This window comes from Salvelinus namaycush, chromosome 6 (genome assembly GCF_016432855.1).
Source record: "Salvelinus namaycush isolate Seneca chromosome 6, SaNama_1.0, whole genome shotgun sequence".
In the NCBI taxonomy this organism is placed as follows: domain Eukaryota; kingdom Metazoa; phylum Chordata; class Actinopteri; order Salmoniformes; family Salmonidae; genus Salvelinus; species Salvelinus namaycush.
The window spans coordinates 21,618,774-21,690,862 of NC_052312.1; the positions used below are offsets into that span (position 1 = coordinate 21,618,774).

The window sequence follows — 72,089 nt, forward strand, 5'->3', positions numbered from 1 at the left end:
AAGACATTTGTGGAGTGGTTGAAAAACGAGTTTCAATGACTCCAACCTAACTGTATGTAAACTTCCGACATCAACTGTACTTGGTCAGAGCATGCCATGGTATGGAAGTGGAAGTGGGCATGCGATGTTGTTGGTGTTTGCCTGCATATACACTGAGTGTACAACACATTAGGATCACCTTCTTAATATTGAGTTGCACCCCCTTTTGCCCTCAGACTCTACAAGGTTTTCAAAAGTATTCAACATGTTGACTCCAATGCTGCCCACAGTTGTGTCAAGTTGGCTGGATGTCCTTTAGGTGGCGGACCATTCTTGATACACAAAGGAAACTGTTGAGAGGGAAAAACCCAGCCTTGCGGTTCTTGACACACTCAAACCGGTGTGCCTGGCACCTACTACCATACCCCGCTTAAAGGCACTTAAATCTATAGTCTTGCCCATTCACCCTCTGAATAGCACACTTAAACAATCAATGTCTAAATTGTCTCAAGGCTTAAAAATCCTTCTTTAACCTGTCTCCTCTCCTTCATCTACAATGATTGAAGTGGATTTAACAAGCGACATCAATAAGGAATCATAGCTTTAACCTGGATTGACCTGGTCAGTCTACGTCATGGAAAGAGCAGGTGTTCATAATGTTTTGTCCACTCAGTGTTTGTGCGTGGTCTCTGTGAAGTGTGTGTACACTATGATAATGTGTATGTACGTATCATTGAGTTTGTGCGCCTGTACACATAACACAATTTATGGTGCAACAGCAGATTAAAAGTCCACATTTTTGTGTGCCCATTAGTTTGTTTGTAAGCATGTACGTGCTGTATCACATGTGAGTGTACGCGACTACTGTTCAGTACGTGGATGTCACAATAGCAGATTAAAAGTCACCACAGTACCATATTGCAATGCCAGCTGAAATAGAACTGGAATAGTACAGTATGGGTGTGAAGGATTTCTTAACGCTACTTACAGTGAATTACTACACGTGCTGTGATTGCCTCTGTTGTCTGTAACAGTGTCCTTCCGTTCTTAATAGCGTTGAAATAACTCCACTTTCTTTATATTACAACACTTGCACAACTACTCACTTTCACTCACATCAGATTGTCAAGTGAGTGAATCACCTGTTTATAGGAAATGACAAATGAGAGACACAATGCATATCTTAGGTAGGTAATGTACGCTACTGATGTGACATTCCAGTTCACTTCAGATAAGACGTTGATATGATCTTATGATACGTTTTGGAGAGCGAAGTGATGTTGAGCAATGAGTCATGTTTGATGATGTAATAACATAAGAAACCATATCATTTAAAAACAAAAAAGTTTCATTCAAGTTCTCTAAACTTATAGTATGGCCTCTCTGTCTGTCTGGTCTGTGGAATCTAATGTCTCTGTCTATTGTTAGCAACAAGGACACCTTGAACCACTCAATTTACCATGTCTATTCTTCTACTCTAATGACAGTTAAATACAGTAATTATAGCTTAGTTAGGGGGTTGGGAGGAGGATCTACCAAATAACACAACAGTGAAGTTCAGACAATGCAGCTAGGAGATGGACTGGGCATTTTCCAGTGGATGGACCAGTTAGTGTGTGTGTGTGTGTGTGTGTGTGCGTGTGTCTCACATGACATTTGTCTTGTCAAACACACAAAGTGACGCCAGAATGGTTGGGCAATATGATCCACGGCAGTGTCAACAACTAATACGAAATACAGTGCATTTGGAAAGTATTCAGACCCCTTGACTTTTTCCACATTTTCTTATATTACGGTCTTATTCTGAAATGGGATTAAGATGTTTTTTCCCCCTCATCAATCTACACGTAATACTCCATGATGACAAAGCAAAAACAGGCTTTTAGGCATTTTTGAAAATGTATAAAAAATATCTATAAAAAAATATATCACATTTAAATAAGTATTCAGACCCTTTACTCAGTACTTTTTTGAAGCACGTTTGGCAGCGATTACAGCATCAAGTCTTCTTGGGTATGATGCCACAAGCTTGGCACACATGTATTTGAGGAGTTTCTCCCTTTCTTCTTTGCAGAACCTCTCAAGCTCTGTCAGGTTGAATGGGGAGCGTTGCTGCACAGCTATTTTCATGTTTCACTAGAAATGTTCAATCCGGGCTCTGGCTGGGCCACTCAAGGATATTCATTGGCCCGAAGCCACTCCTGCGTTATCTTGGCTGTTTGCTTCAAATCAAATCAAAGTTTATTTGTCACGTGCGCCGAATACAACAGGTGTAGTAGACCTTACAGTGAAATGCTTACTTACAGATTCTAACCAATAGTGCAAAAAGGTATTTGGTGAACAATAAGTAAGTAAAGGAATAAACAACAGTAAAAAGACAGGCTATATACAGTAGCGAGGCTATAAAAGTAGCGAGGCTACATACAGACACCGGTTAGTCAGGCTGATTGAGGTAGATATGGTTAAAGTGACTATGCGTATATGATGAACAGAGAGTAGCAGTAGCGTAAAAGAGGGGTTGGCGGGTGGTGGGTGGCGGGTGGCGGGACACAATGCAGATATCCCGGTTAGCCAATGTGCGGGAGCACTGGTTGGTTGGCCCAATTGAGGTAGTATGTACATCAATGTATGACTATGCATATACAGTGGGGCAAAAAAGTATTTAGTCAGCCACCAATTGTGCAAGTTCTCCCACTTAAAAAGATGAGAGAGGCCTGTAATTGCATCCAAAGAACACCATACCTACTGTGAAGCATGGGGGTGGAAACATCATGCTTTGGGGCTGTTTTTCTGCAAAGGGACCAGGACGACTGATCCGTGTAAAGGAAAGAATGAATGGGGCCATGTATCGTGAGATTTTGAGTGAAAACCTCCTTCCATCAGCAAGGGCATTGAAGATGAAACGTGGCTGGGTCTTTCAGCATGACAATGATCCCAAACACACCACCCGGGCAACAAAGGAGTGGCTTCGTAAGAAGCATTTCAAGGTCCTGGAGTGGCCTAGCCAGTCTCCAGATCTCATCCCCATAGAAAATCTTTGGAGGGAGTTGAAAGTCCGTGTTGCCCAGCAACAGCCCCAAAACATCACTGCTCTAGAGGAGATCTGCATGGAGGAATGGGCCAAAATACCAGCAACAGTGTGTGAAAATCTTGTGAAGACTTACAGAAAACGTTTGACCTCTGTCATTGCCAACAAAGGGTATATAACAAAGTATTGAGATAAACTTTTGTTATTGACCAAATACTTATTTTCCACCATAATTTGCAAATAAATTCATTAAAAATCCTACAATGTGATTTTCTGGAATTTTTTTTCTCATTTTGTCTGTCATAGTTGAAGTGTACCTATGATGAAAATTACAGGCCTCTCTCATCTTTTTAAGTGGGAGAACTTGCACAATTGGTGGCTGACTAAATACTTTTTTGCCCCACTGTATGATAAACAGAGAGTAGCAGCAGCGTAAAAAGAGGGGTTGGGGGGGGGGCACACAATGCAAATAATCTGGGTAACCCTTTGATTACCTGTTCAGGAGTCTTATGGCTTGGGGGTAAAACTGTTGAGAAGCCTTTTTGTCCTTGACTTGGCACTCCGGTACCGCTTGCCATAAGGTAGTAGAGAGAACAGTCTATGACTGGGGTGGCTGGGGTCTTTGACAATTTTTAGGGCCTTCCTCTGACACCGCCTGGTATAGAGGTGCTGGATGGCAGGCAGCTTAGCCCCAGTGATGTACTGGGCCATACGCACTACCCTCTGTAGTGCCTTGCGGTCAGAGACCGAGCAATTGCCGTACCAGGCAGTGATGCAACCAGTCAGGATGCTCTCGATGTTGCAGATTCCTGGGGATGGTAGGGTACTATCGTACGTTCTGTAAGAAATTTTCAGTGGTAGTAGCTCCCCTTACATCTCTACTTAGTCCTAAAGTACCATTTAAGTGGTACCAGGACTGTACCTATGCTTTTGAGTCCGCCAAAGCGCTACTTTGTAGTGCCCCAGTGCTTGCCGCCCCCAACTTTGACAAACGTTTTAAGTTGGAGGTAGACGCTAGTATAGTGGGGGTGGGTGCGGTTCTCTTGCAGGAAGATGAAGAGGGAGTGGATCGGCCCGTCCGTTTCTTCTCCTGTAAGTTCAACTCATGTCAGTCAAGTTACTCCACCATTGAACAAGAGACGCTGGCTTTATTGCTAGCCTTACAGTTTTTTGAGGTATATGTGGGCTCCAGTGCCTTGCGTCTCTTGTTCGGGGTTCAGCAAATGTGGTTCGGCAAATGTGGTTACCGACGCTCTATCACGGGTTTATTAACTGGGGATGAGTGTTGGTTTTTATTGTTGCAAACTGGGAGTTTGCAGGTTTTGGGGTGGGTGTGTTACGTTCCCGAGTTTCTGTGTTTTGGGTTTGTTTGTGTATATGTATGTGTGTATTTCAGGAAATGGCTTCCTGGATTCGAAGCAGCTGATTGGTCGGCTCCATCGACGATTGGAGGTCTGATCCCGCCCTCTCCTAAGGGGATAGAGCTTTCGTCAATTACAAACTCCTTCTGCAGCTGGATCAAAGCCAGTGTTCCTTTGTTAGGAGAGAGAGCTTCTTGGATGTTCTGTGTTGGTTGTTGCGCAGAGACAGAGTTGTTGAAAGTATATTGTAGCTGCTACTTCTGAGGTATGTGTGTGCCAATAGGACTCAGGTTTTTTGATTATTGAAATTGTTCACTTTAAGTTTGTATTATTCTGTTTCATTTGTTCCCAGGGGGGAAGGGGAAGGCACCTTGGGAGTGTTTAGGCAAGAGGCCTGTGGCCATACATATACCCGTAGTATGTACTCTGTTTATGCACACTAGGTAAGACCTGGGTGAACCACACCCTGTATTTTGGTTAGTGCGCCAGGTGGCGTTAAGAAAAAGTAAGTAGTGGGTAGGTAGGTAAGGGGCTCTTTAACTTTAACTTTCTTTGCTTTTGTTCCGTCCAGCCCCTTTTCCCCACATTTACCGTGTTAAGGAAATAAATTCCCTGTAAACGGTAATATTCTCTGCCTCTGTCATCCTTACCCGCACCTACAATCACATACCTCTTTCACTCCACGGGGAGTTGAGTGTAGCAGGGTGTTGCGTACCCTCCTTCAAGAGGCGTACGTAACACAGGGCACAAGGTGAGACCCAGATGCAGACACAGAAGGCAGATGGTTGGAGTCTTGATTATTATGTCAATGTTTATTGATCCAAAAAGGGGTAGGCAAGAGAATGGCCGTGGACAGGCAAAAGGTCAAAACCAGTTCAGAGTCCAGGAGGTACAGAGTGGCAGGCAGGCTCGAGGTCAAGGCAGGCAGAATGGTCAGGCAGGCGGGTACAGAGTCCAGAAACAGACAATGGTCAAAACCGGGTGGACTAGCAAAAAGAGATTATTGAAGGCAGGAGCACGGGAAAAACATACAAGACGAACTTGGACATACAAGACGAACTGATACAGAGTGACAGGAAACACAGGGATAAATACACTGGGTAACACAAGATGGACAGCAGTGGAACTAAGGACTCTAGAGATGGGAAAAGGACCAATGAAACTGGGGATCAGTTTGCGGGACTCCACCCGAAGGGGCAGGTCCCGAGTGGAAAGCCATGCCCAATGCGGTAGCGGGGAGCTGGGGTCCGACGACGTTCAACTTGTCGACGATACCTGGAGTTGGTCTTGAGAATTGCACCCCGAGCTCTTCTCCTGGTACATCGACAGTCGGTGGACAAACATCTGAGCCGAGGGTACGCAGACCTCCTGCTCTTGTTCCGGGAAGAGTGGAGGTTGATATCCCAAAGAGCACTTAAAAAGGAGAGAGTCCCGTGGCCGAACAGGGAAGGGTGTTCCGGGCATACGCCACCCAGACCAGTTGTCGGATCCAGGTAGTGGGGTTAGTTGAGATCAGGCATCTCAGGGTGGTTTCTAGGTCCTGGTTGGCTCGCTCCGACTGGCCGTTGGATTGGAGATGAAATCCTGGGGACAGGCTGGTCGACGACCCAATAAGGGTGCAGAACAACTTCCAGAACTGTGACGAGAACAGAGGACACCGGTCGGGGACCATGTCCACCGGGAGTCCATGGATCCGGAAGACGTGCTGCAACATAAGCTGGGCCGTCTCCTTGGCAGAGGGTAGTTTGGGGAGAGGGATGAAATGGGCGGCCTTGGAGAATCGATCCACTACCGTCAGAATGACAGTGTTGCCATCAGACGGAGGGAGCCCAGTGACAAAGTCCAGAGAGATATGGGACCAGGGACGATGAGAGACAGGTAGTGGCTGAAGGAGGCCAGAAGGAGCTTGCCGTGGAGTCTTGTTCTGAGCACAAGCTGTGCACTCGGTGGCGAAGGCAGAGACGTCAGGAACCATTGTGGGCCACCAGAAACGTTGTCGGATGAAGGCTAGGGTACGATGGGAACCTGGATGACAGGTCAGCCTTGAGGAATGAGCCCATTCCAGGACCCGGGATCGGACTGAGTTAGAAACAAATAATCGGTTAGCCTTGCGACCCAAGGTTTCAATACCCCAATCCACTGAAGCAGCAAGGCATGAGGTAGGGAGAATGGTTTCGGAGACCGAGGGTGTGGTAGAGGAACTGTATATGCGGAAGAGGGCGTCCGGCTTCACATTTTTTAACCCTGTGCGGTAGTAAATGGTGAAGTTGAATCTGGTGAACAATAAAGCCCACCGGGCCTGCCTGGAGTTAAGGCGCTTGGCTGTACGGTGATATTCCAAATTTGTAAGGTCGGTCCAGACCACAAAGGGCTGTTCTGCTCCTTCCAGCCAATTCATCCACTCCTCCAGCATCAACTTGACAGCCAGGAGTTCTCTGTTGCCAACATCATAGTTACTCTCTGCCGGACTGAGACGATGAGACAGGAAGGCACAAAGATGGAGCTTCTGGTCCTGTGCAGATCGCTGGGACAGGATGGCCCCCACTCCAACATCAGAAGCATCAACCTCTACCACAAATTGACGGGATGGATCCGGATGGACGAGGATGGGTGCTGTGGTGAACCAATGTTTCAGGTCCACGAAGGCTTTGTCAACCGCTGGAGACCATGTGAACAGTACTTTGGGAGAGGTGAGTGCCGAGTGGGGGGCCGCCAGAGTGCTGTAGCCCCGAATGAAACGTTGGTAGAAATTAGCGACCCCCAGGAAACGTTGCAACTGCACCCTGGACGTGGGGTGAGGCCACTCCACCACTGCTTTAAATTTTTCCTGATCCATTTGGACATTTCCATCAGCGATGACATATCCCAGAAAGGAGGTTGTTGAGCGGTGAAACTCACATTTCTCGGCCTTCACAAACAATTGGTTCTCCAGGAGACGCTGGAGGACTTGTCTGACATGAAGAACGTGTTCTTGGGCAGACTGGGATAAAAACAGGATGTCGTCCAGGTAAACGAACACAAAACGGTTTAGCATGTCCCGAAGCACATCGTTTACCAGAGCTTGAAAAATAGCCGGGGCGTTGGTGAGTCCAAACGGCATGACCTGGTACTCATAATGTCCACTGGCTGTATTAAAGGCTGTCTTCCACTCATCTCCGAACCAGGTGGTAGGCATTCCGAAGTTCCAGTTTGGAAAAAATGGTGGCTCCCTGGAGAGGTTCGAAGGCCGAGGAGAGGCATGGTAGGGGATAACGATTCTTGATTGTTATATCATTAAGACCCCGGTAGTCAATGCACGGACTCAGGGTCTTGTCCTTCTTCTCCACAAAGAAAAACCTGCGCCGGCAGGAGATGCAGATGGACGGATGCCTCCAGTAGCCAGAGATTCCTCAATATACTCTTCCATCGCCTTGGTCTCCGGGCCAGATAGAGAATATAGATGACCACGAGGTGGTGTGGTGCCTGGGAAGAGACCAATGGCACAATCATAAGGACGGTGCAGGGGAAGAGAAGTAGCCTGTGCCTTACTGAAAACCTCCAGGAGGTCATGGTACTCAGTGGGGACGGCAGAGACACCCATGGCTTTGCTCACGCCCTGAGGGGAACGTCTCAAGGACGGCTGTGCCGTTTAAGGCAATGAGAATGACAAAACGGACTCCAACCCTGGATGGAGCCCGTGGTCCAGTCAATAACCGTATTGTGTTTCTGGAGCCAAGATAACCACAGGAACATGGGGTGAATCGATGAGGAGGAGCTGTATAGTCTCAGTATGGTTTCCTGATAACCGTATATGAATGGGCACAGTGCTATTGGTGATTCTTCCAATAGAACGGCCATCCAGTGCCCTTGCATCCATAGGGACAGAGAGAGGTTGAGTGGGAATACCCAATTCAGAAACCATGGTAGCATCCATAAAACTTTCATCAGCCCCAGAGTCAATGAGCACTCGGAGAGACTTAGATTGGTCTCCCCACAGCAAAAGCACAAACAAAGGTGTGCGGGTGATGGGAATTAAGGAATTCCCAGTCTGGCTAACCAGAGTACTTGTACCGACCAGAGACAGGGGTTTCCTAATAGGACAGTTAGCTATATAATGTCCTGCCTAAACATAGTACAGACAACAGTTAGAACTCAACCTTCGTGAGCGTTCCCTAACCGATAACCGAGCTCTTCCCAGTTGCATTGGCTCAGGAGTATCCAACTCACCCGTCGTAGATGATTCACGGGGGGCTCGGGTGGCTTCGGATCCTCTCTGAAAAACTGCCTTTGGAAACTTCCGGATTCCTTCGAAGGTGAGCAAGCCCTAGCGAATGAACGATTGTGCCCGAGGCCAGACCTTTTCTCACTCCAGCGTTCCCTTAGACATCCATCAACTCTAATGGTGAGAGCGATGAGGGAGTCGAGGTCCACCGGTAATTCCCGAGCAGCTAGCTCATCTTTAACCACCTCAGATAGTCCGTGAAGAAAGGTATCGAAAAGAGACTCTGGGTTCCAGGCACTCTCGGCGGCCAACGTACAAAAATCAACCACGTAGTCTGCCACACTACGGAAGTTTTGACATAATTCAAGAAGCTTACTGGCCGCCTCTCTTCCGGATACCGGAGAATCGAATACCTTCCTCACCTCTGCCATGAATTCCTCCAGATGACAACAAAGGGTGGATTGTTGCTCCCAAACAACCGTGGCCCAGGAGAGCGCCCTTCCTGACATTAGCATAATAATATACACTATCTTCGATCGGTCCGAAGGGAATGAAGATGGCTGTAGCTCAAAAATGAGAGAGCACTGAGAAAGAAAACCCCAAAAGATACCAGGATTCCCAGAATATCTCTCCGGAGGAGGTAAGCGGGGTTCTCGGGGAACCGGGGTAGGCTGTACCAACTCACCACTAAAAGGAAAAAATGTACCGGGAGATTAGGGTTTCTCAGGGATGGCAGACAGCCTATGAGTTAACTCCTTAATTAGCTCCATGGTAGCCTTAAACCCTTGGTCGTGGCGTTCCGTCAGGGAACAAAGCCCTTCCAACAGGTCCTGTAGTAGCTCCTCATGCCTCCCAATAGTGGCTCCCTGCAGGGAGACAGCGTGGCGGAGCTAATCAAGTCTGCTGGGTCTGTCATGGCCAGTTCGTTCTATCAGGGCACAAGGCGAGACCCAGATGCAGACACAGGAGGCAGATGGTTGGAGTCTTAGATGTTTATTGATCCAAAAATGGGTAGGCAAGAGAATGGCCGTGGACAGGCAAAAGGTCAAAACCAGTTCAGAGTCCAGGAGGTACAGAGTGGCAGGCAGGCTCGAGGTCAAGGCAGGCAGAATGGTCAGAGTCCAGAAACAGGCAAGGGTCAAAACCGGGAGGACTAGCAAAAAGAGAATAGAGAATGCAGGAGCACGGGAAAAACACGCTGGTTGACTTGGACATACAAGATGAACTGTCACAGAGAGACAGGAAACTCAGGCATAAATGATCTGGGGAAAACAAGCAACACCTGGAGGGGGTGGAGACAATCACAAGGACAGGGGAAACAGATCAGGGTGTGACAGGGTTCTTGGTCACCTCCCTGACCAAGGCCCTTCTCCCCCGATTGCTCAGTTTGGCTTGGCGGCCAGCTCTAGGAAGAGTCTTTGGGGTTCTAAACTTCTTCCATTTAAGAATGATTGAGGCCACTGTGTTTTTGGGGACCTTCAATGCTGCAGAAATGTTTTGGTATCCTTCCCCAGATCTAGTTTTAATACATTTGCAAAAATTCAAAAATTCTGTTTCCGCTTTGCCATTATGGGGTATTGTGTGTAGATTGCTTAGAAAAAACATCTTATTTAATCAATTTTAGATTAAGACTGTAACGTAACAAAATGTGGAAAAAGTCAAGGGGTCTGAATACTTTCAGAAGGCACTGTATATTTGAAAAGTAGGATATTTTATAATTCACAATATTGCACTTTATCTGGCTTGTTAATATATGTCATTTAGCAGACACTTTTATCCTAAGCGTGCATACATTTTATGTATGTGTGGTCCCATACATAATCTTGTGTCATCTTCAGACAAATTAAATGAATTAATTTGGGCCATTGAAACTAAGGCCAGCGTATATTTTTTTCCTTCACAAAAACTGGTGTCTAACCCTTTGGCCACTTGACACAATCAAGACTGTACTCAAAAGACTGGCCTCCACTGTGTGAGGATCAACGCTCAATCAAACACAGCCAGATCTGAATGACACAGTTATTTACCTGGAATTAATCATAGAATCAGTAAAAATACAATTTTCAAAAGGCACTCGCACATCTGAGCAATCTCTTTGCAGGTGAATGGCAACAATTGAACAAGATTAAGGAAAAAGGAAACATTTTAATACAATTAAACTGTTATTTGGAGTTAGCAGTGGATTATATTTAGGCCTAGATTGTATCTATTGTATCTAACTTCATGATATTATTATTTTTTATTTTTCTTTGCAATATAGTTCCCAAGCATATTTAATACGCAAGGGGATAGAAGAAATCGGATCCATGAACAGGGTGCAGTGACTCGACACAATCTATTGTCTGAGTATCAGGCGTATGTCCAACAATTGTTTCCACTCCGTACACCCTCCCCGAAAGGCAGCACCTGAGGAGAGAAGCAGGTTTCTCCATCCTTTGTCCCTCCTCCCCTCGCAAATGCTGTTTAAATAGCGGGTGATTGAGAGTATCTTCTTCTCGACCACGCCTCTGTTTTAACAGTATAGCTGGATTTACAGTAGCTGTGTGCTCACAGCTCACAACTTGTTCAAGGTGTGGTGCGACGCTTTTTACCTCCCGGAATCTTGCAAGTCTCAAAATCACAGGTAAAGTTTTCAGCACTTTTATCTAATCATGTGGATGTTTTAAAGCAACAACTCATTCTTTGTTTTAAAATCAAATTCTATTACGTTTCTTGATTTATTTGGAGATGGTTAGTTTTATAAACACTATCAGATTATAATTTATGAACCTTTTCTCCCTGGAATAGCCTACGGACGTTTTTCGTTGTTTTTTTGTCACATTATTTAATTTAATTAGTGGATCTAGGCTACTAATTAATCATGTAAAAACAATAACAGTCTAGTCTTAATTCAACAGGCTTACCCATTCACTATGCAGTGTTTTGTTGTTGTCGAATTCACCACCCATGATATTAACAATTAATTACCATTTACCACAATACTGGCAGGCCTATGTTTATTCACTGGCATTTTCTTCTTTTCTTTTTATTTAACCCTTATTTTAACCGTTAAGTTGACTGAGAACACATTCTCATTTACAGCAACGACCTGGGGTATAGTTACGGGGGGGGGGGGTGAATGAGCCTATTGGAAGCTGGGAATGATTAGGTTGCCATGAATGCAAGATAGGACAATTTGCCACTGGGGTTAACACCCCTACTCTTACGATAAGGGCCATGGGATCTTTATTGACCAATGTATGTTAATGTATTTATTCAAACTGGTATGATCATTTTATGTTTCCATTAATACATCTCAAAGCTTTTGAAATAGGTTTAGTATCATGATCAACATGGTGGTGCAATGCATCTGACTGTTGATGATTACACTTGTAAATGTTTAATTGTAGCTGTCCTTGTTATTCATTATTGTTATTGTTATTATTATTATTACATATCCTAATCGCCTGGATCTCTGTTACTGTATCAGGAATGGACAATAGCAGCAGACTAATGATCGCAGTCATCATGGTAATGGCGTGCATGGCAATGGGAGCCGAGGCACAGAACACCACAATGGCACCCACCTCTACAATGGCACCCACCTCTACAATGGCACCCACCGCTACAATGGAACCCACCGCTACAATGGCACCCACCGCTACAATGGAACCCACCGCTACAATGGCACCCACCGCTACAATGGCACCCAACGCTACAATGGCACCCACCCCTACAATGGCACCCACCGCTACAATGGCACCCACCACTACAATGGCACCCAACGCTACAATGGCACCCACCGCTACAATGGCACCCACCGCTACAATGGAACCCACCGCTACAATGGCACCCACCGCTACAATGGCACCCAACGCTACAATGGCACCCACCCCTACAATGGCACCCACCGCTACAATGGCACCCACCACTACAATGGCACCCAACGCTACAATGGCACCCACCGCTACAATGGCACCCACCGCTACAATGGCACCCAACGCTACAATGGCACCCACCGCTACAATGGCACCCACCGCTACAATGGCACCCAACGCTACAATGGCACCCACCGCTACAATGGCACCCACCGCTACAATGGCACCCACCGCTACAATGGCACCCACCGCTACAATGGCACCCACCGCTACAATGGCACCCACCGCTACAATGGCACCCAACGCCACAATGGCATCCAACGCCACAATGGCACCCAACGCCACAATGGCATCCAACGCCACAATGGCACCCAACGCCACAATGGCACCCAAACCGACAATGACACCCAAACCGACAATGACACCCGTCCCAGCTCTCACGGTGAGTTGCCTAGGCTACATGTCTCACAGTCTCAGACTCCAAAAAAAAAGAAATCTCTCACACGTTCTGTTTTTCCTCTCAACTATCACTATTTCCCTTTCTAATCTTATCTCTTTCTTTCCTCAACAATAAACCTCACAGACTGACATGGAAACAGGAAGTAGATCAAGCAATAGAGTGCCTGTTTGGGAGTTTCAATTACACTATCTCACATAGTATTCATGTAGGGCTTTTTGAAAGCCCAAAAAACACATTTTACAACAATGAGGCAAACAATGGAGTAAAACAAGCTTTATTCTTGATATTCGTCAAGAATCAATATCATTGATTTAAAAGTCCAAAAATGTGTCTACCAATTGCATAAGGACCCTTTAAGCTAAAATGAATGACAAATAAAACAGCAACTAATGAGGGACTCTTCCTACACAGCAAAGCATCTCAAGGACGAATTGTGGAAAGACTCAGTTCTGTGCTGCTGAGCCATCAGACTGTGACCCGGCCATGGCTGGTTCATGTTTCTTCGTCTCCACGCAGCAGTCCTCAGGACAGACCTTCTCCCTCCAGCTACGAGGAGAGTCCAGAGGCTACATCGCTGTAGGCTTTTCCAAAAACACCACACAGGTACGGAAAACTGCCCTGAAATTAGTATACATTGTACAATACCCAGGAAAAGTGCGATGGGATTTGTGATTGAAGGAAAGTAATTTTAACCTCTAAAAGTCTACTAAGCTAACATATGACATTGTTTTAAGATGGTCATACCATGCCTCATTTAGTTATTTCATTTGAAATGTTATGACCCCTGTAGGCAAATTTAAAAAAAGGCAAAACAGTCAAAAAATAAATCATAAGGTTTCTATCTTGGAGATATAAGAAAGCTAATGAAATATTTGTGTTTTTTGGACACGTTTAACCCCTTTTCTTTGTTGGCACAAAACTACTTCCATACTTCCATTCGTTTCTTTTTTACAGGTACCAGTTACCTTCAGATGAGACCCATGACACTTGTAGAGCAAAACGGAGAATACCATTGTGTTTGTGAGAATCTTCCCTTTCCATAGTGGGGTTATATTAGTTTGTAGCCCAAACGGTTTCGGACGCCATAGACATAAAGTGGCACACCAACTTCAGACGAGTCCCGTGGGGGTCGTAGAGCAAAACCGAGAACACCATTGTGTTCGTGAGAGTCTCATCTTTCCATAGAGTGGCCGTGTTAGTCTGCACGCTGCAGATGTTTTCGTGAATTGACCGATTTTTGGGATGTCTCATGGTCTGACAACGTTGTACTGTAGCTCGGCAACCTTCCACCGCAGATGTGGAAGGCCGACATAGGCGGATGTGGAAGGCCGACATAGGCAGATGTGGAAGGCCGACATAGGCGGATGTGGAAGGCCGACATAGGCAGATGTGGAAGGCCGACGTAGGCAGATGTGGAAGGCCGACGTAGGCGGATGTGGAAGGCCGACATAGGCGGATGTGGAAGGCCGACATAGGCGGATGTGGAAGGCCGACATAGGCGGATGTGGAAGGCCGACATTGGCGGATGTGGAAGGCCGACATAGGCGGTTGTGGAAGGCCGACATAGGCGGTTGTGGAAGGCCGACATAGGCGGATGTGGAAGGATGACATAGGCAGATGTGGAAGGCCGACACAGGCGGATGCGTTGGATAGAGAAGAAGCCCATGCAAAAATGGACAGATTTTGATGCAGATTTTTTATTCTGTTACTTAGATTGACACACAGGTCAATAGACTCTTAATTGACTTCAGGAAATTCTGGATTTTGTAAATTTGGGGTGTTGAGATTGATCTTTAATGAATGACTTAAAAAAGATATGATTTATTTCTAGTTATTTGAATTCCTCCTCTCGCTCTCCTCTGTAGGGCGTTAATGACACCACCTACGTGTGTGCCAACAACAACGGCACTATGAAGTTCTTCACCACTCTCCTCCTAAATAAAGTTCTGACTGTCACTGGCACGGTGAGTTGAACCAATCAGAAACAATTGTTTCACTTCTGCCTTCCTGGAACGCCTTTCAGGAGCGAGGTTTGATTTCAGGCAAATTCCAGCAGTTAACTGATATTCACCCAATGAAGTTGTGAGTTGAACAAGATTTAGAGCCAAGAGTAAGAGTAATTCATGAACTTGAATTCAAACATTTTCTGAGTGGTCATTTAAGTTCAATTTGATCCCAATGCTGCATATACACTTGGGTGCCATTTGGGACAAGGCCATGGAGAATAACAATGTACCTGACTAATTCTAGGCCTAATGTCCATTTTGACTAATAACGTTGGGACTCTTGTGTTGTGTAGCTGCCTGTGGACTCTGTGAACGGCTCAGTCAACGGTCAGATCATCCAGTGCACCTTCTCTGCTACTCTCCCCGAAGCTACCAGGAGCACCAGGAGCGCTGACACCAGCTTCGTCCTCTCCATTTCCAACGGGACCGTAATTAACGGTGAGGCACTCATCCAAACACGCTCCAGGGTGAAGCTTCTTCTAGATACAGACGTAGGATCAGCTTCCTCTTCCCCAATCCCAACCTTAACGGTTAGTGGGGGGAAATGGTCAACTGACCCCAGATCAACGTATACGGGAAACTTCACCCTATACCTCCAAACACCCTGTGGACATTGTATCCCCTCTGTCTGGTCCATCTCTAACTCTCTCTGTCGCTCATCTTTTTCTCCTCCCCCAGAAACCCTGGGTACTCCTAAGGTTGTCCTGGTCAGCAATGCAGCCGTGAACCTGGCCAACCCCAACAGTACTGTGATCAACTCTTTGAACGCCATCCCCACTACTGCTACTTCCTCCACTACTGCTACTCCCACCACTACTACTACTTCTAACACTACTGCTACTCCCACCACTACTGCTAATTCCTCCACTACTACTACTTCCAACACTACTGCTAATTCCTCCACTACTACTAATTCCACCATTACTGCTATTTCCATCACCCCCTCCAGCCACGCCTTGGGCCTGCAGCACACCCTGTCTCAAGGTAACAACCCCATTGGAAATAGCTACTGCTAACACTGAATAATAATAACTGATAACATGATTGATTAAATGTTAGTATTTCAATATTTGTAAAAAAAATTCTAACCGTTTCTAAGGATTAAAAGCATACAAGTCATGAGCACTTTTATAATTTAGAAAAAATGTATATAATTTATCATTAAATTATTTATATTAATTGATAAAGCATTTCTAAACATGTATGACCATTTATAACAGTATATTCAATGGAAGTTATTATAAAGTGTTACCATAGTACCTTATCTCATAAAATCCCATATAATCTGGAGTAGACAACCAATCTTCCTCTCTCTCCTTCACAGCTCTGCTGATCCTGCTTGGTGTGCTAGGTATGATGATGCTGTAATGATGATCTGAAGATGACACACCATGAACTCAGAAATCCTGCATCCATACCTTTACTGCCACTGACACTGGCCAGGCTGCACTACTTTCACGAGGTTGGGAATACCATGTGGTGCCTTTTCGGACGCACTGGTACCGGGTTAAAAGACCATGTCAGATCTGAAGTTATATGCTTATAAATGCATGTTCTTCAACATACATAGTGAAACACTTTCTAGTTGGGGGTAGTAAGACAATAGCGTACAGAATGGATCCGGTGATTCAAGGCCCAATGCTAACAGTTTCACAATTTCAACCTCATATTCATCCTCTCCAGCACCACCCCTAACATCAACACCCGTCTTCTTCAATTTTGTTGACCACGAAACGTCGAACCCGCCGCTTTCACATATATTGATGTCTCGGGAGGTTGGTGGCACCTTAATTGGGGAAGACGGGCTCATGGTAACGGCTGGAGCGGCATGTGCGGAATGGTATCAAATACATGGTTTCCAGGTGTTTGATGTTGGTTCGGGTGGTGCTTCAGATGATGAATATCAGGTTGGAATTTCCCTATGTATACCCCCCCCCCCCCCCCCCCCCCCCCATGTCACCCCCTATACATTTAGAATCTTTGTTTTATTTTGTCTTTGCTGATGTAGTTTTATGTTGGTGTGAGTGTGTGTTTAAATATTTGTCTTGAGTGTTGGCACACATTCTCATAGATGACACCACAAATTGGCAGAAATGTGTGTGTGTGTTTGTGTGCGTGCGAGCGAGCTTGTGTGTCTGTCCAATAAGGAAGCCACTGGAAGGTGAACTGTTCTTCCTGATTACCCTTTTAAATGAAACATGTTTTAATGTGCAATTATGGAAATATTTTTTTTAACAATATTTTTTTAAACAACAACGTTTTTAACAATGCATGTTTTACCTTTCATGGGTATATTTGCTTAATCAGTTGACACTCAAACGGACAACTTTTAATGTACTGTACACTCAAAAGCTGACACAGAATCACTCAGGGTTAGTTCGGATTGCATACTGTTGTATGAGTCATGTCTTTTGCAGGGTGTTTCATCAGACAGTTGGTAAAGGTGGCCTTGTTTGGAACCAAAAGCATAACATTTAAAAAGCATAAACGACGAGCTTACAACAAAATATATAAATACACATAGACTGTAGCACTTTCAACACAATATATGAAAAGTACTTTACAAATAATGTTATTATAGTATCATGAATGAATGAATCAATGAAGAGCTGTCTACAGGTAAGTGCCAAAATAAACATAAAGTGTCTTAATAGGTCGTTAGGTCACCACAAGCCAGAACAGCTTCAATTCAACTTTGCATAGACTCTACAAATTTCTGGAGCTCTATTGGAGGGATGCGACACCATTCTTCCATGAGAAATTCCACCAGTTGGTGTTTTGTTGATGTTAGTGGAAATCGTCCCTCCAGATGATCCTATAAGTGTTCAATTGAGTTGAGATCTCGTGACTGAAATGGCCATGGCATATGGTTGACATCGTTTTCATGCTCATCAAACCATTCAGCGACCACTCGTGCCCTGTTGATGGGGCATTGTCACCCCATTGGGGCATAGCCATGTTTGCCAAAATAATGGCCTGCCCAGCGTTTTTATACATGACCCTAAGCATGATGGGACGTTAACTGCTTAATTAACTCAGGAACCACACCTGTGTGGAAGCACCTGCTTTCCATACACTTTGTATTCCTCATTTACTCAAGCATTTCCATTATTTCGGCAGTTAAATATACATCTCTATTCAAGAACAAAATACCCCAAAAGGTCATTTTTACACCTCTTCAATTCATTGGCTCAACATTGGAGGCAACCAAAACCCAACACTGTTTTATGTCAGGTACTTGACTTAACGTATTCCTTTCAGCTCCTAGTAGAGCAAGGGCCTCAAACATGAGATAAAGAGCATGTGTAAAACATCCTTATAAATCATATTTTCAGAACACAAAAACATGTATTACAGTTTTAACATTAGCATTGAGAAGTATACTCTGGTATTGGAATGGTATATTATTGGTATAGTTTATGATGTTTGTTTTGTGTTATATGTGCATTCCAACAAATAAAAGCAATTCTTCAAAAAATACTATTTGACAGGAGAAAAGATACACATACATTTGAATAAACAGCCCAGACTACTGTATAGAAACCCCCCCACTAATTGCTCACTATACAGAGAATATGAAGCTGGTTCAATGTTTACCTTGGCTGTAGAGCGCTCATTTGGTAGCACACCAGGTTTCAGGTTGGTAGAAGAGGTTTGAGCAGATCAACAGTATCAACAGGCCTGGAAAAACTAACACACAAGTTTTAAAAAATCGAGTGATTTTTCAACATGACTGTTCTACACTGCCACCTGCTGGTTGACTCAAGTAATAATCAACGGGCTCAACGGCATTAGAGCAGTGGTTCCCACATTTTTTGTAGTCCAAACATTCAACCTCCAGCTGCGTACCTCCTCTAGCACCAGGGTCAGCGCACTCTCAAATGTTGTTTTTTGCCATCATTGTAAGCCTGCCACATACACACACTATACGATACATTTATTAAACATAAGAATGAGTGTGAGTTTTTGTCACAACCCGGCTCGTGGGAAGTGTTATAATAATCAATAATTTGTCTCTTTATTTAACCATCTTACATATAAAACCTTATTTGTTAATCGAAAATTGTGAATAACTTACCACAGGTTAATGACAAGGGTGTGCTTGAAAGGATGCACATAACTCTGCAATGTTGGGTTGTATTGGAGAGAGTCTCAGTCTTAAATCATTTTCCACACACAGTCTGTGTCTGTATTTAGTTTTCATGCTAGTGAGGGCCGAGAATCCACTCTCAAATAGGTAAGTGGTTGCAAAGGGCATCAGTGTCTTAACAGCACAATTTGACAAGGCCGAATACTCTGAGCGCAGCCCAATCCAGAAATCTGTCAGTGGCTTCTGATTAAACTACATTTTCACAGAACCACTTGTTGCAATTTCGATGAGGCTCTCTTGTTCAGATATTGGTAAGTGGACTGGAGGCAGGGCATGAAAGGGATGATGAATCCAGTTGTTTGTGTCGTCCAGTTCAGGAAAGTACCTGCGTAATTGCGCACCCCAACTCACTCAGGTGCTTCGCTATATCACATTTGACATTGTCCGTAAGCTTGAGTTCATTTGCACACAAAAAAATCATACAATGATGCAAAGACCTGTGTGTTGTCCTTGTCAATGCAGACAGAGAAGAGCTCTAACTTCTTAATCATAGCCTCAATTTTTTCCCGCACATTGAATATAGTTGAGGAGAGTCCCTGTAATCCTAGATTCAGATCATTTAGGCGAGAAAAAACATCACCCAGATAGGCCAGTCGTGTGAGAAACTCGTCATCATGCAAGCGGTCGGAAAGTGAAAATTATGGTCAGTAAAGAAAACTTTAAGCTCGCCTCTCAATTTAAAAAAACATGCCAATACTTTGCCCCTTGATAACCAGCGCACTTCTGTATGTTGTAAAAGCGTTACATGGTCGCTGCCCATATCATTGCATAGTGCAGAAAATACACAAGAGTTCAGGGGCCTTGCTTTAACAAAGTTAACCGTTTTCACTGTAGTGTCCAAAACGTCTTTCAAGCTGTCAGGCATCACCTTGGCAGCAAGAGCCTCTCGGTGGATGCTGCAGTGTACCCAAGTGGCGTCGGGAGCATCTGCTTGCACACGAGTCACCACTCCACTATGTCTCCCTGTCATGGCTTTTGCGCCATCAGCACAGATACCAACATGAGCAGCAGCTACGTTTGGCTACATACGGACTGTTAGTGGAATTCCCGCAAGAGAGTAACGGTTAATTTGATTGGATGTTCATCTTTTGACTAGGTTACCTGTATTTGACATTGTGTTGTTATTTCGCTGAACACTAGATGGTTTAATTGTATTTTTGGCAGCAAAACGAGGCTACTCAGGCGAGAAAAAACCTCACCCCGTTGGAAAATATAAATGGACAGTTTGAAAATGTGAAGAGAAAAAAAACTAAAAAAAAAAAAAAAGTGCATTTATTAAATGTGAATCACATTTTTATTTGGCACACCCCCGACAGCATTGTGTGTGTACCCCAGTTTGGGAATACCTGCTGTAGAGGACCACAGTCAACAATGACCACAGTGCATGATGAATGACAAAATGTTTCCTTTACTCACCGCGAATCAATGGCTTCACAGGGCTTGAGGGAAGTTGAATTGAGAAATCTGTCTAAAGTATGGTGGAGGTAGAGACAAATTCACCAGCAGGAGAAGAATAAGGCAAAATGTTAAAAATAAATTAAAAAACAATCCTTCAAAATACATCCTCGTTCCTGTTTGTATGTTTGTGTGTGTGTATGTGTGTGCTCGTGCATATGTGTGTGTGTGTGTGTGTGTGTGCGCGAGCATGCTAGTATACGTGCAACAATTGGTGTCAGCATAGTCAAAACATTTACATTTCAAATACGGTTTTCTGAAGCTTACCATCATCCTCAACGGACCCCCGGAAATATTTTTTTTTTTAAGGCCAATGTCTCGACCTCAGGGTCAAGTTGTTAAGTAAAAGTAGAGACAAGTGCAATTGGATTATTTTTATATGAGGATCATAGGCAATTTAATTTATCATCACCTCCATCTGAAATAAATAATCAAAGTATTAAATAATGGAAGTTTACACAGGACGGTATACACCTGAGTAGGATGAATCCACTGTACCAATTTTGGTTATACCACTTATGTCACGGCCGTCGTTGAAGGAAATGGACCAAGGTGCAGCGTTGTGTGCATACATATTCCTTTTTATTTGAATGACGCCGACAAAAACAATAAACAATACAAAAACGACCGTGAAGCTTAAGGGCTATAGTGCCACAAACAAAGACAACTACCTACAACGAAAGGAGGGAAAAAGGGCTACCTAAGTATGGTTCCCAATCAGAGACAACGATAGACAGCTGTCCCTGATTGAGAACCATACCCGGCCAAAACATAGAAACACAAAATCATAGAAAACAAAACATAGAATGCCCACCCCAAATCACACCCTGACCAAACCAAATAGAGACATAAAAAGGCTCTCTAAGGTCAGGGCGTGACAACTTACTGGTGTTTTGTTGATCAATTCCATTGTTGTTCCATTGTACAAGGCGACTTTTTAAAAACAATGTCTCATTTTCATACAACACAATCATTGACTCATTGGCAAGAAAAAGGATTAATACAAAGGTGAGATTCATAAGATATTAGGATTGTCTTTTTTTACAATTTTAACATCAGCATGTTAATCTGTTTGTTATGAATTAATTAAGTATGTTTGAATAATTGGTGATGAATTGAGAGGTTCTGGTAATGTCTAAGCATCTGGTTCGTAAAAATGTCCAAGTGGGTTGCCATACACAAGGTCACTGGTTTGAATCCCACCCTAACCTTAACCAATTGGAATTACTTGCCCAAACGTAAACAATATCTAAACTTACTTGCCTAAACTTTACCACTTCATTGCATTAGTTTCTGCCCTCGAGGCAAAGCCGCCCTTAGAACAAGATGAAAGAAAACACAATCTGCTGGATACTTTGCATTACCGTGCTTTGATTCGTTTTGTATTTCCCTGACGATCCCCAGGTATTCCCCAAGTCTCTCTGGGGTTCCATTAATTAATCTCCACTATGTAAGGCGGGCTGGTTGTGACAGAGATGTAAGTGCAGTTCCTGGGGTCGTTCCTATGATTGCAGTCCTCAGGTGCTTTCTTTGTCTCAAACTCTGTGGTTAAAAAAAACAATAACAAAAAAGTCCCTTTTTAACTTTTTTCTTACATACTTTTGGGCCTTGACTCCTAGCTGTGCGGCTTGACCAGGAGCATATCAGAACTCTTATAGGCCAACAGGAATTTTTCCCTGGTCATGGCTAACGATGTGTGCTGAAAGTCGGGAAGCAAGTTCAGGGAGTGAGTGTTTTAATAAATAAACGCAACATAATGCAAAACAAGAAACACAAACACACAGACATGAAACTGAAACAGAAACAATAACGCCTGGGGAAGGAACCAAAGGGAGTGACATATGTAGGGCAGGTAATCAGGGAAGTGGAGTCCAGGTGAGTCTGATGATGCGCAGGTGCGCTTAACGATGGTGACAGGTGTGCGCCATAATGAGCAGCCTGGTGACCTAGAGCCGGAGAGGGAGCACACTTGACAATGTCACATGGTCAGGATGTAATCAGTGCCCTACTTTATGGTCTCACTGTGAAAAGAATATTCAGGGAGTTAATACATCATAGATAAAAATACAGTTATTTTGACATAACATCAATTGAATTAATTCAATGTACAATAACCCAAATAAGTATGTGTGTGTACACACAACTACAAGGGAAATACTAAATGTGGTTTAAGTTACTAAAGTCACTGAAAAGTTGCCATGTGACTTTAGAGGTTTGTGGGTAATTCAAAGTTCTAGATGCAATGTTACCGTATGCAATGTTGTAGAGATGTCTGTAGCAGTGGCGATTTTAGCATGTAAATCTTGGTGGGGCAAAACAAAATGAGGGATGCATGCCAGCAAAGCCACTACACAACACAACACTAAACAATACATGAATTACACTATAACGTTGACAAACGGTGCCCATAAACTGTTAGGGCCTACATAAAGCCAACAGCAGAGTCCCAACACCTTACCACTGCTACCCCTGGCTTTCAGCGGAGCCTTGTCTGGCAGCAAAACAGTTCATTCAGCCTCATTTACTCCCTTTAAAAAAAACATAGCTGATATGGCTGACTTGCTTAAACAAATGTGGTCTCTACTGACAATTGAGATGTACAAACTATGGCATAAAGGGACGACAAGCGGATAAGAGGCAATCCGCAATTTTGATTAAGACATTAATGAGACAGCGATGACGGACGTAGTCAATATAACTATTTGTTCAGCACTTTGAAATGTACAGTGACAGAATTCAGAACATGAGCCGCTATTTTGGATGTCTACTCCCTGTACAAGTCAAAACCGTAGGATAAATAAAGGGGGCATATAAACAGACAATGAAAGCTCTTATAATATTCAATGATGACATTTCTCTAAAACAGGTTATAGGCAACATGTGCACCACCAAGTTAGAACAGTAGGCGAAATTAAGAGGTGAAAATAGACCACATTTTTAGGGTGAGGCACAATGAACGCCGTTTGGGTCTTTGCGTGTCAAAAAAGATACACGTCATATAACACTATTTGACCCGTTAAATAAGCTTTTAATTTGACAGGTCAAATAACACAATTCTATTATAGAATGTTGTGTGTGTTGAATTTGCACGTGCAAGCCAAGCTCCACCACTACTATCAGTAGCACTGTCAAACCTGTACAAAAAAAGTTGGCAAACAAGCACAGACCGGGTCACAAACGATGTGTTTACAATACCGCGTTGGTGAAAATAGACCAAATTGTTAGGGTGAGGCACATGGGCTACTAACAGCTTATTACACAACATACAAGTAGTATTACTTTCTTAGCTACAGTATACATATCTCCCTTGCATATTACATCATTTATGCAGCAGCATACAAGACATATTTGGAAGCAGCAGTCCTTTGTGGGCAAATTTTGTCATCAAAGTCTGGCATTCTCTGGATTTATGGTGGGAATTCAGGGAAAAAAACACACAGCCACTCCATTGAATAGCAGGCTAAAGTTAGTAGTTGCTTTGCAATGCTTGCTGTTAGCCACTGATTCCTTCCAAACGACTCTTTGTTGAATTTGCGATTTCCAACTTGTTGTGTAATCTTTATGTCCAATGGCCGATGGGCACCGATACGTTTTATCTATCATTTTTCTTCATTATTTCTCTTCATATAACAAGGATTAAAAAGGATTTGCCAGTAGATTGTCGACTTGATTCATGATGATGACTGCTAGCGAAGACTTTGAAAGTAAGATGTTGACTGTGTATAATGTGATTTGACGTAATTTTATCTGTAGCCAATGACCTTGAGCCTTCTTGGAAGGGCACTTGTAATATAACTCTATGGCAGGACCCAAAGGACTGAAATTTTGGATGTCTACCCTTACTAAGCACTTAAACTTGGCGATGAGTGACAGAATACTGAGCCAATCACGGCGCAATGCTCATATTTTCTGCTGGCTCACCCCACCACCACAGAAAGCACTGAGCTAGGCTGAAACACCTGCATTTTGGAGCTGCCTTACTCAAGAAAACAAAAAAGAGACCCTGTGTGTATGCAGCTTTATTAAGTGAATGAAATATATATATATTTTTTATATTGTTTGCAAACTGACACGTATTAATGCCAAAATAACATGCAAAACAGGCAAGCCCCACCCATTTAAAAAATATATAATATAATATATGACGGGTCGCCACTGGTCTGTAGAAAGAAAAGTAGGTAACACTTTATTTGAAGGTACAAATATTAGTCACTCATTTGTAGTTTAGAAGTGAGCATAAGTATCTTATAAGGTCTTTATTACGTCTCATTAGCCATATATTAGGCCTTAGTTATAAGTAATGCATTACTGGCCAATCCTTAATAACCCCTTCACCATTTTCATATTTAATAAAGAGCAAGTTACACAAGAAACAAACTCTTAGCAAGCTGTCTCAAGGAGGGGACTAATAAGGGCATAGAACCTCAATATGTGTTTCCTAGGTTACATTTCAGAATAGGGAACACACATTGAGGTACTGTTATTATACAGCTTACTAAGAGTCTGTTTGTTGTGTAACTTGCTCTTTTTTAAAGGTCCAACGCAGCTGTTTTTACCTCAATATCAAATCATTTCTGGGTAACAATGAATTACCTGACTGTGATTGTTTTCAATTAAAATGGTCAAAAATAAACAACAATTGCTTCTTCGCAAAGGGGCAATAGCTCAAGCAAGACATTTGCTAGGACTGTCTGCGAGTGGTCTGAGTGGGAAGGGGATTTTTTTGTTGCTGTTATTGACAGAGAGGTTTCGAACTCTCTTTGTTATTGGTCTATTTTAACAAATGTATCACATGGTGATGTCACCATGGAAGACCTAAACTCCATTCCAGCAAAACAGGCTGACAGAAAAGTAGTTGAGTGTCATCCTCATAGGACCCAAGGTCTGTCTTGAAAAATGTATTTGTTGTCAATGGGTTAATGCATTGCAGTGGCTCCAGTTGCATGTTGCTTCAAGAATAAACTAGTAGTAACTTCTCCAACACACTGCTCTCGGCACTTAACCTGGTTGAATAGAGCTTCAACCAATAAACAACCAATAATGAACCTGAGAGTGTTCGTAGGAGACTGTAGAGTAGACAACAGTACCTCCACATGGCAGTGTAGTGTGTGATACAACTGTGATATGACTTTATGTGCCGCCTTTTACAGACGGTCCTAAGATTGGTGAGAGCTATCATGTTTGTCGTATTTTTAGGACATGGTCATGTGGGGCCAGCCGGACCTAAAAGCGAGATAGGGGAGACTGGAGGTAAGCAGCAGTCCATCTAAGAAACATTATTGGAATATAAATGATCATGTTATTTCAGTTACCAAGGTTGAAGAAACAAATGAGCCTACTGTCATGTTCTTTCACATACAAGCCTCCAGTTTGACCAGCCATTCGCTCTCTTAGAACCATTAGCTCAAAGCTAGGTTGATATTACGTGTGATGCAAATATTGTTATAGTATGTGAAATGTAAACAAGACCATGATATTGTCCCCCACATAATCACTCAGAGGTAGAGTTGGATAGCCTACCTTTGAATTCCTATTAATCTTTAACCAAAGACAATTCCCAAAGCAATACTACTCTACCACACCTGCCAGCTAGTAAGCAGAGCCAAGCAGCTAGCAAACTGTTTTACTGAAAGATTGAAAAAAATAGCAAACTGATGCATGTACTGTATGTTAAACCGTTTTCTCAAATCTGTTTACTTTTTAATATGAATTTGTAAATTATTTTTAGCAGTGTGCCAAAAAGGAAAACAGAATTATTTCACCCTGTTCAACTGATAATACGCATGTTGACGACAGTATACAGCTCGTGTCGACACTTGAACTTGTGAATGCTTTCACTTCAGCCTCAAGGCATTTATGAGTTCTTGTAAATCACATGATCTGAATGCTTTAGTTTAGCCCAAACTTCTCTATAGTCCCTCCCAGCTGACACAATGGTTGATAGTTGATCCAGCATTGCTGAACATGTAATGCGGATATGGGTGTGGGTGGGTTAGTTTGATCATGCCACGGAAGCAGAGGAGCCCTGCATATAAGACTTGAACTCCTGTTCAAATCATAGATTAGGTAAAGCAACAGCACAACCAGCAGACAGACAAGCAAAGGTAAGCCTGTGTAAATAACATATACACCTTACTGGTATGTTTGTATTACCGCAAACGCAAATGTGTTTATACACTGAGTGTACAAAATATTAGGAACAACTGATCTTTCCATGACAGACTGACCAGGTGAATCCAGGTGAAAGCTATGATCCCTTACTGATGTCACTTCTTTAAACCACTTCAGTCAGTGTAGATGAAGGGAAAGAGACAGCTTAAAGAAGGATTTTTAAGCCTTGAGACAATTGAGACATGGATTGTGTATGTGTGCCATTCAGGGGGTGAATGGGAAGACCAAAGATTTACAGTAAGTGCCTTTGAACGGGGTATGGTAGTAGGTGCCAGGTGCATCGGTTTGAGTGTGTCAAGAACTGCAACGCTGCTGGGTTTTTCACACTCAACAGCTTCCCCTGTGTATCAAGAATGGTCCGCCACCCAAAAGACATCCAGTCATCTTGACACAACTGTGGGAAGCATTGGAGGCAACATAGGCCAGCATCCCTGTGAATCACTTTCAACACCTTGTAGAGTCCATGCCCAGACACATTCAGGCTGTTCTGAGGGCAAAAGGGGATGCAACTCAATATTAGGAAGGTGTTCCTAATGTTTTGTACACTTAGTGTAAATTGCAATTTATTTGATTGATTTTCAAATAATATTGCATTGCTAATTGACATGAGTGAAACACAGATTCCAGTGAAATTTAAAGATGGGGAAAACACAGAGTGTCCTTGAGAAGAAAGGATACACTACCCAGAAGGAGGTAGAGAATGGTGTCATCGCTACTGACGAACATGGTGACCAGTTTGTCGTTAAAGAGATCAAATTGAATGGGGTAAGTGAGAACTATTTGTTATTTCTGAATTTATTACATATTTGAGTTTTTTTGGAATGATCACAGAGGGATAGGATACATAATTGGTTTTCAATTATAGGCAACTCTGCAGATGCAACAATAATGATTGATAATGACATGTATTCATAAAGATAAACAAAATAATTAACATGCCTATATCTTTCAATAAGTCACGTATAATTTGTTTTGACAGACAGCTGTCCTGGACTCCAGTGCTGGAGAAATTGTCTCAGAGGTTGAAAGCCTCAGACAGATTAGTCATCCCCACATTGTAAGCTACAAAAACTCATTTCTAGGTAACTACATCATTATCGTTGTCGTTATATTTGTATTTCAATGTATTTCATTTGTTTCAGAGACATTGTATTGGAATTACAAGGTAATACAGTATCAGCAACTTCAACAAGTGAACCGCTACAGTATTAATATGTTTCGCGAGTATTCACACATTCTCAAGTAGTATTCACACAAACCACTAATACATTTTCACAGAGGATAACTGCTACTATATAGTGACAGACCATTGTGCAAAGGGAAATCTCTCTCAGAAGATACAAGAGCAGATGACTAACCCTACAGAAGAGTACTCTGAGAAGGTAACTGAAGTAATGACTAGAAGAATCCACATCACAACTGTTATAATGTTAGACTAAATATACATTACTTTGATACCTTCACAGATTATGGACTGGTTTGTCGAGATCTGCATGGCCCTGAAGCATGTACATGACCAGTGCCTTCTTCACAGAGAACTGAGACCCCAGGTACTGCTAACAGAACATATTGTAAAGACTATTAGTTTGTAGATAGCCTGGAAAAAGTTCTAAATAAAAAGGAGGGTTGATAAAATGTCAGGTTTTATGTAAAGCCTTGTTATTATTATTTTTTTTAAATTAAAATGTAACCTTTATTTAACTAGGCAAGTCAGTTAAGAACAATTTCGTATTTACAGTGACTGCCTACACATGTAAAGCCTTCTTAAACAATCAACTGCACGTTATGATTTGGGTGGGATTGTTGACTTGGAATTCACAGCAATACAAATAGAGATTATTGCAACAACTTATGATATGATTCATGTCAGTGCCTAAATGAAATGATGGAATGTCATAAACTGTTGCTTAACACCTCAACTGGTATTTTCTTATCTATACTAGAACATACTTCTCACAGAATTTGAAACACTTCGTTTGGGAGCGTTTGGAAGTGCCAACGAAAAGTATGTTAGTTTGGTAATTATAAAAGGCTCATGTTGAATTTACACAACATATATTAATAGTTAAATACATTAATAGTTGAGCATTTTTGATGACATAAATGAGTATTTTAGTATTTTTCAGGGCTACCAACGAGGACGGAATGGTGGGTTATTTAGGCCCAGAGATTCTGACTGGTGAAACGTATGACACCAAAAGGTAGAAAATATTTAAGATGTATATTTAAATATATATTTCTGAATTTTTTTTCACGATATTGATTAAATAGTTAGTAATTACCCAAAATGTTGAAGGTATAGTGAGGTGAGAATGAAATCACTGAAGCTAACAAAACATTTGAGGGTGGATAATCAGTCATTTACTGTAACTTGAACCTTCTGTCACAAGGCCTATGATATGGTATCATAAAATGACATAAAATATGTCAAAGTGATATCACAAGCCATACTGTATGTTAGGTAAGCCAAGCCAATTAGAGGACCAAGACAATAATGAAAATGTAAAAATAGTTGACATTCGCATTTGCAGAGATCAGCTGTCATGGCTGTTACCCACACACACACACACACACACACACTATTACCACTGGATATGTTTATGACATATCTATGAAGGCATTATAATGGGATTATAAGTGTTAAAATATAAGTGTGAGGGTTATGCAGTGTAAAATAATGAGAATTACATGATAATTAATGTATTTATTTTCCATTTGCAGTGATATTTGGTCCTTGGGATGTGTGCTGTATGAGTTGTGTATGCTTCAGGGTGCAGTAAGTAATCCTGCATTCAAATGCTCGCTGTTATTTCACATTTTCCAGTTGGTGAAGTTGACTGTAGTCAATTGGTTTTAAAGTAGGAATAATTCATCAACTAATGAGATAATAGCATCTACCCTGCTAGCTTAAGATAGCTAACATTGACAAAGTTAAACTAACTACCTGTATTTTATACAAATGATTAAGATTGTAAGATTGCTCTGTATAATCACTTTTCAGCTGAAAAGTTAAAAGATCATATATCAAAACGTGTAAACTCGGGTTGCAAAATTCTGACTTGAAGGGTCAATCGACATCCAATTATTCCGACACATATTGAATGCATTCTATTTAGCCTGTCCACCACCAAGCTAAAGGATATTGGGTGATCATAGACAGTTCTTTCTTCACAGTTCACTGCAGAGAACACAATCAAGCTCATCCCCCAAATATTGGGAGGTTCTTACCCATCTCTCCCAGAGAGCTTCTCATCTGAGCTCTGCGACCTCCTGTGTGACATCTTCCAACAAGACCCGACCATTAGGCCTTCAGTTGGTGACATCATGGCAAAACCCTTCATTATCAGTTTCATCACAAAAAAGGTTTGCTAGGCAATTGCAATCAATCAATCAATCAATCAATCAATCAATTGTTCAATATGTATGTTTATCCATCCAACCGTCTACATTTCCATTCATTCATTACTCTAAATGTATTCATGCATTTCTATAGAGTGAGAAAACTGTGGCGGAACTCCAGACAACCTTGGACAAGCTGAGAACTCTGGCAGACGGCTTGGAGAGTATGCACAAAGGCACCACCATAGGCAGTCTGACGGGGGGTGTTATTGGGGCAGCTGGAGGAATCACCTCTATAGTGGGGCTCATCCTGGCTCCCTTCACTCTGGGCGCCTCCCTGATCGTCACTGGGGTTGGTATTGGGGTGGCTGTCGCTGGTGGAGCCACAGCAGGAGTATCAAACATCACCAACATGGTCAATCAGTCCACCGACCGCCTAGCCATGAAGAACATCATCAAGGAGTTCCAGGAGAAGATGAACTCTGTGGTGACATCTCTACAAAACATTGCTGAGGGTTTGGAGATACTCATGCAAACTAGCTCTTCTAAGATAGAAAGTGCCGGTTTCAATGTAGAGGCCGCTGTTAGTGCTGGGGTGAGGGCTGGGAAAGGCCTTGCGGGCACAATAGAGCTCTTCAGACTACTCCAGGTGGCCAATATTGGCAAGGTGGCAGCCCAAAGTGCCAGGGCAGTGCGTGTGGCAGAGGTGGCGACAGGAATATTTTCCGCTTTTTTTGTAGCTGTTGATATTTTCTTCATCGCCATGGATGCCAGAGAGATCCACAACATCCGACAGGCAAAGGTGAATGAACAGTCTGGTGATACCAGTAAGTTAGAAGTGATGGACACAGACTCCAGCACTGAGCTGAACCCTGCATGTGAAGAACCAAAGGCTGAGGTCAAGTCAGAGACCATGAAGTTCATCCAGACGATCAGACAGACAGCTGAACAGCTACAGGAGAGCCTGGACGAACTGAGTGACGTCATCTCGTTCATTCCTAAGATAGAGGACTGTTACTTAGACGACTGACCTACTCAGTGATTCTACGAGATGCATAAACAACAGATCCACTCATACTTTAATATTGAACTTCTCTGTAATAGACCGGTATGGGCAGATGTCCTTTTTGATAGCCAGAAACTCACTTTCATCCTTAAGACATGGCTTGTACAACTCAGTTATGATAACTAAGTGGTACAGATCAATATCTATATCACAGACACCTCTACTTCTGAAATGATTAATTTTATATCATAACTGTCGGGATGGATTTGATCTGTATATTATTTTCATGAAACAAATTGTATTAAAATAGTAAGCAACTGCAAAATGATCATTTTCAATCTATTCATACATGAAGGTGCATGGTGATTGTATAGAATTATATTAATAAAACATTGACTGATATGAAACATTATACATCAACGTTTCTTCATGGTAAAATAATAAAGATCAGTTCATTTAAAAAAATAAAAAAAGTGTACAATGCACCAAATCTGTCTTTTGGCCTGATGGTAGCATTTTTCATGCCCAAATACACACTGGTAAACCCTGTTGAAGTACAAACAACAGATATATTTCAAAAACGTTCATATTTAGCAGCCTGTTAGTATCCGGTACTTGTTTGTGTTGCTATTTTGTACTTGTGGTACTTGTTTGTGCTATCTATTTTGGTTAGGTCAGGGTGTGACTAGGGTAGGTACTCTAGTTTGTGTATTTCTATGTTGGCCTGGTATGGTTCCCAATCAGAGGCAGCTGTCTATCGTTGTCTCTGATTGGGGATCATATTTAGGCAGCCTTTTTTCCACCTGTTGTGTGTGGGATCTTGATTTTGTATTGTTGCTTTTTTAGCCCTACAAAGCTGTACGTTTCGTTTGTTACGCTTTCTTGTTTTGTACCGGTTATCATAAATAAAAACATCTTGGTCCTTCCAACATCGATCGTTACATGTGGTCCTGTGTGGCTCAGTCGGTAAGACTTCAGAGTCGTGAGTTCAATTCCCATTGGAGTCACAAATTGTTCTGTAAGACACTGCATAAAAGCATCAAGCTAAATGACAATATCCATGCTGCCTAAGAATACTCTGTTTGAATAGTTCCATTTTATTTTATTTTTTATGGAGTCCTTGAACATGTCTCCTTTTTCCCCTGCGTCCTAACGACACTGTAACAGTGCGTAATGTTTCACATGGGAAGGTATATAAAGGCAAGAGACAGCACAACGAGCTACCCAGGTAGCCGAAAGGATTTGTGTGAATTTTGATACTACTTACGTACAAGTTGTAGAATGAACGACTGACTCAGACCCTGGTGCTGCCGTGTCTGTCTGGGACTCAAACGCTCAGTGAAGATGCTGGAGAAGTCAACCTGAATGACATCACGGTACAGATTCGGCCTGAACAGGCACAGGGCGTAGAGACTGAAGTTCTTCTCAGATCCAAGCACCAGCCCGAGCCAAGACAGTCAGTAGCTGCCAGCCAGACATGTGTAACCTTCTGATGGAACTAAGAGCCATGAAGGCCCGACTGACAGCTACAGAGAACAGTTGGAGGAACTGAAAAAGATGGAGGCTGTTGTTGACTCCTACATGCAAATGAAAGTAATCAAAATCCAATGTTTAAACAAATGAATTTCTATATCATGTTTTCAAGGGTTCAGATTGATAATGTGTTTGTTTTTGAGCCAGATGCCTGTAAGCCGAAGACAAATGTCCATTCCTAACAAGAATGGGCAATAATGTTTTGAACTTAAAGCGGAAGTTCGGCCATTTTTATATGTGGCCTTATTTTCACACATTTTGTGCTTGTAGTTGTTCCCCCAAACTGTTTTTAAAATGATTTGTATATTTTGTTTAGTTACAGAGTCATCACTTGCCATAGACTACAATGAACGACTGACTCCCGGGCAACCTCCCGGGTGGCGCAGTGGTCTAGGGCACTGCATCGCAGTGCTAGCTGCGCCACCAGAGTCTCTGGGTTCGCGCCCAGGCTGGGCTGGGTTCGCGCCCAGGCTCTGTCGCAGCCGGCCGCAACCGGGAGGTCCGTGGGGCGACGCACAATTGGCATAGCGTCGTCCGGGTTAGGGAGGGTTTGGCCGGTAGGGATATCCTTGTCTCAGTATGTAAAAATGTAATATGTAATATGTAAAAATGTAAAATGTAATAAAATGTATGCACTCTACTGTAAGTCGCTCTGGATAAGAGCGTCTGCTAAATGACTAAAATGTAAATGTAACTACAATACATTATTAAAATGTGTCTAAAACATGGTATAAAACACTCCAACCCAACTAATATTACATCAGAATCTCTGTCTGGATAATGTCTCTGCACTCAAATTAAAAAGCAAATGTTCCACTGTCCCATAATACCATATTTGCATAATTTTGTTATAAACAGCATCATTCACTGTGATTTTTTTTTGTGCATAGACATTATCCAGACAGAGATTCTGATGTAATTTCAGTTGGTTTGGAGTGTTTTATAACATGCTTTAGACACATTTTGATAATGCATTGGAGTCAATGGCAAGTGAAGAATCAGCTAAATGTGACAAACAATTTTCTCTGTAACAAAATATGAACAAAAACTTTTAGGGGGATTAACTAGAAGCACAGAAAGAGTGAAAAAAGGCCACATGTAAAAATGGGTGAACTTCCTCTTGAAACTTGGGAACAGCTGCTAACAAAGAAAATGTCACATGATACTGTTGTTTGATCAAGCAGCACAGCTCACAACCATGGAGACCAGACTGTCAGCTGTAGAGAGCCAAGTGGAAAGGCTGAGGAACATGGAGGTGAATGTTGCTCTCCTACACAGAGAGAACAAATGTAATCTAAATATTTTGAACAATCACTTATTTTTGTGAATATATTAAGTTCAGAATGATAATCAACAGCTGCTAACATACAGAATGTCGTATGTATTGTCATAGCTCAAGTAGCACAGCTGACAGCCATGGAGAGCAGACTGAGCACCAGTGAGAGCCGGATGGAGACTGAGCACCAGTGAGAGCCTGATGAGGAGGATGGAGACTGAGCATAAAGGTGAAATGTGCACTGTATTTTCACCTGTCTACATTTTAAAGTGCCATCATCACTGACCAGTAGGCCAACCAATTAAGTGCTTTACTGTAATAGATGTCCATTAAAGTGTGGGAAAAAAATGCTTTTTTTAGTGGTCTGAGTTGGGAGAGGAAAACTGAAAACTAGCTGTTAGTGGTTGATAGGTTTGAAACTGCCTTTGTTATTTTACATTTACATGTTTAGTCATTTAGCATAAACTGTTATCCAGACCGACTTATAGGAGCAATTAGGCTCAGGGATTCGAACCAACAACTTTTTTATTGGTCTATTAACAAATTTACTGTATGGTGATTTCACAATGGAAAACCAAAACTCTTGCCCATGCAATTCTGCTGATTAGAAGGTCCTGTGTAGACAGGAAATTTCAACACTGATCACATTTTTTGTTTCATCAGCTGTTGCGCAATATGAAATATGATCTGCCTAAATAAATGTTATTACATATTTGTTCAAATTCCTTTTTTTACGTTTCAGGAGAGGAAGCTTCAAGATTTGACATTGAGGATCAACACCACAGAGTTCAGAGTGGAACAACAGCAAACCCTGCTGGACGAACTGAGAAGACACATTGAGGGTAACGGACAGGGGATACTGAATAAAAAAAGAGTTCACAGAAATAGCTGTATACAGTACATCTCGGGAGATACTTTATGGAGTAAAATAGTCTGTGCAAAAAATACAGTAAAACTCATTGTAATCTGGCAGTGTGATTTAATTCGTAAGTTTTCTTCAACAATGTAAGGATGTGATTAACAAGAGTTTAGTAAACTGATTTTAATGCAGGTTGTTTAAGCAAAATTTCAAATTGATTCAACTTGCAATATTATATATATAACATACAGATCAAATCATGTTGACAGTAACTACCTAGGAACAAGCTCAGTAGCTTGTCTGTCTGGGATAAACACTTAGGTCTCTACTACCTACTATAGCTGATTTGTGCAAGCATTTGAGAATGTATAAAGGAATTTGCTCATGATTACAATCTGTAGGCCTATCAGGGTGTCAGTCAGACTGCCAATACCTGTGTTTCTGTTCTATTTCTTGTTTCTGCATCTTTTACAATCAATACAGTCTATCACAGTGCCATCCATTTTGTCACCAAAGCCCCATACACTACCCACCACTGCAAGCTGTATGCTCTCGTTGGCTGGCTTCATATTCGTTGCCAAACCCACTGGCTCCAGGTCATCTATAAGTCGTTGCTAGGTAAAGCCCCGCCTTATCTCAGCTCACTGGTCACCATAGCAGCACCCACCCGTAGCCCGCGCTCCAGCAGATATATCTCACTGGTCATGCCCAAAGCCAATTCCTAGTTTGGCCGCCTTCCAGTTTTCTGCTGCCAATGACTAGAACGAACTGCAAAAATAACTGAAGCTGGAGACTCATATCTCCCTCACTAACTTTAAGCACCAGCTGTCAGAGCAGCTCACAGATCACTGCACCTGTACATAGCCCATCTGTAAATAGCCCATCCAACTACCTCATCCCCCATACTGTTATTTATTGTATTTATTTTGCTTCTTTGCACCCAGTATCTCTACTTGCACACTCATCTTCTGCACATCTATCACTCCAGTGTTTAATTGCTATATTGTAATTATTTTGCCACTATGGCCTATTTATTGCCTTACCTCCCTTATCCTACCTCATTTGCACACACTGTATATATACTTTTTCTATTGTATTATTGACTGCATGTTTGTTTATTCCATGTGTAACTCTGTGTTGTTGTTTGTGTCGCACTGCTTTGCTTTATCTTGGCCAGGTCGCAGCTGTAAATGAGAACTTGTTCTCAACTGGCCTACCTGGTTAAATAAAGGTGAAATAAAAAAATAAAATACAACTGAGTAGTCTCAGTTGTCTAAGTAACAATCCTCTATCTTAGGAATGAATGAGATGATGTCACACAGTTCGTCCAGGCACTCATGTAGCTGTTCAGCTGTCTATCTGATCGTCTGGATGAACTTCATGGTCTCTGACTTGACCTCAGCCTTTGGTTCTTCACATGCAGGGTTCAGCTCAGTGGTGAAGTCTGTGTCCATCACTACTAACTTACTGGTATCACCCGGCTGTTCACCTTTGCCTGTCGGATGTTGTGGATCTCTTTGGCGTCCATGGCGATGAAGAAGATATCAACCGCTACAAAAAAAGTGGAAAATATTCCTGTGGCCACCTCTGCCACACGAACTTCCCTGCCAGTTTGGGCAACCACATTGCCAATGGTGGCCACCCGGAGGTATGCACCCCAGACCCCTCCCAAACCTCGCCCCAGCATTTGCGTTGAAATGGTCATTTCCTATGTTAAAAGAGCCACTTGGCCTGTGTCTCCAAACCCTCAATGATGTCTTCTAGAGATGTCACCACAGAGTTCATCTTCTCCTGGAACTCCTTGATGATGTTCTTGATGGCTAGGCGGTCGGTGGACTGATTGACCATGTTGGTGATGTTTGATACTCCACCTGTGGCTCCACCAGCGACAGCCACCCCAACACCAACCCCAGTGACGATCAGGGAGGCGCCCAGAGTGAAGGGAGCCAGGATGAGCCCCACTATAGAGGTGATTCCTCCAGCTGCCCCAATAACACCTCCCGTCAGACTGCCTATGGTGATTCCTTTGTGCATACTCTCCAAGCCGTCTGCCAGAGTTCTCAACTTGTCCAAGGTGATCTGGAGTTCCTCCACAGTTCTCACTGTATAGAACATTTATTTATACAGATAATTTGATTGAATGAATGAACTTATGGATTAATTAATCAATGAACAAACAAATTATATGAATTGATCATATGATCTTGTATAACAAACCTTTTTTGTGAGGAAACTGATAATGAAGGGTTTGCCATGATGTCACCAACTGAAGGCCTAATGGTCGGGTCTTGTTGGAAGATGTCACACAGGATGTCGCGGAGCTCAGATGAGAAGCTCTTTGGTAGAGATGGGTAAGAACCTTCCAATATTTGGGGGATGAGCTTGATTATGCTTGCTGCAGCGAACTGTCAAGAAAGACTGGTTAATATTACACCACATTTTGCATTATCAGGAGGCAAACATGGAGATAGAAGTGTTACTTACTGCACACTGAAGCATGCACAACTCACACAGCACACATCCCAAGGACCAAATATCACTGAAAAGGAAACAAAGTACATTGATAAATCATTATCCATCGTAATTTCACATTGAAGGCAAATGTCTAACACTATTAGAAATTGAGTCTTCGCTTCCGTCAACCATATGATGTCACAGGATTGAAGTTCCCCTTTAATATATTTTTGTTTGTTGTAATTTTGAAATTACCTTTTGGTTTCATAAAGTCCCCCTGTCAGAATCTCTGGGCCTAAATAAGCCACTGCTCCATCCTCTGAAGAACCGGTAGCACTGGCAGGAAAGAAACACATTAGTACACAGTCATCATACAGGATGTAACTCTAAGCATTAAAATACATTTTGACCAGTTTATTAATATCAAAAAAGTACCATGCTTTTCATTGACTCTTCCGAAATGTCCCAAACAAAGTGTCCCAAATTTTGTGAGGAATATATTCAGTGTAGAAAAAATATATATATTTAGTTGAGTGAAAGAAACAAGAAATGAACTATTTATATCACATCAAATAACAGTTAATTGTCCCACCTAAAGGCTATATTCTGTAAAACTTTCATTAAAGGCCCAGTGCAGTCAAAAAATTAATTTCCCCTGTGTTTTCTATATATTTCCACACTATGACATTGGAATAATCCTGTGAAATTCTGAAAATTATGAGAATGCCCTTTTTGTGTAAGAGCTGTTTGAAAAGACTGCCTGAAATTTCAGCCTGTTTTGGTGGGATGGAGTTTTGGCCTGTCTGGTGACATCATAGACCAATAATAAAGAGAGTTCCAAACCTCTCTGCCAATAACAGTTAGTTTTCAGTTTCCCCCTGCTCACTCAGACCACTTCCAGATAGTACTAGCACCATTCTTGCTTGAGAAATAGCTTTTTGCTTAGAAGCAATTTTTGTTTCTTTTTGATCATTTAAATTGAAAACCATCAAAGTAAGGTGCTTAATTGTTATCTAGAAATTATTTGATATTGAGACAAAAATGGCTGCATTGGACCTTTAATTAACACTTATTTTTTCAAGAAGATAATATGTACAACATTTAAATAAATCTGCCAGTTCATTATTATTTTTCAAACCTTTCCTCAGTGATCCCCAGACGTTTCATAATGCAGTTCTGGATTAGATCAAAACGTGGAATGGCTGGGGGTCCCTGAGGAGAGGGTTGAAAACCACTTAGCAGACCAGTGTGTACCTGTGGTCTCAGGTCTCTGTGAAGAAGGCCCTGGTCGTGTACATGCTTCAGGGCCATGCAGATCTCAACAAGCCAGTCCAAGACGTGGGAAGAATTCCAGTGCATAATTTATGTTTAGCCTGAAACAAAATAGTTTTGATGCAGTCATGAATATAAATAGCTTTGTTCCAGGCTGACTACATTGCAGACGCCTGCCAGATCTCACAACGCCTGGATAGGTGAACATATCAGCTAAGATATGATACAGCAATCTGATGCCCAACTGTACAGTCGATGACTTGGCATGCAACCATTGGTTGATTCAATGCAACTTCTGCAATGTAGTCGGGCCTGGAACGCAACCAATAGGTTATTTGTTCAGAAACCTGTTCTTCCAAGAATGGGTTCCCTGTCTCCTTCACATCTTTGATCTTCTGTGCGAGATTTCCCGCCCTCACAATGGTCCATCACTACATAGTAACTTTTATCATCTGTAAAAATGAATAGTTTATGATATTGTGATGTATTATTATAGCAAAATAAATTAAATGTTTTTATGTTTATACTGTGGTAACTTGCAAACATATTGGGATGATGTTCCAGACACATATTAATCCTAGTCCTGGACTAAAAAGCATTCTCAATGGAGTTTAAATCTGTGTCCGGGAAACCACCCCTAACATCTCCTCTCTAAACTGAAAAATAATAAATACAAATATTTCTTCTCAAGGACACTATGTGTTTTCTCCATCTTTGGTTTTCACTATGGTGTCATTGGCAACTCAAATGTCATATATGTATATCTCCAATGTCAAATATTTTAATCTACAGTACTATTGTAATCATAAATAAAGAGTTGATATGTGTCATGTTCAATACCTATTTTGTAATTATAGACATTGTGCCCATTAGAAAATGTATTTTCGGAATGCAGTCTACATACTGTATACGTTATATTGTTCATGAAACGCAGGACTTCTCTTTTTGAATGTGTATAAGCTTAACTTAGCTTGCCTGTCTTCCAGTAAATATGATCTCCACTCGTATGAGCCAGAGTGCCACACACAAGGGCACCTACTTACTTCGTGTTAGATAAACACCCATGTCCATTTCAGCTGAGAGAGTGGCAATAGCGGAGAAAGTTACAGGGCCACGTCAGCTTGAGATAATGTGTCCGGAGCGCTACAGGTATGAAAAAAATTATAACTCCACCGTTGCTCTTATATGGGGGAATCATCAATTAAAAATAACAGTGGGAAATAGTTTGAAGAATCCACGGTCCAGGCACTCGTGGGTTTAAAGTTGAAAATGTTGAAAACAGCTTTATTTACTGGGCTTATAGCATATAAAAAAATGTGGCGTGTTTCAGCATAATAAGGAATGTACTGGTGGGAGGAAAGTGGTGGAAACTCCCTTCAGCCAATCTTGCCCCAATCCAATTATTTTAAATGCACGAGGGAAAGTAAAGCGCACTCTTCTGGAAAAGGGAAGAGAATCAGAAACGCAGCTATCGAAGGTAGACAAACAATTCAATAGCCACCTGTGCTAAGGTGTGGTCACAGAAAGTTTAGGTTATTCCAGGTCACCACTACGGGTAGCTACTGGGTTACAATCACATCAACAATGGAGAAAAACAATCAAAACAATCAAATCTAATTTTATTTGTCACATACACGTGTTTAGCAGATGTTACTGCTGGTGTAGCGAAATGCTTGTGTTTCTAGCTCTAACAGTGCAGTAATGTCTAACAGTAATATCTAACAATTTCACAACAATACACACAGATCTAAAGTAAAGGAATGGAATGAAGAATATATAAATATTTGGGCGAGTAATGTCTGAGCGGCATAGACTAAGATACAGTAGAATAGGATAGAATACAGTATATACATATGAGATGAGTAATGCAAAATATGTCAACATTATTAAAGAGAGCACTGTTCCATTATTAAAGGGCAGCAGCCTCTAATGTGCTAGTGATGGCTATTTAATAGTAATTAACAGTCTGATGGCCTTGAGATAAAAGCTGTTTTTCAGTCTCTCGGTCCCAGCTGTGATGCACTTGTAATGACCTCGCCTTCTGGATGACAGCTGGGTGAAGAGGCAGTGGATCGGGTGGTTGTTGTGCTTGATTGTCTTTTGGCCTTCCTGTGACATCGGGTGCTGAAGGTGTCCTGGAGGGCAGGTAGTTTGCTCCCGGTGATGCGTTGGGCAGATCGTACCACCCTCTGCATTGGTGAGAGATTCCGTACCAGGCGGTGATACAGCCCGAGAGGATGCTCTCAATTGTGCACCTGTAAAAGTTTGTCAGGGTTTAAGGTGCCAAGCCAAATTTCTTCAGCCTCCTGAGGGAATTTTAGAACAACAAAAAGTGATGGCTGTGTTTCGTGAAGGCTTACCCTGGCGTGACGCGTTGATAACCGTGTAAATCTCTCTCTGACAAGGTGACTGTATGCAAATACTAGTTGCAGTATTCAAAACTCCCAACTGCATTGCTGTCTATTAGATACAGTGGAGGCTGCTGAGAGGAGAACGGCTCATAATACTGGCCAGAACGGAGCAAATGGAATGGCATCAAACACCTGGAAATCATGTGTTTGAGGTATTTGATACCATTCCACTATTTCTGCTCCGGTCATTACCATGAGCCTGTTCTCCCCAATTAAGGTACCACCAACCTCTTGTGATTAGATACAGTTAAGATGGGCAGTTTGCTATTTTGCATAAGCAAATTGGGACCAATAGGCAGTTAACACTGAGATATATGTTTAATAAAGAGATCCAGACTATGAATGTAAGTTTTCATACATTTACGTGATATAAAAACAATGTCATTGTATATAAAGCATCATAAAATGTGTGGTTTGCATCACTTAACGCCTGATGTTACATATACACAACGTGAATATTTAATCGCTATACTTAGCCAAAAATGAATGTTTTTCTTAGAAATTTTACTCAGGCATCTCTGGACATCTAATGAGCATTTTGCATGCATTGAATTTCAGAAAAGGAGAACTGCTGTGTTGACAAGCTGCAGAGGCATGCCATTTGGAGTGACAATGTCCAGTTTGGTATTTACAAAGATCCGCCACCAGATGGTGGCAAAAGTGTTTATTAAGATTTAATCTAGAAGAGAGTGATGTTATTTTATGTTTTGATGGTTTACAGACACGTTAGCAGGTGTTTAAAGACACTGTTACGTGTATGTAACATCAGGCGTTAAAAGCATAAGTGCCTCAGTCAAGGGCACATCAACAAGAGCATTCACCTTGTCGGCTTAGGTATTCAAACAAGCGGCTTTTCTGTTCCTGCCCCAATGCTCAAACTGCTAGGGTACCTGCCAGCATATTCACTGTCTTCATCAAATCAAAAAATGCGAAATGCTTGTGCTTCTAGTTCCGACAATGCAGTAATAACCAACGAGTAATCTAACCTAACAATTTCACAATAACTACCGTATACACACAAGTGTAAAGGGATGAAGAATATGTACATAAAGATATATGAATGACTGATGAACGGCATAAGCAAGATGCAGTAGATGGTATCGAGTACAGTATATACATATGAGATGAGTAATGTAGGGTATGTAAACATATAAAGGTGGCATTGTTTAAAGTGGCTAGTGATACATGTATTACATCAAGATGGCAAGATGCAGTAGATGGTATAGAGTACAGTATATACATATGAGATGAGTTGTAACGGTCGTCGTAATCCTCCTCCTCGGACGAGGAGGAGAGGCGAGAAGGATCAGACCAATATGCAGAGTGGTTAGTGTCCATGATTATTTAATGAAAACAGACTGAACACTTAACATACAAAAACAACAAACGTGACAAACCGCAAACAGTCCCGTGTGGTGCTAACACAGACACGCGATACAACCACCCACAAAACACACGTGAAACCCCGGCTGCCTTAGTATGATTCTCAATCAGGGACAAACGATCTACAGCTGCCTCTGATTGAGAATCATACCAGGCCGAACACCAAACCCCAACATAGAAAAACACACATAGACAACCCACCCCAACTCACGCCCTGACCAACTAAATAAATAAAAGAAAAAGGAACAATAGGTCAGGAACGTGACATAACCCCCCCTTAAGGTGCGAACTCCGGGCGCACCAGCATAAAGTCTAGGGGAGGGTCTGGGTGGGCGTCTGTCCATGGTGGCGGCTCTGGCGCTGGTCGTGGTCCCCACCCCACCATAGTCACTACCCGCTTTCGTAGCCTCCTCAAAATGACCACCCTCCAAATTAACCCCACTGGATTAAGGGGCAGCACCGGAATGAGGGGCAGCACCGGAATGAGGGGCAGCACCGGAATGAGGGGCAACACCGGAATGAGGGGCGGATCCTGGCTGGCTGGCGGATCCTGGCTGGCTGGCGGATCCTGGCTGGCTGGCGGATCCTGGCTGGCTGGCGGATCCTGGCTGGCTGGCTCTGGCGGATCCTGGCTGGCTGGCTCTGGCGGATCCTGGCTGGCTGGCTCTGGCAGCTCCTGGCTGGCTGGCTCTGGCAGCTCCTGGCTGGCTGGCTCTGGCAGCTCCTGGCTGGCTGGCTCTGGCAGCTCCTGACTGGCTGGCTCTGGCAGCTCCTGACTGGCTGGCTCTGGCAGCTCCTGGCTGGCTGGCTCTGGCAGCTCCTGGCTGGACGGCTCTGGCTGGTCCTGGCTGGACGGCTCTGGCTGGTCCTGGCTGGACGGCTCTGGCTGGTCCTGGCTGGACGGCTCTGGCTGGTCCTGGCTGGACGGCTCTGGCTGGTCCTGGCTGGACGGCTCTGAAAGCTCAGTACAGACGGACAGCGCTGGGCAGGCAGGCAGCTCAGACAGCGCTGGGCAGACGGGCAGTTCAGGCACCGCTGGGCAGACGGCGGACTCTGGCCGGCTGAGACGCACTGTAGACCTGGTGCGTGGTGTAGGCACTGGCTGCGCTGGAGAGGAGGAAGGCTCTGACCGCGCTGGACAGGTGGGAGTAGCTGGAGAGAGAACCCGGAGAGACAGCCTGGTGCGGGGGGCTGCCACCGGTGGACTGGTACGTGGAGGTGGCACCGGGTATACCGGACCGTGAAGGAGGACACGCGCTCTTGAGCACCGAGCCTGCCCAACCTTACCAGGTTGAATGGTCCCCGTAGCCCTGCCAGTGCGGCGAGGTGGAATAGCCCGCACTGGGCTATGCTGGCGAACCGGGGACACCATTCGTAAGGCTGGTGCCATGTATGCCGGCCCGAGGAGACGCACTGGAGGCCAGATGCGTTGGGCCGGCTTCATGACATCCGGCTCGATGCCCAACCTAGCCCTACCAGTGCGGCGAGGTGGAATAGCCCGCACTGGGCTAAGCAAGCGTACTGGGGACACAGTGCGCTTTACCGCATAACACGGTGTCTGACCAGTACGACGCCCTCTCACTCCACGGTAAGCACGGGGAGTTGGCTCAGGTATCCTACCCGGCTTTGCCACACTCCTCGTGTGCCCCCCCCCAAGAAATTTTTGGGTCTGACTCTCGGGCTCCCAACCGCGTCGCCGCGCTGCCTCCTCATACCAGTGTCTCTCTGCCTTCGCTGCCTCCAGCTCCGCCTTGGGACGGCGATATTCCCCTGGCTGAGCCCAGGGTCCTTTGCCGTCCAGGATCTCCTCCCAAGTCTAGGAGTCCTGGGTTTTTTCCCACTGCTGTCGCCTCCCTTCTCCACTCCGCTTGGTCCTAGATTGGTGGGTGGTTCTGTAACGGTCGTCGTAATCCTCCTCCTCGGACGAGGAGGAGAGGCGAGAAGGATCAGACCAATATGCAGAGTGGTTAGTGTCCATGATTATTTAATGAAAACAGACTGAACACTTAACATACAAAAACAACAAACGTGACAAACCGCAAACAGTCCCGTGTGGTGCTAACACAGACACGCGATACAACCACCCACAAAACACACGTGAAACCCCGGCTGCCTTAGTATGATTCTCAATCAGGGACAAACGATCTACAGCTGCCTCTGATTGAGAATCATACCAGGCCGAACACCAAACCCCAACATAGAAAAACACACATAGACAACCCACCCCAACTCACGCCCTGACCAACTAAATAAATAAAAGAAAAAGGAACAATAGGTCAGGAACGTGACATGAGTAATGTAGGGTATGTAAACATTATATGAAGTGGCATTGTTTAAAGTGGCGCCTTCTTCACCACGCTGTCTGTGTGGGTGGACCAATTCAGTTTGTCCGTGATGTGTACGCCGAGAAACTTAAAACTTACTACCCTCTCCACTACTGTCCCGTCGATGTGGATAGGGGGGTGCTCCCTCTGCTGTTTCCTGAAGTCCACGATCATCTCCTTTGTTTTGTTGACGTTGAGTGTGAGGTTATTTTCCTGACACCACACTCCAAGAGTCCTCACCTCCTCCCTGTAGGCCGTCTCATCGTCATTGGTAATCAAGCCTACCACTCTAGTGTCGTCTGTAAACTTGATGATTGAGTTGGAGGCGTGCATGGCCACGCAGTCGTGGGTGAACAGGGAGTACAGGACAGGGCTCAGAACGCACCCTTGTGGGGCCCCAGTGTTGAGGATCAGCGGGGTGGAGATGTTGTTACCTACCCTCACCACCTGGGGGCGGACCGTCAGGAAGTCCAGTACCCAGTTGCACAGGGCGGGGTCGAGACCCAGGGTCTCGAGCTTGATGACGAGTTTGGAGGGTACTATGGTGTTAAATGCTGAGCTGTAGTCGATGAACTGCATTCTCAGAACCTGTCTTACCCAGAACCTGTCTTTCATCGTTAAGACATTGCTTGTACAACTCAGCTATGATAACTAGGTGGTACAGATCAAAATCTATATTACAGACACCTACTACTCTAGTTCACAGACATCTATGCACACACACACACACACAAACTGTTACAATAGGTTATGTTTATGACATGTATGCATAAAGATAAAATAAATCATTAACATGCCTATATCTTTCAATAAGTCACATAATTTGACTCGTACTCCAGTGCTGGAGATATTGTCTCAGAGGTTGAACCCCTCAGACAGATTAGTCATCCCCACATTGTAAACTACAAAAACTCATTTCTAGGTAACTACATTTTACATTTTACTTCGTCTCTATATGTGTTTTCATTTGTTTCAGACACAGTGTATTGGAATTCAAGTTAATACAATATCAGCAACTTCAACAAATGAACTACTACAGTGTTTATTTGTTTCACAAATAGTATTCTCAAGTAGTATTCACAAACAAAATACTAATACATTTTCACAGAGGATAACTGTTACTGTATAGTGACAGACCATTGTGCGAAGGGAAATCTCTCTCGGAATATACAAGGGCAGAGGACAAAGTCTACAGAAGAGTACTCTGAGAAGTAATACCTAGAAAATGCCACACTACAACTGTTTTAATTTTAGGCAAAGCATACTTTACTTTGATACCTTCACAGATAATGGACTGTTTTGTCTAGATCTGCATGTGTCACTCCTGGCCAGGCTGCCTATCATTACGTGCATCAGGCCTCATTGGACTCACCTGGACTCCTTCACGTTTTGATTGCCTTCGCTATATCTGTCTGTTCCTCTGTTTCATTCCTGTGTCAGCATTAAGGTCATTGTTTTTCCAGGGGGTTTCCAGACGCTTTCCTGTCCTGTTTCATGTCATCTTATGAATTAAATGTTCACTCCCTGTACTTGCTTCTCGTCTCCAAGCGTCTGTCCTTAAAGAATGCTGACACCACAATTTGTGTTACGCGAGGCGTAGCAGGTGAGCCCAAATGCAGTCTCAGGAAACAAGGGTAGGTAACCAATGTATTTATTGAAAAGCGGGAGAGGAGACGGGGTGCAGTCCAGGGAAATCTCGGGCAGATAGTGGGGTATCCGGACTGAAGCTGAGGCTGGGGGCAAGGAGATTAGGAACCGGGTAAGCAGGTCTGGAGCGGAATCCAATGAAACAGTAGAGCGGGGTTCCAGGGAAAGGAAGCAGGACTTAGGAGACAACAGACTGGAGACAGGTACCAGAGTCAGAGCAGACGGGACTGTAGCGGAAGAGAAAAGGCTAGGGAAAACAGGCACAACAGGATAACAAAATGTATGCAGGAACAAACAGCTAGAAATGCAGACTGGCTAAGTAGAGGCTACGATCTGGCAGAGTGGAAATGGCAGGGCTGAGTATTTGTAGGGTTCTTTATTATGGAACAGGTTGCAGCTGGTGGAATCTGCTCTGATTCAAGCACACGTCTCCAATCACACAATCACATACACAGAGAGAGAGAGAGAGAGGGAGAGAGCACTGGGTGAGTGGTGGCAGGTTTAGGGAGGTCCAGGAAGAGAGGTAGAGGGCGTGGCAGGAGCAGATGCAGCAATTTGAAGCATCAGGTAATTTTTGTTTTGTTTTGTTGGTGACATCGGGTCCGGGTGCCGCCGCCGATGGAACCGGGGGTGCCTCAGCTGGCTCTTGGGGCCTCCATGCCTTAACTGGCTCAAGAGGTTTCCTTGCCTCGGTTGGCTAGGCAGGCTCCCACCCCGCGTCACGCCTAAGCCGGCTCGTCAAGCTCCCACGCCTCGTCTGGCTCGTTGGGCTTTCAAGCCTCGGCTGGCTCGTCGGGCTCCCACACCTCAGCCGGTTCGTCGGGCTCCCACCCCACGTCATGCCTCGTCCGGCTCCTACCCCACATCATTCCTCGTCCGGCTTGTCGGGCTCCCACGCCTCGTCACGCCTCGCCCGGCACGTCGGGCTCAGACGCCTCGTCAAGTCTCGGCCGGCTCGTCGGGCTCCCACGCCTCGTCAAGTCTCGGCCGGCTCGTCAGGCTCCCACGTCTCGTCCGGCTCATTGGGCTTTCAAGCCTCGGCTGGCTCGTCGGGCTCCCACGTCATGCCTCGTCCGCCTCCCACCGCACATCATTCCTCGTCCAGCTCCCACGCCTCAGCCGTCTCGTCAGGCACCCACGCCTCGTCATGCCTCGGACGGCTTGTCGGGCTCCCACGCCTCGATACGTCGTGACTAAGAACAGCCCTTAGCTGTGGTATATTCATGCCTTATTGCTTAAGTATAGTAACACTAGGTGTAAAATAGTAAATAATGGCTACTTCTCAGAAAGCATTAAACTGTTAAGAGGAGTAAAACAAGGTTGTCCACTATCGGAATATCTATTTATTATGGCCATCAAAATGTTAGCTATTAAAATTATATCTAACAATAATATCAAGGGCTTAAAATAAAGGTTTCATTGTTTGCTGATGATTCATGTTTTCTTTAAAATACACAATTTGGATCCCTCCACATCATCATAGTGTCACGAATCCCGCCGAGGATGGTGCCTCTTCCTGTTCGGGCGGCGCTCGGCGGTCGTCGTCACCGGCCTACTAGCTGCCATCGATTCTTTTCTTTTTGTTTCTGTTAGTTTGGGCTGATTGGGTGCACCTGTTTTGAGTTTAGTTTGGTGGGTAGGCTATTTAAGGGTAGGTAGCCCGCTGGCTGTTGTGCGGGCTTGTTTTCTGTTATGTTGGTGTTGGATTGTGAAGTGGATTGTGTTATTTTCTCGGAACAGTTTAGTCCGGTGTTTTTGGACTCATCTTTTCATGCGCCCGTGTGTTTTAGGGCATGATCGTTTTCCCTGTGTATTGGAAAATAAATCCACGTTCTTTAAACCTGCTCTCTGCGCTTGACTCCATCCACCCAGTACTCCTAGTAGCTCTGACACATAGATGATCTAGATAATTGTTCTAACCTCTCTGGATTACAACCAAATGATGATAAGTGTACTTAATATTATGTATTGGATCACAAAAAATACAACTTTTACATTACCATGTAGTTTACCAATAAAATGGTCTGACGGTGAAGTGGACATACTCAGTATTCATATCCCAAAAGAAAGAAATGATCTCACTACAATACATTTCAATAGAAAGTTAGCAAAAATAGATAAGATCTTGCTACCATGGAAAGGAATATACCTGTCTATTTGTGGACAAATCACCCTGATTAACTCTTTAGTCATATCCCAGTTTACATATTTAAAAATGTTCAATTTTATTTGGAATGGCAAGCCAGACAGCAAGCCAGACAAAATTAAACGGGCTTATTTATATAATGAATATGAATTCGGAAGGCACAAATTATTAAAATGTTCAAGTATTAGACCTCTCACTAAAGACTTCCGTCATACAAAATGTATACTTAAATCTGAACTGGTTCTCTAGCAGATTAGTATGAATGTCTCACCCCATGTTAAAAAATTGCCCTTTTCCATTTATTCAGATTACAACATCTCACTTTTGGTTATTTGAAAATGAAATATTCTCCAAAATATAATTATTTTTAATACAAGCCATAGAAAGTTGGTTGCAATTTCAGTTAAATCCACCAGAAAAGACAGAACAAATATTACAACAAATACTATGGTTAAACTCAAATATACTAATTGACAAAAAAATACAAATAATAATAAAAGCTATAATCTTTGTAAATAATATCATAAATAGGACTGGTGGAGTTATGTCACACATGCAGCAAACAAAAATATATGGAAATGTCTGCTCTACTCAAAATTACAACCAACTAATTGCAGCAAGTGAAAGAGGGAGAAATTAAGGAATTTGTCTGTCAGCCATGCATTAAAGACCAAAATTGGCTAAAGAAAATTGTGATAAATAAAAAAGTATACAAGTTTCATTTAAGGACCAAAACATTTACAACTGTGGCATATTGATTGCAAAATAGTTGGGAAGAGATTTTTGATGTACCGATTCCATGACACATGGTTTACGAACTGATACACAAAACAACGCTGGATTCAAAACTTAGAGCTTTTCAATTTCAATTATTATTCAAAATTCTTGCAACCAATAGAATGATTTTGCTCAAAGAGACCCGAAACATTAGATCATTTGTTTTGGTACTGTCCATAATATGTAGCTTGTTTTTGGTTGCAGGTTCAGGAATGGCTGAAGAATTGCAACATTTACCTGGAGCAAACTCTGAAAATAGCACCGCTAGGTGATTTAAAAAGTCATAGTCAATCCATCAATAATATAACAATACTCTTAGCAAAAAAAATTGCCTTTCATTTTCAATATGTAGAATCTATGAGAATAGAAAGGTTCAGCACTTTTGTGAAACATCACAGCGCAGTTGGAGAAGATATGGCAAATAGAAATCAAAAACAGGATGGTGTTCAGAGACAGATGCAGACAATTACGCAGACAATTACGTTGATGGAAGACAGAATCTGCCTGCAATATTAAAGGTGATCTACCCATTACCCCCCCAATTTTTTTAATAATAATAAACACACAGGTACAGAGGACAATGAAAGCAGGAAAAAAATGAACAATTTGACAACAGTAAACAGCTCTTGTTTCATCATTTGAACTTTACTTCAGCCTAAAGGCATACAATAGGATTTCCTGTAAATCACATGATCTGAATGCTTTGGTTTAGTCCAAACTTCCCTATAGTCTCTCCCAGCTGACACACCGGTTGATAGTTAATCCATTATTGCTTGACATGTAATGCGGATATGGGTGTGTTTGTTTGATCAAACCACATAAGTAGAAGAGTCCTGCATATAAGACTGGACCTCCTATTCAAATCATAGGTCAAGTAAGACAGCAGCACAACCAGAAGACAGACAATATTCAAATCTTAGGTAAGGTAATCCAGCAGCACAACATTCAGACAGACAAGCAAAGGTAAACCTGTGTTACTAACATATACACCTTACTGGTATGTTGTATTATTGCAAATCAATGTGTTTATACACTGAGTGTACAAAATATTAGGAACACCTGCTCTTTCCATGACATAGACTGACCAGGTAAATCCAGGTGAAAGTTATGATCTCTTGTTAATGTCACATGTTAAATTCACTTCAATTATTGTAGATGAAAGGGAGGAGACAGGTTAAATAAGGACTTTTAAGCCTTGAGACAACTGTGCCATTCTGAGAGTGAATGGTGCATTTGAACGGGGTAGGTGCCAAGAGCACCGGTTTTAGTGTGTCAAGAACTGCAAAACTGCTGGGTTTTTCACGCTCAACAGTATCCCGTGTGTATGAAGAATGGTCCACCACCCAAAGGACATCCAGCCAACTTGACACAACTGTGGGAAGCATTGGCATCAAGATGGACCAGCATCCCTGTGGAACACTTTCGACACCTTGTGGAGTCCGTGCCCCAACAAATTCAGGCTGTTCTGAGGGCAAAAGGGGTGAAACTCAATATTAGGAAGGTGTTCCTAATGTTTTGTGACCTCAGTGTATATTAAAATGTACTTTATTGATTTTTTAAAAAGATGAACATTGCTAATTGACATGAGTGAAACACAGATTCCAGTGAAATTTAAAGATGGGGAAAACACAGAGTGTCCTTGAGAAGAAAGGATACACTACCCAGAAGGAGGTAGAGAATGGTGTCATAGCTACTGACAAACATGGTGACCAGTTCGTCATTAAAAAGATCAAATTGTATGAGGTAAGTGAGAACTATTTGTTATTTCTAAATTGATTACATCTTAGAGTTTTTTGTAATGATCACAGAGGGATAGTATACATAATTGGTTTTCAATTATAGGCAACTCTGCAGATGCAACAATAATGACTGATAATGACAGGTATTCATAAAGATAAACTAAATAATTAACATGCCTATATCTTTCAATAAGTCACGTATAATTTGTTTTGACAGACATCTGTCCTGAACTCAAGTGCTGGAGAAATTGTCTCAGAGGTTGAATGCCTCAGACAGATTATTCACCCCCACATTGTAAGCTACAAAAACTCATTTCTAGGTAACTACATCATTAACTTTGTCGTTATATTTGTCGTTTTATGTATTTCATTTGTTTCAGAGACAATGTATTGGAATTACAAGTTAATACAGTATCAGCTAAATCAACAAATTAACTACTACAGTATTAATATGTTTCACGATTAGTATTCTCAAGTAGTGTTCACACACAAACTACTAATACATTTTCACAGAGGATAACTGCTACTATATAGTGACAGACCATTGTGCAAAGGGAAATCTCTCTCAGAAGATACAAGAGCAGATGACTAACCCTACAGAAGAGTACTCTGAGAAGGTAACTGAAGTAATGACTAGAAGAATCCACATCACAACTGTTTTTATTTTAGACTAAATACTTTGATACCTTCACAGATTATGGACTGGTTTGTCAAGATCGGCATGGCCCTGAAGCATGTACATGACCAGGGCCTTCTTCACAGAGAACTGAGACCCCAGGTACTGCTAATAAAACATCTTGTAAAGGCTATTAGTTTATTGATAGCCTGGAAATAAACTTAAAGAAAAAGGAGGGTTGATAAAATGTAAGGTTTTATGTAAAGCCCTGTTAAATAATCAACTGCATGTTATGATTTGTGGGGGATTGTTGACTTCACAGCGAGACAAATAGAGATTATTACATCAATGTATGTTATGATTCATATCAGTGCCGAAATGAAATAATGGAATGTCATAAACTGTTGCTTAACACCTCAACTGGTATTTTCTTATCTATACTAGAACATACTTCTCACAGAATTTGAAACACTTCGTTTGGGAGCGTTTGGAAGTGCCAACGAAAAGTATGTGGCTCATGTTGAATTTACACAACATATATTAATAGTTACATCAATTAATAGTTTTGTATTTTTGATTACATAACTGAGTATGGGGGGGGGGGAATTCTGTTAATGTGACTTTTTTTATTTATTAGGACTACCAACGAGGATGGAATGATGGGTTATTTAGGCCCAGAGATTCTAACTGGTGGAATCTATGACACCAAAAGGTAGAAAACATTTAAGACGCATATTTAAATATATATTCCTGGAAAAATGTAAGGATATTGAGGTAATAATTTGCAATTTTCCTAATTGTTCAAGGTAACGTGAGATGAGAATGAAATCACAAAAGCTAACAAAACATTTGATGCTAGGTAATCCCTCATTTACTGTAACTTGAACCCTCTGTCACAAGGCCTATGATGTGGCATCATAAAATGACATGATATATGTCACAAGCCATACGTTAGGTAAACCAGGCCAATAAGATGACCTAGACAATAATGAAAATGTGAAGTTGACATTTGCAGAGATCTACTGACATGGCTGTTACACCACACACACACGCACACGCACACACAGTGTTACCATAGGATATGTTTATGAAACATTTATAGAGGATTTATAACAGGTTATAAGTGCAAAAATAAGCATGAGGGTTATGCAGTGTAAAATAATAATAATTACATGAGAATTAACGTATTTATTTTCCATCCTTTGCAGTGATATTTGGTCCTTGGGGTGTGTGCTGTATGAGTTGTGTATGCTTCAGGGTGCAGTAAGTAATCCTGCATTCAAATGCTCGCTGTTATTTCACATTTTCCAGTTGGTGAAGTTGTATACGACGTGAGTGCAGTCAAATAGTTTTAAAGTAGAAATAATTATTCAACCGATGAGATAAGTGTCTACCCAGCTAGCTTAAGATAGCTAACATTGACAAAGTTAAACTAGCTACATGTATCTTATAAAAATGATTAAGATTGTAAGATTGCTCTGTTTTATCAATTTTCAGCTGAAAAGTTAAAAGATCAGACAACAAAAACTTGTAAACTCAGGTTGCAAAATTCTGACTTGAAGGGTCGATCAAAATCCAATATTTCTGACACAAGTTGAACTCGTTCTATTTTGCCTGTCCACCACCTAGATAATGATGGATATCGTGTGATCATAGACAGTTCTTTCTTCTCAGTTCACTGCAGTGAACACAACGGACCTCATTAAAAAAATATTGGGGGGTCCTTACCCATCTCTACCAAAGAGCTTCTCACCGGAGCTCCGCGACCTTCTGTGTGACATCTTCCAACAAGACCCGACCATTAGGCCTTCAGTTGGTGACATCATGGCAAAACCCTTCATTATCAGTTTCCTCACAAAAAAGGTTTGCTATGAAATATCAATCGTTCAATCATTCAATATGTCTGGTAACCATCTACATTTCCATTCATTAATATACATGTATGTATTCATTCATTTCTATAGAGTGAGAAAACTGTGGAGGAACTCCAGACAACCTTGGACAAGCTGAGAACTCTGGCAGACGGCTTGGAGAGTATGCACAAAGGCACCACCATAGGCAGTCTGACGGGAGGTGTTATTGGGGCAGCTGGAGGAATCACCTCTATAGTGGGGCTCATCCTGGCTCCCTTCACTCTGGGCGCCTCCCTGATCGTCACTGGTGTGGGTATTGGGATTGCTGTCGCTGGTGGAGCCACAGCAGGAGTATCCAACATCACCAACATGGTCAATCAGTCCACCGACCGCCTAGCCATGAAGAACATCATCAAGGAGTTCCAGGAGAAGATGAACTCTGTGGTCACATCTCTACAAAACATTGCTGAGGGTTTGGAGATACTCATGCAAAGTAGCTCTTCTAAGATACAAAGTGCCGGTTTCAATGTAGAGGCCGCTGTTAGTGCTGGGTTGAGGTCTGGGAAAGGCCTTGCGGGCACAATAGAGCTCTTCAGAGTACTCCAGGTGGCCAATATTGGCAAGGTGGCAGCCCAAAGTGCCAGGGCAGTGCGTGTGGCAGAGGTGGCGACAGGAATATTTTCCGCTTTTTTTGTAGCTGTTGATATCTTCTTCATCGCTATGGATGCCAGAGAGATCCACAACATCCGACAGGCAAAGGTGAATGAACAGTCTGGTGATACCAGTAAGTTAGAAGTGATGGACACAGACTCCACCACTGAGCTGACCCCTGGATGTGAAGAACCAAAGGCTGAGGTCAAGTCAGAGACCATGAAGTTCATCCAGACGATCAGACAGACAGCTGAACAGCTACAGGAGAGCCTGGACGAACTGAGTGACGTCATCTCGTTCATTCCTAAGATATAGGACTGTTACTTAGACGACTGGCCTACTCAGTGATTGTACGAGATGCATAAACAACAGATCCAATCATACTTTAAAATGCAACTTGTCTGCAAAAGACAGGCATAGGCAGATTGCCTTTTTGATTCCCAGAACCTGACATAAATCCTTAAGACATTGCTTGTACAACTCAGCTACGATAACTAAGTGGTACAGATCAATTACACAGACGCCTCTACTTCTGAAACATTTCATTTTATATCATAACCATGTCATGGAATTATTCTAATCAAAAGGAGAGACTTTAACATTTCTTCAAAACAAGTCAACTTTATTATTTAATTACTGCAGTAATGGAGCTTGTCAACGAGCCCCCCGTAGGTGATTAGTTGAGAGCCCAACCAGCAGGACTAAGCCACAGCATTTTATAGCAAAGTCCATCCTCCTGGATGTTCATGACAAATCACAGATGTATGGAATGGGTCACAAGGTTAGGATTCATTTGAAATATACTAATAATTCACAGCAAACAGTATCTGCTGTAAAGACTGGTCTCATTGTGTAGAAACCAGAGTCTGGCCCCCAACTCCATACTGGAGCCATCTCCCCCGGTACCCCAGTACAGAAACATTAACTCATGCTATGGAATGCGGTCTTGTTAGGCTTATCACCCAAAGACATCGTAAATCTTCTGTCAGTGTTAAATTTCCCAGAGGCCCACGTTCAGTTCACGCAGACACAGTTTTAAGAACCCTCTATTCTGTTGCATAAACAACCCTTTGCTGCAATTACAGTATTATAACATAATCTTGAAATTTTGTCTACCATAACCGTCAGGATGATTTGATCTGTACATCATTTTCTTCAAACAAATTGTATTAAAATAGTAAGCAAGTGCAAAATGATCATTTTCAATCTATTCATACATGAAGGTGCATGGTGATTGTATAGAATTATATTAATAAAACACTGACTGATATGAAACATTATACATTAACGTTTCTTGGTGGTAAAATGATAAAGATCAGTTAATAAAAAATAAAGTATATCATGCACAAAATCTGTCTCTTGGCCTGATGATGGTAGCCTTTTCATGCACAAATACAAACTGGTAAACCCTCTTAAAGTACAAACAACCAATATATTTTCAAAAACGTTAACATTTAGCAGCCTGTTAGTATCCGGTACTTGTTTGTGTTTTACCTGTATCCTGGAAAATGGACCTGTCTGGGAATGGCCATATGTTAACACACAAGGACAGACTTGACCTCAGGTGATGTCACGTTCCTGACCTATTTCTGTTAGTTTGTTATATGTGTTAGTTGGTCAGGACGTGAGGTTGGGTGGGCATTCTATGTTTTCTGTTTCTATGTTGGTTTATGGGTTGCCTGGTATGGCTCTTAATTAGAGGCAGGTGTTTGGCGTTCCTCTAATTAAGAGTCATATTTAGGTAGGTGTTTTCACAGTGTTCGTTGTGGGTGATTGTCTCCTGTGTCAGTGTTTGTCGCACCATACGGGACTGTTCGGTTTGTTTGTTCATCGTCATTTATGTGTAGGCTATTTTCCCTGTTCGTGCGTTCTCGTGTGTTATTTGTAAGTTCGTATTGTTCAGGTCTGTCTACACTCCGTTTGTTATTTTGTAGTTTATTTCAAGTATAGTTCGTGTCATTGTTTCGTCGTGTTTAATAAATATTATGTCTTCACAATCCGCTGCATTTTGGTTCCCTCACTACTCCTCCTTTTCGGTTGAAGAGGAGGAGGACCGCCGTTACAGAACCACCCACCAATCCAGAACCAAGCGGCGCGAAGTCGAGCAGGATTATACACAGGACTACTGGACTTGGGAGGACGAGCTGGATGGTAAAGGTCCTTGGGCTCAACCAGGGGAATATCGCCGCCCCAAAGCTGAGCTCGAGGCAGCGAAAGCAGAGAGGCGGAGATATGAGGAGGCAGCAAGGAAGCAAGGCTGGAGACCGGAAAATCAAGCCCAAAACCGGTGTTATGAGGGGACGAGTCTTGCACGGAAGCCCGTGAGTACCACCCAAAAATTTCTTGGGGGGGGGGCTAAGAGGTAGTGGGCCGAGGGCAGGTAGGAGACCTGCGCCCACTTCCCAGGCTTACCGTGGAGAGCGGGAGTACGGGCAGGCGCCGTGTTACGCAGTAGAGCGCACGGTGTCTCCTGTACGAGTGCATAGCCCAGTGCGGGTTATTCCACCTCCCCGCACTGGTAGGGCTAGATTGGGCATTGAGCCAGGTGTCATGAGGCCGGCTCAACGTGTCTGGTCTCCAGTGCGTCTCCTCGGGCCGGCTTACATGGCACCAGCCTTACGCATGGTGTCCCCGGTTCGCCTACATAGCCCGGTGCGGGTTATTCCACCTCCCCGCACTGGTCGGGCGACGGGGAGCATTCAACCAGGTAAGGTTGGGCAGGCTCGGTGCTCAAGGGAGCCAATACGCCTGCACGGTCCGGTATTTCCGGCACTACCTCCCCGCCCCAGCCCAGTACCACCAGTGCCTACACTACGCACCAGGCTTCCAGTGCGTTTTCAGAGCCCTGTTCCTCCTCCACGCACTCTCCCTATGGTGCGTGTCTCCAGCCTAGTGCATCCAGTTCCGGCACCGCGCACTAAGCCACATGTGCGTCTCCTAAGTCCTGTGCACACTGTTTCTCCCCGCACTCGTCCTGAGGTGCGTGCCCTCAGTCCGGTACCACGCACCAGGAATATAGTGCGCTTCGAGAGGTCAGTGTGTCCTGTCCCTGCTCCCCGCACTAGGCTTGAAGTGCGTGTCCTCAGTCAGGTGCCTCCAGTTCCGGCACCACGCACCAAGCCTACAGTGCGTCCCAGCCGGCCAGAGTCTGCCGTCTGCCCAACGGCGCATGAACTGCCTGTCTGCCATGAGCCTGCAAAGCTGCCCGTCTGCCATGAGCCTACAGAGCCTTCCGCCAGACAGGAGCAGCCAGAGCCTTCCGCCAGACAGGTGCAGTCTGAGCCATCCGTCTCCGCAGCGCCATCTGAGCCATCCGTCTCCCCAGCGCCATCTGAGCCATCCGTCTCCCCAGCGCCGTCTGAGCCATCCGTCTCCCCAGCGCCGTCTGAGCCATCCGTCTCCCCAGCGCCGTCTGAGCCATCCGTCTCCCCAGCGCCGTCTGAGCCATCCGTCTGTCCTGAGCCATTAGAGCCGCCCGTCTGTCCCGAGCCGTCAGAGCCGATAGTCAGTCAGGAGCCGCTAGAGCCAGTCATCAGACAGGATCTGCCAGAGCCGCCAACCAGACAGGATCTGCCAGAGCCGCCAACCAGACAGGATCTGCCAGAGCCGCCAACCAGACAGGATCTGCCAGAGCCGCCAACCAGACAGGATCTGCCAGAGCCGTCAGTGAGCCATGAGCGTCCAGAGCCTTCAGCCAGCCATGAGCGTCCAGAGCCTTCAGCCAGCCATGAGCGTCCAGAGCCTTCAGCCAGCCATGAGCGTCGAGAGCCGTCAGCCAGCCATGAGCGTCGAGAGCCGTCAGCCAGCCATGAGCGTCGAGAGCCGTCAGCCAGCCATGAGCGTCCAGAGCCGTTAGCCAGTCATGAGCTGTCCCTTAGCCCGGAGCGGCTATTTACCCAGAACTGCCCCTCAGTCCAGAGCTGTCTCTCTGTCCGGAGCTGCCTTTCAGTCCGGAGTTGCCCCTCTATCCTGATTTACCTCTCTATCCTAAGCTACCTCTCTATCCTGATCTATCCCTCTGTCTTGAGCTATCCCTCTGTCTTGATCTATCCCTCTGTCCCGGTGCTGCCCCGGTTGTTGATGTTACCAAAAGGATTTTGTGGGGGTAAGATGAGGGTGGACATTCATAGGGGGAGATGGAAGCTGGGATTGACTATGGTGGGGTGGGGACCTCGCCCGGAGCCTGAGCCACCACCGTGGTCAGATGCCCACCCAGACCCTCCCCTAGACTTTGTGCTGGTGCGCCCGGAGTTCGCACCTTATGGGGGGGGTTATGTCACGTTCCTGACCTATTTCTGTTAGTTTGTTATATGTGTTAGTTGGTCAGGACGTGAGGTTGGGTGGGCATTCTATGTTTTCTGTTTCTATGTTGGTTTATGGGTTGCCTGGTATGGCTCTTAATTAGAGGCAGGTGTTTGGCGTTCCTCTAATTAAGAGTCATATTTAGGTAGGTGTTTTCACAGTGTTCGTTGTGGGTGATTGTCTCCTGTGTCAGTGTTTGTCGCACCATACGGGACTGTTCGGTTTGTTTGTTCATCGTCATTTATGTGTAGGCTATTTTCCCTGTTCGTGCGTTCTCGTGTGTTATTTGTAAGTTCGTATTGTTCAGGTCTGTCTACACTCCGTTTGTTATTTTGTAGTTTATTTCAAGTATAGTTCGTGTCATTGTTTCGTCGTGTTTAATAAATATTATGTCTTCACAATCCGCTGCATTTTGGTTCCCTCACTACTCCTCCTTTTCGGTTGAAGAGGAGGAGGACCGCCGTTACAGGTGAACCCAAAGAAACACATTAACCGTGTACACATTCTCCATGGAGTTCTTGGAGTCACAAAATGTCTACACTGTAAGACACCGTATAAAAACATCAAGATAAACTACAATATTTATGTTGCTAAGAATACTCTGTTTGAGTAGTACCCTTTAAATTATTTTTCATGGAGTCCTTGAACATGTACCCTTGTTTCCCTTGAGTCCTAAAGACACGGTAACATTGCGTAATGTTTCACACGTAACGAGGCGTGCACACCATCCACCGCTTCGCGTATATAACTCGCTAATGTTCAGTCTCTGGATATAAAGTAGACGAGTTCAGAGCGAGAATCTCCTTCCAGAGAGACATCTGGGATTGTAACATACTCTGTTTCACGGAAACATGGCTCTCTCGGGATATACTGTCTCTGTCCGTAGAGCCAGCTGGGTTCTCAGTATATCGTGCAGACAGGAATTAAGAACGCTCCGGGAAGAAGAAAGGCGGGGGTGTATGTTTCATGATTATCCATTCATGGTGTGATTGTGATAACATAAAGAAACTCATGTCCTTTTGTTCACACAACCTAGAATACCTCACAATCAAATGCCGACCGTATTACCTCCCAAGAGATTTCTCTTCGATTATAGTCACAGCCGTGTATATTCCACTTCAAGACGATACCACGACAGCCCTCAAAGACCTTCACTGGACTATATACAAACTGGCAACCACATATCATGAGGCTGCATTTATTGTAGCTGGGGATTTTATCAAAGCAAATTTGAGGAAAACGCTACCGAAGTTCTATCAACACATTCACTTTAGTAGTTGCGCTGCTAAAACACTCGACCACTGCTGCTCCAACTTCCGGGACGCCTAGAAATCCCTCCCCTGCACAGTCTTCAGCAAATCTGATCACGACTCCATTTTGCTCCTCCCTTCCTATAGGCAGAAACTCAACCAGGAAGTACCTGTGCTAAGGACTACTCAACGCTGGTCTGACGAATCGGAATCCACACTCCAAGATAGTTTTGATCATGTGAACTGGGATATGTTCCGGGATAGTTTAGTCCCAGGGTCCTTAGCTTATTGCTGAGCTTTGAGAGCACTATGGTGTTGAACGCTGAGCTGTAGTCAATGAATAACATTCTCACATAGGTGTTCCTTTTGTCCAGGTGTGAAAGGGCAGTGTGGAGTGCAATAGAGATTGCATCATCTGTGGAGCTGTTGGTGCGGTATGCTAATTGGAGTGGGTCTAGGATTTCTGGGATAATGGTGTAATGTGAGACATGACCAGCCTTTCGAATCACTTTATGGCTACAGACGTGAGTGCTACGGGTTGGTAGTCATTTAGGCAGGTTACCTTAGTATTCTTGGGCACAGGCTCTATGGTGTTCTGCTAAAAACATGTTGGTATTACAGACTCGGACAGGGAGAGGTTGAAAATGTCAGTGAAGACACTTGCCAGTTGGTCAGCGCATGTTCGTAGTACACGTCCTGGTAATCCGTCTGGCTCTGCGGCCTTGTGAATGTTTACCTGTTTAAAGATCTTAATCACATTGGCTGCGGAGGGCATGATCACACAATCTTCCAGAACATATGGTTCTCTCATGCATGTTTCAGTGTTATTTGCCTCGAAGCGAGCATAGAAGTAATTTATCTCATCTGATATGGTCGTGTCACTGGTCAGCTCTCGGCTGTGCTTCCCTTTGTAGTCTGTAATGGTTTGCAAGCCCTGCCACATCCGACGAGAGTCAGAGCCGTTGTAGTACGATTCGATCTTAGTCCTGCATTGAAGCTTTGACTGTTTGATTGTTTGATGGTTCGTAGCGAGATTTCTTATCAGCTTAGAGTCCCGCTCCTTGAAAGCGGCAGCTCTAGCCTTTAGCTCAGTGCGGATGTTGCCTGTAATCCATGGCTTCTGGCTGGGGTATGTACGTACGGTCACTGTGGGGACGATGTCATCAATGCACTTATTGATGAAGCCAATGATTGATGTGGTGTACTCCTCAATGCCATCTGAGGAACATATTCCAGTCTGTGCTAGCAAAGCAGTCCTATAGCTTAGCATCTGCTTCATCTGACCACTTTTTTTTTATCTAGTCACTGGTGCTTCCTGCTTTAACTTTTACTTGTAAGCAGGAATCAGGAGGATAGAATTATGGTCAGATTTGTCAAATGGAGGGCGAGGGAGAGCTTTGTATGCATCTCTGTATATGGAGTAAAGGTGGTCCAGAGTTGTTTTCCCTCTGGTTGCACATTTATCATTTGATAGAAATTTGGTAAAATGGATTTAAGTTTCACTGCACTAAAGTCCTCATTCACTGTCCCCGCCTTTGGGTGAGCGTTTTCTTGTTTGCTTATGGCGGAATACAGCTCATTCAATGCTGTCTTAGTGCCAGCCTCTGACTGTGGTGGTATGTAAACAGTTACGAAACATACAGATAAAAACTCTCTAGGTAGGTAGTGTTGTCTACATTTTATCATGAGATACTCTACCTCAGGCGAGCAATAGCTCGAGACTTCCTTAGATATCGTGCACCAGCTATTATTTACAAAAATAAAAGCTGGTGCCTCAAAGCGAGCATAGAAGTAGTTTAGCTCGTCTGGTAGGGTCCACCATTGCTCCTGTACCCAAGAAAGCAAAGGTAACTGAACTAAATGACTATCGCCCCGTAGCACTCACTTCTGTCATCATGAAGTGCTTTGGGAGGCTAGTTAATGATCATATCACCTCTACCTTACCTGACACCCTAGACCCAGTTAAATTTGCTTACTGCCCCAATAGATCCACATATGATGCAATCGCCATCGCACTGCCCTATCTCATCTGGAGAAGAGGAATAACTATGTAAAAATGCTGTTCATTGACTATAGCTCAGCATTCAACACCATAGTACCAAGCTCATCATTAAACTTGGGGAAATGGGTCTGAACCCCGACCTGTGCAACTGGGTCCTGGACTTCCTGACTGGCCGACCCCTAGGTGGTGAGGGTAGCAAACAACACCTCCACTTCGCTGATCCTCAACACAGGTGCCCCACAAGGGTGCGTGCTCTTCCCCTCCTGTACTCCCTGATCACCCATGACTGCATGGACACGCACGGCTCCAACTCAATCATCAAGTTTGCAGACGACCCAACAGTAGTAGGCCTGATTACCAACAATGACGAGACAGCCTACAGAGAGGAGGTGGTGCCAGGAAAATAACATCTCACTCAATGTTGACAAAACAAAGGAGCTGATCGTGGACTTCAGGAAACAGCAGAGGGACCACGCCCCTATCCACATCGACGGGACCGCAGTGGAGCAGGTGGAAAGCTTCAAGTTCCTCGGCGTACTCATCACTGACGATCTGAAATGGTCCACCCACACAGACAGTGTGGTGAAGAAGACGCAAAGGCGCAACAGCGCCTCTTCAACCTCAGGAGGCTGAAGAATTTTGGCTTGGCACCGAAAACCCTCACAAACTTTTACAGATGCACAATTGAGATCATCCTGTCGCGCTGTATCACCACCTGGCACGGCAACTGTACCTCCCGCAACCGCAGGGCTCTCCAGAGGGTGGTGCGGTCTACCCAACGCATCAACTGGGGCAAACTACCTGCCCTCCAGGACACCTACAGCACCCGATGTCACAGGAAGGTCAAAAAGATCATCAAGGACAATAACCATCCGAGCCACTGTCTGTTCACCCCGCTATAATCCAGACGGAGAGGCCAGTACATGTGCATCAAAGCTGGGACCGAGAGACTGAAAAACAGCTTCTATCTCAAGGCCATCAGACTGTTAAATAGCCATCACTAGGTGGCTTCCACCTGTTACATAACCCTGCACCTTAAAGGCTGCTGCCCCATAAACATAGATTTGAAATCACTGGCCACTTAAATAATGGAATTTTAGTCACTTTAATCATGTTTACATATTTGTGCTATATTCATCTCATATGTATATACTGTATTCTATTCTACTGTATTTTAGTCTATGCCAGTCAGACATAGCTCATCGTTATATTTATATATTCCCTAATTCCATCCTTTACTTTTAGGTTGCGTGTATTGTGTGTATTGTTGTGAATTGTTAGATATTACTGCACTGTTGGAGATGTTGGAGAAACCTAAGCATTTCGCTACACAACATGTGTATGAGACAAATAACATTTGATTTGATTTGACATGGAAAGGTGTAGAAAGAAAAGAGACAGGACCAGGAGCTACCTAGTTGGTCGTTATGGCCAAACAGTTTTGTGTGAATTTTGACATTACTTACGTACAGTCAGAAGTTTACATACACCTTAGCCAAATACATTTAAACTCAGTTTTCACAATTCCTGACATTTAAACCTTGTAAAAGGTCCCTGTCTTAGGTCAGTTAGGATCCCCACTTTATTTTAAGAATGTGAAATGTTAGAATAATAGTAGAGAGAATTATTTATTTCAGCTTTTATTTATTTCACCACATGCCCAGTGGGTCAGACGTTTACATACACTCAATTAGTATTTGGTAGCATTGCCTTTAAATTATTTAACTTGGGTCAAACGTTTCAGGTAGTAATTTTGGCCCATTCCTCCTGACAGAGCTGGTGTAACTGAGTCAGGTTTGTAGGCCTCCTTGCTCGCACATGCTTTCTCAGTTCTGCCCACACATTTTCGATAGGATTCAGGTCAGGGCTTTGTGATGGCCACTCCAAAACCTTGACGTTGTTGTCCTTAAGCCATTTTGCCACAACTTTGGAAGTATGCTTGGGGTCATTGTCCATTTGGAAGACCAATTTGTGACCAACCTTTGACTTCCTTACTGATGTCTTGAGATGTTGCTTCAATATATCCACATAATATTCCTGCCTCATGATGCCATCTATTTTGTGAAGTGCACCAGTCCCTCCTGCAATGCACAACATGATGCTGCCACCCCCGTGCTTCACGGTTGGGATGGTGTTCTTCAGCTTGCAAGCCTCCTCCTTTTCCCTCCAAACATAGGATGGTCATTATGGCCAAACAGTTCTATTTTTGTTTCATGAGACCAGAGGACATTTCTCCAAAAAGTACGATCTTTGTCCCCATGTGCAGTTGCAAACCGTAGTCTGGCTTTTTAATGGCAGTTTTGGAGCAGTGGCTTCTTCCTTGCTGAGCAGCCTTTCAGGTTATGTCGATATAGGACTCATTTTACTGTGGATATAGATACATTTGTACCTGTTTCCACCAGCATCTTCACAAGGTCCTTTACTGTTGTTCTGGGATTGATTTGCACTTTTCGCACCAAAGTACGTTCATCTCTTGGAGACAGAACGCTTCTCCTTCCTGAGTGGTATGACAGCTGCGTGGTCCCATGGTGTGTATACTTGCGTACTATTGTTTGTACAGATGAACGTGGTACCTTCAGGCATTTGGAAATTGCCCCCAATGATGAACCAGACTTGTGGAGGTCTACAATTGGCTGATTTCTTTTGATTTCCCCAAGATGTCAAGCAAAGAGGCACCGAGCTTGAAGGTAGGCCTTGAAATGTATCCACAGGTACACCTCCAATTGACTCAAATGATGTCAATTAGCCGAGCAGAAGCTTCTAAAGCCATGACATAATTTCCTGGAATCTTCCAAGCTGTTTAAAGGTACAGTCAACTTAGTGTATGTAAACTTCTGAACAACTGGAATTGTGATACAGTGAATTATAAGTGAAATAATCTGTCTGTAAACAATTGTTGGAAAAATGACTTGTGTCATGCACAAAGTAGATGTCCTAACCGACTTGCCAAAACTATAGTTTGTTAACAAGACTTTTGTGGAGTGGTTGAAAAACGAGTTTTAATGACTCCAACCTAAGTGTATGTAAAATTCCGACTTCAACTGTACAAGTTGTAGAATGGGGGACTCAGACCCTGGTGCTGCCATGTCTGTCTGGGACTCAGATTTTCAGTGACGATGTCACGCCCTGATCTCTTTCACCTGTCTTGTGCTTGTCTCCACCCCCCACCATGTGTCTCCCATGTGTCCCCATTATCCCCTGTGTATTTATACCAGTGTTTTTTCTGTTTGTCTGTTGCCAGTTCGTCTTGTCCTGTCAAGTCTTACCAGCGTGGTTTCCCATTTTTGAGTCTTTCTATTTCTGACCATTATGCCTGCCCTGGCATGTCCCCTTATATAATACATATTTTGAACTGTTTCTGGGTCGTATCCTGAGTCATGATAGAAGTGAATCTGAATGACTTCATGGTACAGATTCAGCCTGAGCAGGCACAGGGCATAGAGACTGAAGTTCTTCTCAGCTCTAAGCATCAGCCCGAGCCAAGACAGTCAGTAGCTGCCAGCCAGACATGTGTAACCTTCTGATGGAACTAAGAGCCATGAAGGCCCGACTGACAGCTACAGAGAACAGTTGGAGGAACTGAAAACGTTGAGGCTGTTGTTGACTACAACAGGGGTAACGAAAGTAATCCAAATCAAATGTTGAAACAGCTATATTTCTATATCATGTATTCAAGGGTTCAGAATGAGAATGTGTTTGTTTTTTAGCCACATGCCTGTTAGCCGAAGACAAATGTCCATTCCTAACAAGAATGGACAAAGTTTTGAACTTAAAGGGTAAGTTCAACCATTTTTATATGTGGCCTTATTTTAACTCTTCCTGTGCTTGTAGTTGTTCCACCAAACTGTTAACGTTTTTTAAATATTTTGTTTAATTACAGAGAGTCATCACTTGCCATAGACTACAACGCATTATTAAAATGTGTCTAAAACATGTTATAAAATGCTCCAACACACTCCAACCAACTCATATTACATCTGAATCTCTGTCTGGATAATGTCTCTGCACTCACTTTAAAAAACAAATGTTCCATTGTCTCATAAAACCATACTATATGTAACCCTCTCACACGGCTCGAATTTGACTCTCATGACCTTACATAGAATATCTCAACAGCATGGGATGTTAGGTGAGAAGGACATCTCCAATAAGAATCCCTATTGTAAACGATCTAGGGTAATGACAACTAGGGTATTAACTTCAGGTAGAAAGATTATAGATTTTTGTTATTGTATAAGGATATGCTTTCCGATGCATTAAATTAAATTGAAACTGTAAATGACTCCATCAAAGCAACATACATAAGGTTCAAGATGTGTATTATTACATTTTCAAAGCACCACATCAAAATAAATACAAATAATAAACCCCAATGAGTCGTGCACAACCCATGTCCAAGTTATTTCAAGCTTGGTTAAACCCCATTGGCGCGCGTTGGAGCTCATAAAAATGACGACACACATAAACTCACCCCACCGTTATGGTTACTCACTACTCGTAGATATTCCCTCAGCGAGGTATAGCAGTTCCGTGCAGGTTTCCTCACAAGATCCACAGCAAGCCCCGCTATCAATGCAGACAGTACTCCTTAGCAATAACCGATATCCCATGGGAACATGAACTAGTTAATCTTCGCATGATGCTAGGCTAACCTCAAGGTTGTCAAATACCTCCACGATGAGACGGTAGCTTCAGTCTTTACTAAGTCTTTCTTAAAAAAATATAAATAACTATCTTATAAAATAAAATCGATATTTCCCTTCAAAACCCGGTAGGTATGGGTTTTGTTCTATTTTATCGGATTCTTTTATAATTTTTAATGTAACGTAATGTCCATCATAATGTAATGTCCATCCTTTTTCCAGGCCTCCGGTTAACCAGGTCATCTCTCCCATTGGCCACAGCTTAACAAGCTACCTTATTGGTCAAAACCTAATACTTGGTTCTAACAAGAATAAACTCAATACTTGGTTCTAACAAGGGTATTACACATATTTGCATATTTTTGTTGTTGTAAACAGTATCATTCACTGTAATTTTATTTGATGTTGTGCAGAGACATATGTGACAACCAATGTTCTCTGTAACTAAACATAATTTTAAAAAACTGTTAGGGGGATTAACTAGAAGCACAGAAAGAGTGAAAAAAGGCCACATGTAAAAATGGGTGAACTTTCCCTTTAAACTTGGGAATCAGCTGCTAACAAAGAGAATGACATTTGATACTGTTGTTTGGTCAAGCAGCACAGCTCACAACCACGGAGACCAGACTGTCAGCTGCAGAGAGAGCCAAGTGGAAAGGCTGAGGGACATGGAGGTGAATGTTTCTGTCCTACACAGAGAGAACAAAGGTACTCAAAACAATCACTTCTTTTTGTGAATGTATTCAAATGTTCAGAATGATAATCAACAGCTGCTAACATACAGAATGTCATATGTATTGTCGTAGCTCAAGCAGCCCAGCTGACAGCCATGGAGAGCAGACTGAGCACCAGTGAGAGCCTGATGGAGAGGATGGAGACTGAGCATAAAGGTGAAATGTCTAAATTTTAAAGTGCCATCATCATTGACCAGTAGGCCCAAACATTAAGTACCTTACTGTAATACATTTCCATTAAAATGGGCAAAAATGGCTTTTTAGTGGTCTGAGTGGAGAGGGGAAAAATGAAAACTAGCTGTTATTGACAGATAGTTTTCAAACTCTCTTTGTTATTTGACATTTACATGTTTAGTCATTTAGCAGAAACTCTTATCCAGAGCGACTTATAGGAGAAATTAGTGTAAAGAGCACATTTCACCCTGTCGGTTCAGGGATTCGAACCAACAACATTTTATTGGTTTATTAACCAATTTAATGCAGAGTGATGTCACCATGGAAAGCCAAAACTCTTGCCCATGCAAATCTGTTGATTAGAAGGTCCTGTGTAGACAGGAAATAACTGATGTAACACTGGAAATAACACTGATTCAATTTTTTCATACTTTACCGTGTTAGTTTCATCAGCTGTTGTGCAATATGATATATGATCTTCCTAAATATACGATCTGCCTAAGTATTTGTTATTACATATTTGTTCAAATAACACTTTTCCATTTCAGGAGAGGAAACTTCAAGCTTTGACAATGAGGGCCAAAACCACAGAGTTCAGAGAGGAACAACAGCAAACCCTGCTGGACGAACTGAGAAGACAATTTGAAGGTAAGGGACAAGGGATGTTGAATACGAGCCACAGAAAGGGCTTGATACAGTACATCTCGGGTGACACTTATATGGAGTAAACAGTTAAAGTCTGTGCAAAAATACTGTAAAACTCATTGTAATCTGGCAGGGTGATTTAATTAAAAACCTTTCTTCAATGTAAGGAGGTAATGAACTAGAGTTTAGTAAACTGAGCAATACGTAAATATAATGCACGTTGTTTAAGCAAAGTTTCAAATTGATTAAACTTGCCATATTATTTTAAGGTTTACGGTATTTTTTTTACCTAGATCAGTATCTAATCTGAGTGTACAAAACATTAGGAACACCTGCTCTTTCCATGACTTCGACTGACCAGGTGAATCCAGGTGAAAGCTATGATCGCTTATTGATGTCACCTGTTAAATTCACTTCAATCAGTGTAGATGAAGGGGAGGAGACAGGTTAAAGAATTATTTTTAAGCCTTGAGACAATTTAGACATGGGATTGTGTGTGCTATTCAGGGGGTAAATGGGCAAGACAAAAGATCAGTGGTGTAAAGTACTTAATTAAGTAAAAATACTTTAAAGTACTACTAGTACTTAAGTAAAAATACTTTAAAGTACTACTAGTACTTAAGTAAAAATACTTTAAAGTACTACTTAATTCGTTTTTTGGGGTATCTGTACTTTACTTTACTATTTATATTTTTGATAACTTTTACATTTACTTCACTACATTCCTAAAGAAAATATTGTACTTTTTACTCCATTAATTTTCCCTGACAGCCAAAAGTACTCTTTACATCTTGAATTCTTAGCAGGACAGAAAAATTGTCAAATTCATGCACTTATCAAGAGAACACGTGGTCATCCCTACTGCCTCTGGCGGACTCACTAAACACAAATGCATTTTTTGTAAATAATGTCTGAGTGTTGGAGTGTGCCCCTGGCTATCCATACATTTTAAAAACAAGAAAACGGTGCAGTCTGCTTTGCCCCTTTACTTCTATCTACATGTACATATTTCCTCAATTACCTCAACTAACCTGTACCCCCAGCACATTGACTCGGTACCTGTACCCCCTGTATATACTGGAACCTCATATATATATATTTTTGACTTTAGTTATTTAGTTATTCTTTTTTTAACTCTATTTTTCTTAACTGCATTGTTGGTTAAGGGTTTGTAAGTAAACATTTCACGGTAAGGTCTGCAACTGTTTTATTCGACGCATATGACAAATAAGATTTGATTTGAATGTATCTGTTGGATTTATAGAGATAACACTTATACCCATTTGTAGCAGACAGATGGAAGCTGTTCCTATCACATTTTGAATGTAGTAGCTTTGATTTTGATTTGATTCAATTTTTAATATAAGGATTTTTAAATGATTTATACTTTAACTTTTAATTTTGATACTTAAGTGTATTTTAGCAATTACATTTACTTTTGATACTTAAGTATAATTAAAACCAAATACTTTTTTACTTTTACTCAATTAGAATTTTACTGGCTGACTTTTACTTGAGTAACTTTCAATTAAGGTATCTATACTTTTGCTCAAGTATGACAATTGGCTACTTTTTCCACCACTGCAAAAGATTTAAGTGACTTTGACTGGGGTATTGTAGGAGGTGCCAGTAGCACCAGTTTGAGTGTGTCAAGAACTGCAACACTGCTAGGTTTCCCGTGTGTATCAACAATGGTCCACCACCCATAGGACATCCAGCCAACTTGACACAACTGTGAGAAGCGTTGGAGTCAACATAGGCCAGCATCCCTGTGGAACTCTTTTGACACCTTGTAGAGTCCATGCCCCTACGAAATGAGGCTGTTCTGAGGGTAACTCAATATTAGGAAGGTGTTTCTAATGTTTTGTACACTCATTGTATATGACTTTTTAGTGTTTTAAATTAACATACATGAAGTAGATTAAGTTTAAAACTAATTTAATATGCTTGTTAGCAGACATTTGTAGACCAAACATGTATTGAATACACTTTGCTTTCCCTGAATCATTTCAATACAAATCTTCAAAAGGTTTTATAGCAACATTGTCAATTTTATACAATCACCACTTAATGTAACTAGTGTTAGATTGAATCAATGGACAATGTTGTAGTTGTGTAATATACCTGATACAATTTGTTGTGAGAAAATGATATACAGATTAAATCATGTTGACAGTAACTACCTAGGAACAAGCTCAGTAGCAGAGCTGTCTGGGATAAATACTTACAGTAGGTCTCTATGACCTACTAGTCATAGATTCATTTGAGAATGGAAAGAGGAATTTGCTCATGATTACAACCTGTAGGCCTTTCAGGGTGTCAGAGTCACACTGCCGATACCCGTGTTCCTGCTATTTTTCTTGTTTATGCATCTTGTACAATCACTGAGTAGTCTCAGTTGTCTAAGTAACAGTCTACCTTAGGAATGAACAAGATGACATCACTCAGATCGTCTAGGCTCTCCTGTAGCTGTTCAGCAGCCTGTCTGATCGTCTGGATGAACTTCATGGTCTCTGACTTGACCTCAGCCTTTGGTTCTTCACATCCAGGGTTCAGCTCCGTGGTGGAGTCTGATTCCACCATTTCTAACTTATCGGTATCACCAGACTGTTCATTCGCCTTCGCCTGTCGGATGTTGTAGATCTCTTTGGCGTCCATGGCGATGAAGAAGATATCAACCGCTACAAAAAAAGCTGAAAATATTCCTGTCGCCACCTCTGCCACACGCACTGCCCTGGCCAATGGTGGCCACCCGGAGAAATCGGAAGAGCTCTGGGATGCACACCAGGCCCCTCCCAAAATACCCCAGCATTTGCGTTGAAATTGTCACTTCCTATGTTAAAAGAGCCACTTGCCCTCAGTGTCTCCAAATCCTCAGCGATGTCTTGTAGAGATGTCACCACAGAGTTCATCTTCTCCTGGAACTCCTTGATGATGTTCTTCATGGCTAGGCGGTCGGTGGACTGATTGACCATGTTGGTGATGTTTGATACTCCGCCTGTGGCTCCACCAGCGACAGCCACCCCAACACCAACCCCAGTAACGATCAGGGAGGCGCCCAGAGTGAAGGGAGCCAGGATGAGCCCCACTATAGAGGTGATTCCTCCAGCTGCCCCAATAACACCTCCCGTCAGACTGCCTATGGTGGTTCCTTTGTGCATACTCTCCAAGCCGTCTGCCAGAGTTCTCAACTTGTCCAAGGTGATCTGGAGTTCCTCCACAGTTCTCACTGTATAGAACATTAATTTATACAGATAATTTGATTGAATGAAAGAAAGAATGAATGAATGCATTTATGGATGGATGAATGGATTAATGAATGAATGAACAAACAAATTATACGATTTTATCATACAATCTTGAATTGCAAAACTTTTTTTTGTGAGGAAACTGATAATGAAGGGTTTTGCCATGATGTCACTGAAGGCCTAATGGTCTGGCCTTGTTGGAAGATGTCACACGGGAGGTCGCGGAGCTCAGATGAGAAGCTCTCTGGTAGAGATGGGTAAGAACTTCTCAATATTTGGGGGATGAGCTTGATTGTGCTTGCTGCAGCAAACTGTCAGGAAAGACTGATGAGCTCCTCTGTTTAAAATGTTTTTATGTTCATACTGTGGTAACTTGCAAACATATTGGGATTGTGTTCCAGACACATATTAAACCTCGACTAAAAAGCATTCTCAATGTGGTTTAAATCTGTGTCCAGGAAACCACCCCTGACATCTTCTCTCTAAACTGAAAAATAAACACAAATATTAGTCACCTTGGAAAGAGTTCTTGTGGCTTACAATATGGGGGTGAGTTAACTGCAGGAGGTTTTCAACATCAGAGAATATGTCTCCAGCACTAGAGTCAAGTCTGATGTCTGTTAAAGCAAAAACCACAGTACTCAATTGAAACCAAACCCTATCCTCTATAAACCTTATAAAATTAGGCCTAGTTGTGTCTCGCATCAAACAAATCAAATACAACTTTATTTAAAGTGTATATAAAATGACGTTACAGTAAAACAATAAAATTCAAGTTAGACGGGCGTAATGATTTAAGCAGGGCCAGCAGACCAGTGCCAAATTCCTTATAAATCTATAATATATAAATAACACGCATTAGAAAACTTCGCTCTCAAAGTAGAATTGGGGGCTGATCTAGTGGTAGTGCTGCTGCCCCGAAACCACACATTACCCCTGGAGGTGTGGGTTCAAACACCAACTGCGCCGCTTTACATTCTACTTCTCAATCACTTCTTGACTCTATCAATAAAATGTTAAAATAAAAAACAAGAACAAATAAGACAATGGTGCCCACTCAACTCATTAAGTTTGATCTCTTTCATGACAAACTGGTCACCGTCTTTGTCAGTAGCGGTGACACCATTCTCTACCTCC

At 42.9% G+C, this 72,089-nt stretch overlaps 2 protein-coding genes and 1 pseudogene across 2 annotated transcripts; 2 read left to right on the top strand and 1 right to left on the bottom strand.

The window, feature by feature from the left end:
- The first annotated feature begins 25,652 nt into the window (after positions 1–25,652).
- Positions 25,653–31,735, top strand: LOC120049023 (serine/threonine-protein kinase kin-29-like). Its single transcript, XM_038995283.1, has 10 exons — positions 25,653–25,747; positions 27,289–27,433; positions 27,648–27,750; positions 27,947–28,050; positions 28,135–28,218; positions 28,612–28,673; positions 28,795–28,869; positions 29,390–29,444; positions 29,843–30,031; positions 30,162–31,735. Exons 2-10 carry the CDS (start codon positions 27,308–27,310, stop codon positions 31,035–31,037), a joined length of 1,674 nt encoding a protein of 557 aa, XP_038851211.1. The 5' UTR covers positions 25,653–25,747; positions 27,289–27,307; the 3' UTR covers positions 31,038–31,735.
- Positions 31,736–33,759: 2,024 nt separating this feature from the next.
- Positions 33,760–38,446, bottom strand: LOC120049024 (annotated as a pseudogene).
- A 13,663-nt stretch (positions 38,447–52,109) lies between these two features.
- On the top strand, positions 52,110–54,269 carry LOC120049026 (apolipoprotein L3-like). Its single transcript, XM_038995284.1, has 4 exons — positions 52,110–52,162; positions 52,659–52,713; positions 53,125–53,313; positions 53,415–54,269. Exons 1-4 carry the CDS (start codon positions 52,110–52,112, stop codon positions 54,267–54,269), a joined length of 1,152 nt encoding a protein of 383 aa, XP_038851212.1.
- The last annotated feature ends 17,820 nt before the right edge of the window (positions 54,270–72,089 follow it).

Coding starts and splice junctions, on each gene's coding strand:
- LOC120049023 (XM_038995283.1), top strand. CDS start 27,308: ATGGGGAAAACACAGAGTGTCCTTGAGAAGAAAGGATACACTACCCAG. Junction 27,751..27,946: donor CTACAAAAACTCATTTCTAG/GTAACTACATCA, acceptor ACATTTTCACAG/AGGATAACTGCTACTATATA. Junction 28,051..28,134: donor CAGAAGAGTACTCTGAGAAG/GTAACTGAAGTA, acceptor ATACCTTCACAG/ATTATGGACTGGTTTGTCGA.
- LOC120049026 (XM_038995284.1), top strand. CDS start 52,110: ATGGGTTATTTAGGCCCAGAGATTCTAACTGGTGGAATCTATGACACC. Junction 52,163..52,658: donor GGAATCTATGACACCAAAAG/GTAGAAAACATT, acceptor CATCCTTTGCAG/TGATATTTGGTCCTTGGGGT. Junction 52,714..53,124: donor TGTGTATGCTTCAGGGTGCA/GTAAGTAATCCT, acceptor CTTTCTTCTCAG/TTCACTGCAGTGAACACAAC.